The sequence below is a fragment of the Acipenser ruthenus genome, chromosome 4, assembly GCF_902713425.1.
Source record: "Acipenser ruthenus chromosome 4, fAciRut3.2 maternal haplotype, whole genome shotgun sequence".
Classification (NCBI taxonomy): domain Eukaryota; kingdom Metazoa; phylum Chordata; class Actinopteri; order Acipenseriformes; family Acipenseridae; genus Acipenser; species Acipenser ruthenus.
The window spans coordinates 11,529,793-11,601,881 of record NC_081192.1 but is presented as its reverse complement, the minus strand read 5'-3'; the positions used below and the strand labels follow the sequence as shown (position 1 = coordinate 11,601,881).

The 72,089-nt window shown below is 39.1% G+C and overlaps 3 protein-coding genes across 5 annotated transcripts; 1 reads left to right on the top strand and 2 right to left on the bottom strand.

Annotated features, from left to right (window-relative positions):
- Positions 1–4,608: 4,608 nt before the first annotated feature.
- Positions 4,609–10,318, top strand: LOC117400715 (protachykinin-like). Its single transcript, XM_034000995.3, has 5 exons — positions 4,609–5,172; positions 6,837–6,939; positions 7,388–7,411; positions 8,918–8,971; positions 9,717–10,318. Exons 1-5 carry the CDS (start codon positions 5,059–5,061, stop codon positions 9,761–9,763), a joined length of 342 nt encoding a protein of 113 aa, XP_033856886.1. The 5' UTR covers positions 4,609–5,058; the 3' UTR covers positions 9,764–10,318.
- A 7,404-nt stretch (positions 10,319–17,722) lies between these two features.
- Positions 17,723–38,732, bottom strand: LOC117399858 (asparagine synthetase [glutamine-hydrolyzing]-like). Of its 3 annotated transcripts, none has more exons than XM_059022008.1 (13): positions 38,678–38,732; positions 38,342–38,439; positions 33,807–34,094; positions 29,879–30,116; positions 27,876–28,061; positions 27,400–27,501; positions 23,825–23,952; positions 21,327–21,453; positions 21,099–21,205; positions 20,153–20,253; positions 19,837–19,918; positions 19,565–19,720; positions 17,723–18,345 (listed from the first exon to the last, which is right to left on the bottom strand). In XM_059022008.1, the coding sequence occupies exons 3-13, from the start codon at positions 34,053–34,055 to the stop codon at positions 18,085–18,087; spliced, it is 1,737 nt and encodes a 578-aa protein (XP_058877991.1). In that variant the 5' UTR covers positions 34,056–34,094; positions 38,342–38,439; positions 38,678–38,732; the 3' UTR covers positions 17,723–18,084. The 3 variants fall into 3 exon arrangements, with proteins under 3 accessions (XP_058877991.1, XP_058877992.1, XP_058877990.1); XM_059022009.1 differs by having other exon boundaries at positions 38,346–38,439; XM_059022007.1 differs by having other exon boundaries at positions 38,342–38,732.
- A 10,326-nt stretch (positions 38,733–49,058) lies between these two features.
- Positions 49,059–67,485, bottom strand: LOC117400669 (asparagine synthetase [glutamine-hydrolyzing]-like). The gene is made up of 11 exons (XM_059022006.1): positions 67,209–67,485; positions 62,494–62,731; positions 59,355–59,540; positions 58,880–58,981; positions 53,272–53,399; positions 51,293–51,419; positions 51,065–51,171; positions 50,326–50,426; positions 50,019–50,100; positions 49,791–49,946; positions 49,059–49,277 (listed from the first exon to the last, which is right to left on the bottom strand). Exons 1-11 carry the CDS (start codon positions 67,455–67,457, stop codon positions 49,074–49,076), a joined length of 1,680 nt encoding a protein of 559 aa, XP_058877989.1. The 5' UTR covers positions 67,458–67,485; the 3' UTR covers positions 49,059–49,073.
- Between the last annotated feature and the right edge of the window lie 4,604 nt (positions 67,486–72,089).

Below are 72,089 nucleotides of genomic sequence, written 5' to 3'. Positions count from 1 at the left end.
AACATTACTTCCCTTGATTTAAATTCAGCACCTCACAATATATCTGAGCATCTTGTTGGCCTTTTTTATAGCTTCCCCACATTGTCTAGATGAAGACATTTCTGAGTCAACATAAACTCCTAGGTCTTTTTCATAGATCCCTTCTTCAATTTCAGTATCTCCCCTAAGATATTTATAATGCACATTTTTATTGCCTGCATGCAATACCTTACACTTTTCTCTATTAAATGTTATTTGCCATGTGTCTGCCCAGTTCTGAATGCTGTCTAGATCATTTTGAATGACCTTTGTTGCTGCAACAGTGTTTGCCACTACTCCTATTTTTGTGTTGTCTGCAAAAAAAGTTTGCTTACTATACCAGAATCTAAATCATTAATGTAGATTAGGAATAGCAGAGGACCTAATACTGATCCCTGTGGTACACCACTGGTTACCTTGCTCCATTTTGAGGTTTCTCCTCTAATTGGTGTCACTTGCCCTGTGTCACCTCTTTTCTCAGTGTCCTCACCTGTAATCAGTGCCTACATCAGAAAAGCTTCCTTTTGCAGAGGTTTCACAAACACAGCCACTTGGCCACAAGAGTTTTCAGTAGGTTTTACAACCAAACTCCATGTTTAGGGTCCTTTAAAATCCGCGCCCTTATGCATTGATTGTGTCTGTCTGATCATTTACTCATTAGACTCATCTTACTAAGTGTTACTAGATTACTCAAGACAAATCCTTCACTACACTGGTTCTGCTGTAGTTTGGTTGGCTCAAGTAAGAAAGGATTCTACTGAAAGTATCAGAGGAAAAGTGTTGGTTTGGAGGTATTTAGTTTTAGTTTCAATTGTATTCTAATTAACCTTTTCAGTGGTGACATTTTTTTAATAATTTATATAGTCATTCAATAGATAGTTATTTTCTCTCAGTTTTGAATGATTTATGACTGATGTTTTTTTTAAGATAAGAAGATCACCAAAAACAAGAGAAACTATTTAATCTGCCTCAGCTGTTCTGTGGTCTACTACTGATACTAACACCAATAATCTTTCATCCAAAACTTTAAACTGATGACGAGCAGCGAGCCCATTGTGAGACTGCGATTAATTAATTCTGTGAAAAATGGTACATGCCCTATTAATCCCATTCCTTTCAGGCACATGCAATGAATAAATAATAACTAAGAACCTTTTCCCACCATAATTACTTTGTCATTCTATATTGTGATTCTACAGTATCCTTCATTGGAAACATCCCTGTACTTGACAGTACAGATAGATTTCAAAAGGCCTTAGATATGTATGTGCATCTAAAACATAGCATATAGCGCTGCATTTGTGTACCCTTATCAGCTTGCTCTATCAGGTTGTTTTAGCTTTGTAAATCAAGCCCATGAAGTTTCCTTCAGAGACCCATGCCACACTACCTTTAACTTCAAAGGAAAGTTTACATCCATCTGCAGCATCCTTAAGACTGTAAGAGGTCAAATTCCAGTCCTCCATATGGCAGTCATATCATCGATCCAGTCCTTCTGCACAAGAGCTTTCTCCCACCCTGCAACCAAGAATTTGAGTTAGAGTATACAGTACCTAAAAAGAGAAAATATAATAGGTCCAAATATAAAGAGGTCTTCTGTATAAAGAAGGAAAAACATTGAGTAAAATCGCTCACATCAATTGATTTTCAAGGTGTGGTATGTGAAGCATAATCAACAAGTACAGAGAAACATCATCTGTAATTGACAAACCCAGGACTGGAAGACCCAAAAAGCTGTCTAACAAGGATGAGCAATACTTGAAGATAATATCCTTAAGGAACAGAAAGGCGACAAGCGTTGAATTGACAACACAGCTGGCAGAAGGCACAGGTGTCATTGTCCATCCATCAACAGTCCAAAGCAGCTTTGACCATTGCTCCATAGTCCAATTTCTGTGTTCTTGTGCATATTTGATCCTTTTAGTCTTGTTCTCCTTTAGGTATTCTTACTGCAACACATCCTTTAATTCCCGATTTCAAGAGTGACCTTCGTACTGTTGATTTGATTTCTATTCCTTAAAGACATTATCTTCAAGTATTGCTCATCCTTTTTAGCCAGTGTTTTGGGTCTTCCAGTCCTGGGTTTATCAATCACAGATGATGCTTCTCTGTACTTGTTGATTATGCTTTGGATACCACACCTTGAAAATCGAGTGATGCGAGCTATTTCACTCAATGTTTTTCCTTCTTTATGCAAGTCAAGGTTGTTATAATAGTAGAAAACACTAGAGGAAGCTTTGAGTAAATTGTTGCTCATAATGTATCAGAGTAGAAAAATGCAACATGTCTAAGACTTTTGCACAGCAGTGTGTATGTGTGTGTATGTGTGTGTGTGTGTATATACAGTGCCTTGCAAAAGTATTCAGACCCCTGACCAATTCTCTCATATTACTGAATTACAAATGGTACATTGAAATTTCGTTCTGTTTTATATTTTATTTTAAAACACTGAAACTCAAAATCAGTTATTGTAAGGTGACATTGGTTTTATGTTGGAAAATATTTTTAAGAAAAATAAAAAACTGAAATATCTTGCTTGCATAAGTATTCAACGCCTGTGCTGTGGAAGCTCCCAGTTTACACCGATGAAAGAAATTGCCCTAACGAGGACACAATTACCTTACCATTGGCCTCCACCTGTGAACCATTAAAGTTGCTGTCACATTTTCTGGATAAAAATCCCACTGTTGAAGGATCATTGGTCAGGCTGTGAATCTGAAGGAAAATGAAGACCAAAGAGCATTCTACAGAAGTTAGAGATAAAGTAATACAATGCATAGATTAGGGAAAGGGTACAAAATAATATCCAAGTGTTTGGATATCCCAGTGAGCACAGTTGGATCAATAATCAGGAAGCGGAAGCTGCATCACACCACCCAGGCACTGCCAAAAAAAGGCCGTCCCTCAAAACTCAGCGCTCAAGCAAGAAGGAGACTTGTGAGAGAAGCCACAGACAGGCCAACAATCACTTTGAAGGAGTTACAGAGTTCAGTGGCTGGGAGTGGAGTAATGGTGCACCAGTCAACCATATCAAGAGCTCTGCATAACACTGGCTTGTATGGGAGGGTGGCAAGAAAGAAGCCGTTACTCAAAAGGTACCATCTGAAAGCACGTCTGGAGTTTGCCAGAAAGCATGAGAGTGACCCAGCTGCGATGTGGGAAAAGGTTTTGTGGTCAGATGAGACCAAGATGGAGCTTTTTGGCCAAAACTCAAAGCGCTATGTGTGGCGCAAACCTAACACTGCCCATGCCTCAAGACTCACCATCCCTACAGTGAAGTATGGTGGTGGCAGCATCATGCTGTGGGGATGCTTCTCATCAGCAGGGACTGGGCATCTTGTTAAAATTGAAGGAAGAATGGATGGAGCAAAATACAGGGAAATACTGCAAGAGAACCTGCTTCAGTCCGCTAAAAAACTGAAGCTTGGGAGGAAATTCACCTTTCAGCAGGACAATGATCCCAAGCACAAGGCCAAAGCAACATTGGAGTGGCTCAAGAACAAAAAGGTGAATGTCCTACAGTGGCCCAGTCAAAGTCCTGATCTCAATCCCATTGAGAATCTGTGGCACTATTTGAAAATTGCGGTCCACAAGCATCGTCCAACCAACCTGAACAACCTGGAGCAAATCTGCCAAGAAGAATGGGCCAAAATCACTCCGACACTGTGTGCAAAGCTGGTACATACTTACCCCAAAAGACTTAAAGCTGTTATTGCAGCAAAAGGTGGCTCTACCAAATATTAATGTGTGGGGGTTGAATACTTATGCAAGCAAGATATTTCAGTTTTTACATTTTTCTTAAAAATATTTCCCAACATAAAACCAATGTCACCTTACAATAATTGATTTTGAGTTTCAGTGTTTTAAAATAAAATATCAAACAAAACGAAATTTCAATGTACCATTTGTAATTCAGTAATATGAGAGAATTGGTCAGGGGTCTGAATACTTTTGCAAGGCACTGTATATATATATATTGTAGCGTTCCCCATCACTGAACCCCCCAGAGACACGCTGGACCACATTGCTCAGGTACAAAGAGTTTTTATTGCTGTACCGGCCCAATCTAGCCGTGTACTGGAAAGCTTGCCTGAGCACCCCTATGTAATCATTCCCTTATCCCGCCCACACATGAGTCAACCTCCTACCTTAACCCCAATTAAACCCGTGAAAAAACACCCATGGGACCCCCTGTAACATGTTATAGGCATTTTCCAACACAATCAGTACCCCAGGTGTGTCAATGTAGAACCACCACAGGAACAGGTCGGTCCCCATATCATGTTTCTCCTGTTAGCCCAATGGGGGTGATATTACATTAACTTACAATGTAATATAGGCCTATAAATAAAACATTCAAATTACAATCAATTGATAGGCTTGTGAGAAAAGTGGGACTATAAATCTCCATTCAAACCATTTACAATGTAGTCATGACCTGCACTAGTAGAGAGTATTTGTGAAAATTGAATATTCACCATTCAACCTGTGTGCGTCATTCTGCCTCCTAAATGACAGTAATTCCTTACTTTAGGAAAACGTGGTTTTACAACACGACATTTTTATCTAACATCGATCACATTTTTTAAAATACAAACGGAAATTAGTCACAAGGCGCTTTGCCATCACCTGCTAAATAAAGTAACTAATCGTTTTTAGCCAAATGAGGGTGCCGGACACCTCCCAGTCTCATCGTATAAATGGTGGTGCGTACTCAAGTGCCTTCTCCAAGACAAGCCAGCAGAGTGAACACATTGCAAGCTCGGTGTCAATGCTGCTTTAAGAACCGTTCTTTTTTTAAACATATAAAAGTATATTTATTCAAAGTATATTTTGTTTTCAGGTTTAGCATTTCTGGATTTCTTCGCGTCAGAAAAGCATATAGAACCTGAGCCTTTCTGTCACTTCAAGTTACATCAATTGGTCTGTACCACAGCATTTCAAACACACACACACACACACACACACATACCCTCTCTCATCAAGAAGCAAGAATACCAACTGGGCGAATAAAGAGTCGCATACTTCCCAGTCTGCACAATGAAACTGCTACTAGGCTTTATGGTAGTGTTTCTCGTTTTAGCAGAACTCTTCTGCGAAGAAGCGGGTACCGGCGAAGATCTAAATTATTGGACTGACAGCAACCAAATACAGGTTAGTGTCAATTTTTTACAGTACGTACAAAGATGCATCAAAATATGGTACAGTACTGGAACTCATATTCAATTAACACGCATTAGACACGTTTCTCTCTCTATATATAACTATAACCAGTAGTTAATGCTTCTTGGCGTTTGCTGCTCATTAATACACCTACAATGTTGGAGTTTTGTTTTATTTTATTTTTTTATTTTTTTATAGAAACTACTGTGAAATAGAACGATTTCTTTATAAAACACATCTTTGTGGCATGCGTATTCGCGCAATGTCCAAGAGTCAGAGACTATTTGAAACTGCAGTTGTAAAAGCTAAATACCGGTGTAGCTATATTCTTCTACCAATGGAGAAGCAATAGGAAATTTTGGATGTTATCTCATCATGTAGCAAAACAGTAAGGTACCGTAACAGCATCCGAGATATATAACAACATCGAAGCTAGAACGATGTTGTTATATAGAAGAAAAACCTGCCTGCTTTCTACTTTGCCCCCGTTGTCCATTTGTTGAATGAAGCGCGTGTTTTCCATTTGACATTGCCCGCTGGATGACAGCCAAATATTTTAACGATCTTAAAAGATGTACCAGAATTTTTAATAGTATGCCTACATGCAAATTCAAGACTAGATGTCAAGAGTTATCCCTAAGGGAATCCCAAAAGATACGACCTAACTTTATGACGTTTCTCAAGCTAAGCTGTTAGTATAGTAACATTAGATCAGAGGGTTGGATAAATAACTTCACTCGATAGGACTGTCTCCAAGGAAGCTTCAGTAAGGCATGTTGTAAATAAATTATCATGACCTGATAGGTTTTATCGATTGTTTCTTTCTTTTTTTCCTGTGGAGTGGCATTTTATATACAAAAACTCAAATAATGTCATAATTTATGTGTTCGGGTTTTAAATAAGTATGTAACACATCTTTTTATTTTAATATATACAGTATACAAAACAAATAAACTTACATGACCATGCGTATTAACTATGTTTGTGGGTAAACATCAAAAGTACAGTAATGTAACAAGTCCTTAAAGATGATGGATTTAAGTCGTCACGCCTGGACTGAATGTATTCTTTTTGAAAGTTTTTCTAGTAAGACCAGGATGTATAAAACTATAGCCTGTCTTTTTGTAAATAAATTAACAACTTACCATTAACAAAATATGTAGAAAAAAAAAATTTTTTAAATGATTTTAAACTTGTTGATAATAGTCATACCAGTTATTGTTTCAGCTGTAAAAAAAAAACGCGATAGTAACGAAGTAACGGTTTACTCCCACTACAGAGTTCAGACAGAGCCATATAGTCATGTTACAAGATTTCTATCTTAAGGAAACACTTTATAATAAAGGTCTATATGTTAAATCCAAATTAAGTAAACTATCGTTCATAGCACTGTACTAACATCACAAAGCACGTTATGTGCGCCACTATGAGAAGTGTACATTGATGTTTTTAGGCTACTATGTTTAATTAAACAGTAAATATGTCCATTGATACATAACTATTTCAAATTACTCAACAATAAATAAATATTAACATTTTAGTACAGTAGTTTATTTAGGGAAGATATGTGTAACAGCACTTTTTAGTTCGTTATGTCTATCACACATTCTCACATTACTTGTGTTAATCGCTGACCTGAAATTTTTCTTTATCAGGATGAATGGCTGGCACCGGATTCATTTAAAGAAATCTTAAAACGAATCGTAAGAAAACCCAAACCCCATCAGTTCTTCGGTTTGATGGGGAAACGATCTTCTGGTAAGATTCGCCCAGCTATTTATTCAGCATCGCTGGAGTACAGTGAAATGTGCCATGGAGAGTCTATAATTTAGCTTCAGCGAATGAAAACCAGGTCTCCCACACCACACCGCATCTTCCTCACTCCCTCTCCCGTTCTAGCTGCGATGTTGTTACAAAACACATGTTGTGTTTATTTGTAACTTGGTAACAATACAGTAGCGTCGTGTAGTTGTGAGTTATTGTTTTCTTATATAAAGTAAGCTCTGTATCTGCATGCTGAGAAATTGCTATACATTGGAACATAAAGCAACAATCATTGAAATATGTTAATGCATGTGTGATCTGAATACATGTATGTTTCATGGTTACCCTAGTTCTGCAAAATACTTCCTCTTATGTGCTACAAAGCAGTCATGTGTATCTTGATTCATTTTACTGACGTTCAGTTTTCTATCTTTTCTTTCAGCGAACCGACAGATTACCGGCAAAAGTAAGTCGAGTATCCGCCCTTCCTCTGGTCACTCTGCAGTCCAGTCCGCGGCGGACTACTGTACTATGATATGCTTTTGATTTATCCGCTATATACAGTGCAATGAAGTGACATCAAATAATAAATACGTTTTAGAAACCTGCGCGGTACAGGAATTCTAAATGTCATTAATAAAACGGCTACTATTGTTGCTCTTATTGTATTACTTGTATTATAACACTTGAAATGTATTTGCTTACGATTGTAAGTCGCCCTGGATAAGGCCGTCTGCTAAGAAATAAATAATAATAATAATAATAATAATAATAATAATAATAATAATAATAATAATAATTGTACTATATGTGTACTTTATCGAAAGTTTTAATGGGTGTTTTAGAGCAAGTCAAAATAAATAAATAAATACATTCTGGCCATTGTACTCACAGTCTATCCGTGTTATGCAACAGATCAAAAGTTCAGCCTTAGCATTGCTACAGCTACTAAGATGAAGCTACATTTAAAAAAAAAAACGCACACACACAATGAAGATATACCAAGTTAAAGCAAAAAGCTATTAGCCATTTATTTGTACCTTAATTAAAACCTAACTAGATCTGTATAAGAAGGCTTGTTTTTCAGAATTGGTTTTATTTGCATGATTTGCCATTGGAGTTGGCTTTGATATGCATAGCTTTCGGCACTGACAGCACATTATTAATGGTGCTGTCCTATCTAGAGGACCCTTCAGTTCCAGGTTAGAGTGTAACAGAACATGTCTGCCTTGGAATAATAGAACATTCTTGATGCATGACGCTGGCCTAGACTAGAGCATGTCATATTTCTAAGGGATGCTCTTGTATGCTTATGGGGGTCCCTCAAAGAGGGTTACTGTTGTATTGTAAAAAACAAACGACTCTAACAACGTGTTACAATAAACTAACAGGACGCTTTATTGTGTGTTTTCTAACTCCAGCATCGTATCTCACTGCCATAAACCAGCACGCCCACTCACCTACGGCAACACCAACAATCCACACCGCATGACACCCACACACACACACACACACACACACACACACACACACACACACACACACACACACACACACACACACACACACACACACACACATCATGAACAGTAACAAACACAGCAAAAATGCAGAGCTGTTTTGTTAAGAGTTTCACATTTTTCTTTAACCTGATTCCAAGTGTGTCTTTTAAACAGTGACTGTACTTAATATATCATATATATATATATATATATATATATATATATATATATATATATATATATATATATATATATATATATATAATATTGGCCAAATAAATCACTCCATTATTATTATTATTATTATTATTATTATTATTATTATTATTATTATTATTATTATTATTATTATTATTATTATTTATTTATTTCTTAGCAGACGCCCTTATCCAGGGCGACTTACCATTGTTGCAGTTATGAACTGATATTGATACAGTATTTTGATAATAATATATATCATTTCTTTGTAGGGCAAAAATTGAACTCCTTCGTTGGACTGATGGGCAAAAGATCTGAAGATCCTGGTGAGCTGCACATTGGAACCAAGTCATCAAGACATCATTAGAAAGAGTCGTTTTTCAAAAGGCATAGCGCTACTGTATAGGGCTAACATATAAATGTACCATTATTAATGAAACCCAGAATTAACACGTGTGTTTCTCACAAACAGCTTAATACATACCCACAAAGATAGAGCAGGCAAACAGCTTAATACATACCCACAAAGATAGAGCAGGCAAACAGCTTAATACATACCCATAAAGATAGAGCAGGTAGCAGGGTGGAGTAGTGGTTAGGGCTCTGGACTCTTGACCGGAGGGTCGTGGGTTCAATCCCCGGTGGGGACACTGCTGCTGTACCCTTGAGCAAGGTACTTTACCTAGATTGCTCCAGTAAAAACCCAACTGTATAAATGGGTAATTATATGTAAAAATAATGTGTAAAGAAAATAACGTGATATCTTGTAACAATTGTAAGTCGCCCTGGATAAGGGCGTCTGTTAAGAAATAATAAATAATAATAATAAAACAGCTTAATACATCCCCACAAAGACAGAGCAGGCAAACAGCTTAATACATACCCACAAAGAAAGAGCATACAGTATGGATGCTTATGAAGAAGATCATTATATCAGTATTGTAAGATGTGTTTTAAGTATTCAAATTTGAGATTAGTAACTTTTAAAGTCAGTCTCTCTGAGGTGAGTCAGATTGTTTCCACTAATTTATTTTTAAAAAATAAATAAATAAATACTTTTGTGTTTTGCAGATTATTTTGAATGGAGCTCAATACAAAAGTATGAAGAAAGACGTTAGTGGAGCCCTAAAAAAAAAAAGGCATTTTTACTGATGTCATTCCTTGAAATTGCCAGAGGAGGGCGATATATTCGTTCATTTTATCAAATGTTTTTTTTTTTTTTTTTTAATTATTGTTCATTACAGTTGAACCTCTAATAAAGCTATTATTTTCACATTGTGTCAGTGCTACACATTGAATACCGGTTTTACAGTTCAGCTGAAAGAATGGGAGGAAGATTTCAACAACAGTATATGTCATTTAATTGTGTGTATTCAAGTGATCCAGTATTTGCTGACTGAAACTGAAACTGAAACTAAAGCTTTTTGGTTATTAATTATCAGTCATGCCTGTTATTAATTATCAGTCATGTAAAATTGTAGAGCATAGTGCCTCACTCTATTTCCATAACTTGTAATGCGGTTTGTGTATTCAAATGTATTTCTACTATTACAGCATGGCTTACACTTTGTGATTGTATATTGTTTTTATTTCTAAACCAAGGTGTTTGTATTATAGAAATCTAAGTTATAATATACTGTGTTGTGATAGTGGCAGAATAAATAAAAAAAATATTTTTAAAATAATGACAGTACTTTTCATTTTTTAATATCTAAATGTTTACAGAATTATTTACATCCATAAATCATTTTTCTTTATTTAATGTTAATTTATCACTGTTTTTTTGATAGTTTCTTTGTAGATTTTTTTTCAAAAAAAATACTGAAACACAAGAACTTAGGTAGTCAAATATTACATTCTGTTAGCTTCAATGCAAAATATTTAAACAATTCTTCTGAATTATTAATGATACGAAAATATTGATATTAATGATAAATATTCAGTAATAAACATTCTTAAAAAAATAAACTGATTGTTAGATGATGTATTACAGCATTATATTAATATATACTGTAGGCCACGGTATTTGATGAATTTACATACTATTCATTTGGTACTTAAAATAAAACTACTTTTTTTTTGTTTTGTAGCACAATAGACAAAAGAACCCGTGATCTGTACTCATGAGGATATCTAACAAGCTCCTGGTTAATTATCATTACCTGCACTGAGACCAAAGCTTTCTGTAGTCTTCTGTGTTTGTGCATTAAACACCTCTTGGGAACAAGTCCCCTTTTCTGCAGTCCCAGGTATATTTTTTATTATTATTATTATTATTATTATTATTATTATTATTATTATTATTATACCAATATTCACACCCATACACTGATTATAGCAATATGATACTATTGTTTCATATTCACAATATTACGAATACATTACAATAACCTACAGCCACATTATAATAAAAAGAAAAAGCTAACTATATAACATTTCAATTGGTTACTGTGGCAGCGAAAGCCCTAAATGTAAAGATTGTGTGGGTGTTGGGAATACAGAGTTGCCATAAAACATGTGAGAATGTGGCTGGAGCCTTAATTGAATAAGTAATGGTTCATTAGGCTCCAGTCACATGGTATTTAAGGAGAAAATCCTTTTTTGGGGGGTTGGCGTTTAGGTGAGTAGCACTTGCGTTAAAATGTGCTGTGCTGTGCTGTGCTGTGCTGTGCTGTGCTGGGATACTCTATCGGTTAGTGAAAGCGACTGATCAGCCTGACGGGTGTATTTAGTATTCTTGTGTTTAAACCTTTTATTTTGGCCACCGTGTCTCTGTTTGTTTGTTCCGATGTTTTTGTTTGTTTTGTGTATTAAAAGTGCGCAACAGTGCTTACATTGCAGCTATTCCTGATTCCTGATGCTATCCTGTTACATGTGGTGTTAAAAGTGGGATAGGCGCCCTCTAAAGACTCAGAGCAGGACTACAGTTATATATATTGTAACAGAGCAAGGGCTCTCACTATGTAACACAATTTTTGTTCCTGGGTAGTAAGTGTTATTTCCTAATTGCTTATGCCTCAAAAGTATAGAAAATGGCTATTATTCCCCACAAACTTTGCTTTTGTGACCAGGACAGTGATATTTTGACATTTACCTATTTCCAATGAGAAAACGGGCGAATTTGTGTCTTTTCGTTCACATAAAGTCAGAAAAAAACAACATGAATCCAAATTAACATGTATTTATACTAAAGTAATACAAAAATAACTACAAAAGATTTAGAAGTGAGTAGTTTTTCGAGATTTACGATTATACTGTAAATCACTTTCACGAATCAGCCCCCAAATGTAGTCTCCCATCATGTTCTCGTTATACTGTCCTTGGTAGCGGCGTTCAAAGTCCAGTATATCCTGGTGGAAGCGCTCGCCTTGCTCCTCCGAGTATGCTCCCATGTTCTCCTTGAATTTATCAAGATGAGCATCAAGGATATGGACTTTGAGGGACATCCTACAGCCCATTGTGCCGTAGTTCTTCACCAGAGTCTCAACCAGCTCCACATAGTTTTCGGCCTTGTGATTGCCCAGGAAGCCCCGAACCACTGCGACAAAGCTGTTCCAAGCCGCTTTCTCCTTACTAGTGAGCTTCTTGGGGAATTCATTGCACTCCAGGATCTTCTTTATCTGTGGTCCGACGAAGACACCGGCTTTGACCTTTGCCTCAGACAGCTTAAGGAAGAAGTCTTGAAGGTACTTGATGGCTGCCGACTCCTTATCTAGAGCTCTGACAAATTGTTTCATAAGGCCCAATTTGATGTGCAGTGGTGGCATCAGCACCTTCCGGGGGTCCACCAGTGGCTCCCACTTGACGTTGTTCCTCCCCACAGAGAACTCGGTCCGCTGTGGCACAGTCCCGCCTGTGGTAGTGCGCCTTGGTGTCCCTGCTGTCCCAAAGGCAAAGATAGCAGGGAAACTTAGTAAAACCGCCTTGGAGACCCATCAGGAATGCCACCATTTTGAAGTCTCCTATGACCTTGATGCCATCTCAGAAAAATGCAGATATGTATCCACTTAGGCAGCTGGAACTAAACTGAACTGGTGGGCTTAAGGCCCCTGTATTTATACTACTATTTATATTACTGGAAAGTTCTAGAAAGTTCTAGAAGTTACTCCACGTTTACTCAGCACTGAATCTATCTGGAATGTTCTGGAAAATAGGTAAATTTCAAAATATCACTGTCCTGGTCACAAAAGCAAAGTTTGTGGGGAATAATAGCCATGTTCTATACTTTTGAGGCATAAGCAATTAGGAAATAACACTTACTACCCAGGAACCAAAAAAAATAAAAAATTGTTACACGGTGTAATCAAGTAACCCAGCAAGATCTATTTATGTGGCGTTCGTGAATCAGTGAATCAAACGAACAAATCTGTTGAATTAATTCACTAACCTGAACTAATCAAGTCAGTAAAAAAAATCAAACTGCACATCTCAAGTTTTCAGGCCAGAAAATGAGGCTTAAACAGCGCGGCTTCAGTGGTTAAAGCCTGGCCTCCATACGCACTAACAAATTATCACTTTAATGCGCACACTAAAATTGTCGCCCTTTTATAAATACGGTGTGAATGAAGCTCATCTCATTATTCAGAGCGGTTGCATGATTTAAATACATTATCATGCGTTACAATACAAATCACATATTCATTCTGATTACATAATATGGCACAATAATATACCCACTATTTCGCGCAATAATTAATAAAGTTGCAATAGTAAATACTGTAATGTATGTACCCTGTGCCATTAGTTCTAGGCACTACTTTCAGGTGTAATGCTCCCAAGTTCACGTGTGTAGTTGGTGGCGCATTGATACTACAGTATGCCTTGTTTAACACAAGTTAAATACACAACAATACAGAAATCATTAACATGCACAGTAATTGCAAGTATCATGCACCATAAAGTTTATCGCCCTTTTGTAAATGAGGCCCATGGTGTCAGAATGTGGCACAACAGTGCCTCCATAGACTCAGGCCAGGAGAAGTACTGCAGGTGATTTTTTGTTGTGTGATTTTAATTTTTTTTAATGGAGAAAATGAAGGTGGGGGAGTACATGAAGCGGTGGCATGACCACCAGTGGCAGCTGAAAGCCGAAGGGGCTCTATGGTGCCTTGCTTGTTTGTAGTATGGGTACCTCTTGGACATGTGCTCCTATGAAGACCCCCTTTTTGTAAAGGCCTTCGATCAGGGTAAGGTGGAGACCACGGAGGAGTGGATCCACCTGACGGCCGTACCATCGCCGCAGGCAGACTAGGACACCTGCCTCACCTGCCAAAGAGGAGAAGTGTTGCTTCGCCTGTGCTGAGCCCAGGCACTCCACCGTGTGCGGCATTGTGCACGGGTTTGTTTTGCCACTGGTGGCGAGGCAGGGGAGGATGGAATGAATGCCCTCCTCAGGTACCTCGATGGCCACTACCAGAGTGTCCCGCGTTGAGGGCAGCATTACCGCTGCCAGTGCCTCCATCACTTCTGGAGTGCAGCGTACCACTGCCAGAACTGCCTTTGCTTCGCTGTTAGTATTGCTGCTGTCAGCATTGCAGCGGCCAGCGTTGCAACTGGCATTCTCACTGCCACAACCGCCTATGCTGGAGGAGCCAGCCTGTGCACTGTCAGCATTTCCGCTGTCAGCATTGCCACTGTCAGCTTTGCTGCTGTTGCCGTTGCCAGTAGCAGCATTTCCGCTGCCTGAGTGTGCCACCCCGCTGTCAGCCTTTCCACTGCCGGCAGTGTGACTGGAGGAGGATCTCGCCTTGCTGTCAGCCTTTCCACTGCCGGCAGTGTGACTGGAGGAGGATCTCGCCTCGCTGTCAGCCTTTCCACTGCCGGTAGTGTGACTGGAGGAGGATCTCGCCTCGCTGTCAGCCTTTCCACTGCCGGCAGTGTGACTGGAGGAGGATCTCGCCTCGCTGTCAGCCTTTCCACTGCCGGCAGTGTGACTGGAGGAGGATCTCGCCTCGCTGTCAGCCTTTCCACTGCCGGCAGTGTGACTGGAGGAGGATCTCGCCTCGCTGTCAGCCTTTCCACTGCCGGCAGTGTGACTGGAGGAGGATCTCGCCTCGCTGTCAGCATTTCCACTGCCAGCGGTGTCACTGACAGCAGTTCCGTTGCTAGAATTGCGCCGACGGGAGAAGCTATCACCCAGGCCAGCGTTGCCGCTGACAACATGGCTGCCTGTGGGCCCCTTAATACCTCAGTTCCAGGCCCAGGAATATGCCTGAGACTTTTGGGACTTGGGAGGTGGCCTTTGAGGCCATGTATGCTGCACACAAGGAGGGAGATGTGTGACGGGGTACCCCCCACTCCTGGGTGTATTTTGTTTATTTTGTATGGTTTGGGTTATGTAGCACAGGTGATTTAAAATGTGTATTTGTATTTGGGCACCGATGTGTCACACAGTAGTTCACGTGCAGACTGTGCCTGGACTCAGTTGAGTGATTGATTAGCAATCGAGTCCTGGCACAGCTGCATAAAAAACAGAAACACAGATCAGTCACTCGCGGCTGGGTGTAGAGAGGAGGTACATGAAAGAGGAGAGGATATTTAAAATATCTACTTGTGCTGGTTTTACACCAGCCCACAACACTTGTTTTGATTACTGTCTGTTTATTTTGGCCACCGTGCTGTTTTTTGTTTTGGGTTCAGTGTTTTGTTTGTTTTGTTAAAACTGTGCTGCACTCACAGTACTGTCCGGTCTCTTCCTGTGTCGCCATCTCCCCCCTCCACCGCCTCCTCAGAGAGTAGGGATGGGAATTTTAAAAGTTTGAAACGTATTAACTCTAAAGAAGTGGTTAAACGCTGAATAAGGTGCTAGACATATAACCAGTCACATGACAAATTTCACCAAAACGCACATTTTTTTAATGTATTCATTTTAGTAATTTATCATCATATACAGCAGCCTGTCGTGTTTCCAATTTGTGTGATGCCACAATAAGGGTGGATATTATAGAAAGGAAGGAGTTTGGGAATTGCCTTCAAGCAGTTTTTCTAATTGGTGCAACAGAAAGATTGACACTGGGGCGGGTTTTATTCTCGGTTGATCTGGCGCTTCATTGGTACACTGTGTGTTCATGCTGAAGTGTGGTTCAGTCCTCACGGGTTAAGAAATGCGTTTTTTTCTGATGTTTGTTATTTGTTATATATTTTTAATAAAATTGCATCTCTTAACAGAGGAACAAGGCAAAGTCACGTTTGGAATTATTTTGAGGAACCGGAGGAGAAAAACGTGGTATGTAAATAATTATGTCAAACAAAATTGCTGTACCACAAAACACAAGTTCAATGTTTCATTATTTGAAATGAAAACATTCAGAATTATGTGAATGGAGTTACTGAATGCAGTAAAAAGCAAACATCCATAATAAACAGAACGCTCTAGATGGCGACTAACATGATTTTAAAGGGTTTTTTTTTTTCAATATTAATTCAGAGAACGCATAAGTGTAAATTAATTATGTATAGGCTTTAATTTACCAGTACACTTTTACGCAAATCATTTGTTAAAAAAAATAAATAAATAAAAGTCCTTGTTATCTATGGCTGGGTTTACATGCACGTGAAAATCGACTCTACAGTCATGACTGTGTGAAACAGCAAAAGAACATCCTTTGGTCAGCGCGACTTTAAGGGCAGGTCAATCGCTTTGTCACGCTAAAAACAGCTGTAAAAACCCACGTAAACCGGAGCAGGAATCGTGCTTGTGGCCAGGGCCGCCGAGAGCCGTCATGGGCCCCAGGGAAGGATTGGCATGTCCTGCTGCCGCCCCTGCACCCCCTCCCCACAATACAATTTTTCTAACAAACTGCTGCACCATGTTGTTTTGAGCAAATTATTTATCTTAACAATAGAATAATTCATACTGTGGTATATATTGTGCAACTTTAGGGTTCTTTTAAAGTTTTTAAAAGTCTTTAAAAAAAATACACAAAATTGCTTTGCCTTTTTTTCAGCTTTTTGATGTAGTAAAATATGAAATGCGAAAGTTCAAATCATTGTGTGAAAGGAAATGTTTGACAATACACAATCATTACACAACAGAAGCACATCGGCTCGGTGTGCGGTACGGGAGTTTTTCTTTTTAATGTGGTGGTGGGAATGCAAAGGGTCTCGTGTCTTCCCCGTCCTCTCGGTGGGCCTGCTTGTGGCTAACGAGGTTTCAGCAGTCAAGATCCCGTTTAACTCGCAGAATCTCAAGTTATTCTTCAGCATAGCCGTACCAAACCACACACACAAGAAAGACCACAAAAGACCTTCCAACGCACAGAACTGGAATTAATTGTTTACATCCATTGGCATATTGTGCAATAAATAATGGATATAGTTATCAAACAACATAAATGTACCGTATCGCTTTAAATAAAGACTTTTGTTTGAATGTTTATAATATTACAAGACATCCACGTTTCATTATAATGTGTGTGTGTGTTAAGCAGATTCTGCACCTGGCACTTCTACCGCAGCTGCAGACCAGCAGTCACTGGCTTCTCGGAGCAGAGGAACCGGCAGATGTGTACAGGAACATTAGGATGCTCAGCCTGGTACTCTGCCTATAGAACTGCCAGTGCATGAAGCTGATCAGCAACCTTGTCTGTATTTTTACATATCCCACTGTTCTCAATCTTATATTCATACAGGCCTAAGGATCATACCGTTTTTTATTGTATTGTAACCCACATTTTCCACATACATTTATAGACTTCTTTAATTTATTTTAATCTTCATGGCAACACAAAGTGTCGTTCTTTTCCTAATTACTAGGCAGACACGGATATTTAAATATCCCCTCCCCTAAATGAATATGAATGTAGTAATCTGCATGGGTAAGGATGACTTTTTTTCCTAAATCAGAACAGCATAGCAACACATTTCCTGAAAAGTACAGAAAAAACATTGTGAGGAAAACTGTCATGACTTGTGCATGTAAACGCCATCTATGTAATCTGTCAACAGAAGGGGATATTAGAAAATAAATAAATCAATCAATAGATTTCCTGTTTGTGGCACAGATACCTTAACAGTAGAGTTAATAGCACTGTATTGGAATCTGTACATGTGATAGATTCTGAACATATGTAAACTGTTTTTTTTTTTTTAATGTATTTTTATTCTTTGTTTTGATTTGTTCACTGAATATTACAATGTACAGGGTCTGGTAAATCAATAGCACAGTACAAATACAAAAAGAGACATTTTACTAAGAACAGTAATAAAAGAAATGCTTTTAAATACACAATTCCCATTTGTATTTTATTTATTTATTTGGATTTTATTGATTTTGTTATAACTACATGTTTAGTTGCTATAAGATCACCATTAACTTTATTAAAAATTTACATGTTAATCTACCAAACTAAATCCCCATAAATGAACAGCTCAAAAATATCAACATATACTTTGTGTATCTGCTGAAAACCCATTTGCGCAATAGTAACACAAGATTACTTTATGTTGTAAAATGATTTAAATGAATACCACCAGCCTCCACCCCATCATTAGGTGTTCCATTTTCCTGTTTGTAAATTGGCAGTGTGCGTGCAGAAGGATCAGTGGCATTGACCCATTTGGGCATCCAATAATGAGTCAGCCACTCCGCCCTGCCAGGGTAAAACTTTTCAAACACCTGCCGGTAGAAATATCCCTCTTTTGTTTTTGGCTCGTTGAACGGAAATCTCTCTGCTGCCTTTTCAAGCTGGTCATCCGTTACCTTTAGAAACAAAAGAAAAAAAATGATAAAAGGAGGTAAAGCTGAATCTAACTGGACACGTTTCAATATCAGTCCTTTATAGTATGCATTATACAAATCTTTAGATTTGTATTATGTATATTACCAAAACAAAACTTGCTGTATTAAAATCCACTATCAAATAGTTATATGTAGAAACTCTATATGGTGCCGCTGCCATGCATTGGAGCAGGATATATTATGCCAAAGCGGTTGTATTGCTTCAGTAAAATATGTAGTGAATACCTAGTGTACAAGACAGTGTAAGAGAAGTGCTACGGTAGTACAAGTATGAAACACTAATCATTTTAATTTTGAAAACGGCACACTAGCCCCCCTCCAGCTCGTGCTGAACTTTAATTTCTTCATTCGCCATGTCGACAGCAAAGCGTTGTATTGCATAAGCTGTATTGAAAGAAATGTCTCGAAAGCCCTCTGCTGTTTGGTCGTATGGACATTTAGCACAAAAATTCCCCCCCCCAAAAAAAAAAAAAAAAAAAGCTGAATGCAAACTGTGCAAGTGACTCTTGATGTATGACGGAGGCACAACCAATCTCCGGGGTCACTTCGCAAGCGTAAGTTCATGTTGTTGTTGTTTTTAGTAGTAGTAAAATGTGACTGACTGATAATCTGTTTGTAATGGTGACTTAATTAAAGCTTTGTTTTGCCTAAGTCAGCTGCAGTTATTTGAACTGGCCACAAAAAGGTGCTGCTGCAATGCAAGCTTACTTTATATACTGCAAATAGCATCAACTACGTGTACAAAAACATTATTAATAATTATAAAAACCATGATTACTGTTTTATATAACTTTTTTAAACTATATGTGACTTTTATTCCAATTATATGGATTGCCTATAAAATAGGATTTTCAATCAAATATAAAACTAGTAGCTATGGTGACGAACCTTCGAAGGTCAAAATGTACCCTTCGTTACAGCCCTAGTCCTTTAGTGTTTGAATTTCTTGATTTATTTGTAACCCTTTGTTGTTTTAAAGCTAAAAGCGGGAAACCAACATATTTACAGTATAACAGATGCAAGAGATTTGTAATATGGCCCTAGGTGTGTTTACTCCTTATAGTTATTCACTGGACATATGTGAGAGACCTCAGTGTTCATATTTTTATACTCCAACTCAAACTTATGTTTGCAAGATTTTAGCTTCCTAATTTCATTCAGGGGCATGTAATTTACATACCTGAGATTCAATGTGCTCCTGTAACATAGAATACCAAGACTTCTTATCTGAACAGACACCGTCACTGAACGCCTCCTTTCTTCTCCACAGAATCTCTTGAGGAAGGAGTGCAGTGTCATTAAAAGCTTCCCTCAGAAGATGCTTTTCAATCCCATTCTGTTAAAAATAAAAGCATCAATGAAATAATGAATGGAAAATACTTATGTTTAAAAAATAAAGAAAGAAAGAAAGAAAGAAAGAAAGAAAGAAAGAAAGGAGTAAAAAAGTAATACCTTTGGGACCCTCAGCTCTTCAGGCAATGACAGGTAATATGCAGTAAATCGATGATCCAAGAATGGCGCCCTCAGTTCAAGGCTGCCATGAGAAACAAGCATTAAAAATAAATAAATAAATAAAATAAATAAAAAGTAGAAATAATCTGTAAATGACTCATTTTAAAACCTGCAGACAAAAGGGAGTTCAAATCGTGCAACATATAATATATAATCCTAAAATAAATTCTGAATCTGAAGCCATTCTGGTTCCATGATTGAGACAGCATGTTTGTAAACAATGGATCCTGTTCAGTTAATATGGCAAACATCATACCCATGAGCAGCTGTGGTTCTGTCTGCACGGAGGACATCAAACATGTAGAGCTCGTTAAGAAGGCGCACGCTGTCCTCTGCAGCTTCTTTGGGAGATGGTGCCTGCGAAAAGAGCAATGAAATCAAAATGGCTTCTCTGGAGACCAAGGATACAAGACAGTGGGCTAGATTCTCAAAGCTCTTTACTCCAAATCAGCATTTGGTATTTTTTCTTTTTTAATAATGAAAATCACCCCCAGTTACCAAGCAAGAAATAAACCACTGAAACATTTACTTTGGAAGCTTTTAAACAGCCTGTGGCAGGGCAGAGGAAAAGCCCTACACATATGAGAGTGTTACAGTTACTGTATTATGATTTAAAAATGTATTGTTTATTTATTTTACAACGGGGTACTCCCTGTCCCTGTGCATATTTTGTATTTGCTTTGTATTGTTGTTACGAGTTATTTATGTATAAATATGATGGCAAAAAGCCGTATTTGTTATTGTTCGGCAGCGTGGATGGGGAAGCCCCATCCTAACAAAACCCCATCCAGAAGGTGACCAATATAAAAGCCTGCAGCGCTCCCTGTTCGGTGTGGGTTTTTAAGAGGAGGAATGAGAGTAAGACGGGAGAGAAGCTAAGTGAAAGGAAACAAAAAAATAATTGCTAAGAGTGCTGGAAGCCCCAGCACTGTATTTGTTTAGGTTGGGTTATTTTGTGGATTTGTTTTTGGTTTAAGCTTTTACTTTGCTCTGTGCTGCATTCACTTCCTGGTCTGACATCACCGCCCCGGCAACCCTGTCACACAGCCCTAGGTAGTTTATCTACATTTTAGAATTGTAATTTATGAGTTTCAGAAAAATAGTGCCCTAATGCCAATTAGGAATAACTAGCTTTGAGAATCTAGCACACGTCAATGTATGCTGAAGGTATTTGGGGGTAATAAAAATGTCACATGACTTACTTTGTGGAAATAAATATAACCCTGTGTGAGCTCGTCTGAGCCTTCCCCAGAGAAAATAACCACGGAATCCGTTTTCTCTTTAATGTACTTGGACACCAGATACATGGCTGCAGAGAAAACACAGTTGTAGAAGAAGTGGTGTTTAGAAATAGTATTTCAGCAAAGCAACTTCTTCCACAAAAAAGCTAAATGTATTGTCACACAGCCTAATTTAAATAAACAACTTACCAATAGATGCTCTCACAGTTGTGATGTCGTAAGTCTCTAAAGAAAAAATGACCTCTTCTATGGCCTTAATGCCATCTTCAGGTGTAAAAAGCACTTCATGATGCTCGCTGCCAATGTGAGCTGCAACCTGTAATAGACAATAATAAATATAGCTACTGCACAGCTATCTGCAAAAGGTGATGACTGTGGACTGTGTAAGTACTAGTTTAACTGTACTGTAGTTGCTATTTACTGATATGTAATACAAAATGCATAACATACAAAATACAGAAAACACCTGTGGTTGGGCCTACATGGCAAGTTTTTTGAATACAGTACAATTTACTATAAAACGCATAACCCTGTTTTTTGTGGTTGCCATATTTGTGTGAATAGTGCACAGCCTCTTTAAGATATGTTTAGTTTTGTCTTCTGCTTAAAGTGTCCTTCCAGCAATTTGTACATCTAATAAAAAATAACTTTACATAACCCAAAACAAACTCCAATGTTCCGTTTTACTCAAACGTTGCTGGAAAGCGGTACAATTAAGTTTTAAAATCGGCGTTTTGGTAAACAGGAAGCCTTCTTCAGTGGTTGCAATGGAACTCCTCCCATTCCTATGTGATGTGCACAGGGGAAGGGAAGTGGAACAGAAGCTGCATAGCTACGAAGGGAGCTAGCAAGTGTTTGCAAAAAAAAAAAAAAAAAAAATGATGTTGAAACAAGGGAGAGTGACAGCTCAAGATCGCAAAACACTGACTGGTGAGTGTGTTTCACAGTATTTTTATAAACATTCTTATTATCCAAAGGTGACTTACTGGATTATTCAATCATTAACATATAAATTATTGATCTAGTAATTCAACCTATATATGTCAGTCAACGTAAGTTCGGCAGCCATTTTTAAATGACCAATTCTAGTTCCTAATGTTATCAATCTGATTATTTGAAATAGCTATGGCGTTATTAATTCATTATAAATTCAGACAATCACTGCTTGTGGCATACTTTGAGTTAGTGCACGTTTTAAGTTCTAGTTTATTGCTGTGTTTAATTTTAATTTTAATCTTTTCATTCAAACAAATTATTATATATTTTGTCTTTTCTATTTAAAAAGGTGTATATGTGGAACTGATTCAGTAGTGTCCTCTATGCTATCCTCTACGGTATACGTTGCTGCACTGTCATACTTTCGTGATCTTTGAGACTCTTGCAAGATCTGTTAAATAAAATAATTTATAATAGGACTAACAATTAAAATTGCAGACATTTGTTTGTAAAACTTGGCATTTTCCAAATCTGCCTGCCTGCGTTCCCCTTCGCGCCTCGCTGGCATCTCCCAAGAGGAGTTTTCTAAATCAGGAAGTGGCTGAAGGTACAGAAATCAGCTGAACGGAGCTCAATAAAAAAAATAACCAACTACTAAAAAACTACCAATGGTTTTATCATACTCTGGGACCCGCGGGGAACATATGGTGAAAGTAAAAAAATACATACATATATATATATATATATATATATATATATATTAATTTCGCTGGATAGACACTTAAAAAGGTAATTTGTCTTCTGTAAACATTGCCTGACTAATGCATGATGTAATTATTCTCTAAAAGTGTGGTAAAGAACAGATCTCTAAAATAAAGTCAGAGACATCTGACATCTGGAACCTAAACTGTAAAAACAGAACACAAATGTTGAATTTTAGGTGAGACTCCTAATGTTTATTACTGTAACAGGGGAGATCTGGACTGACTGTCTGGCACATTCGTATTACTGCAGGTAGAGGGCAGCAGTCTCGTGGGATCCGCCTGTCGGTCATGGCGATGACACGGAGAGGGGGGGGGGGGAAGAGGGTGTGTGTGCTTTCCCTCTCTCTGAGTGGCTGGGGGGCGGGTCTTGGGAGACTGCTCGGCCAATAAGATCTGGCTTGGTTGTGCGCTCGGGTGGCCGTGTTGGGGGAAATACAGGGTCGCTGGCAGAGGAGTCCAGCGTGAAACAAGGAGCAGGCGAGCCCGACTGAGGGGACAGCCTTCTGTAAAAATAATTTACAAAGTAAAATAAATAATTACCTACCCAAGGGGACGTGTGTAGATATACGGGGAACCCTGGCCAACCCCAATGTATAAGCACAGCTGAGTGTAGGACGGAGACCCGTGCTGACCGGCTTAGCGGCAGTGGGGGCACTGCATAAGCAGCACTTTTGTTTGTAGTTTTATTACTGTGTTTTATTTTCCCTTTTTCTTTCGCCTTCTGTTTTCATTATTACTTTTGAGCACTTGAAGGTGCACGGAGTTGGACACCTGTGTTGGTAACCCCGTGGTCCTGGTTTACTGTCGGCAGTATCCAGACCACGGACAACAGCGCCCTCTGCGGGCTAAACTAAATAAAACAATTAATAAGAAAAATAAATAAATCTGGGCACTTGTGCGGTGTTTCCAAATAAAATCCTCTGTCTCCTGTGTCAGTGAATACCCCCACCCTTCCACAATTACTTATCCACTTGAAATCCAACTGACCTTGCGAGCTGCACACGCATCAGGACTGTCTTCTGTTCCTATTGCAAAAGTCTGGACCGGATATTGGAAGTTATCTTCATGAGAAAGTTTCAGCAGAAGTGCAGCAACAAGGCTAGAGTCTAAGCCCCCTATCATGAAAAAAAACAAAAAACAAGTGTTCTTTACTTCTATCGTTCGTATTTGATTATCGTACTTATCAATGATAATCGATGCATTGACATTTTATTTTTTAAAATAAAGAACATTAGTTTTTAACAGAAGATCCAATAACTAAAAACACTGTTGTGCAGTTAAACAAAAAGGCACAACTTACATTCAACACTTCTGATTCTAGAAAAGAAATACAAAGGACTTGAGTTAAACTGAAAAGAATATGCTTGTGTTGCCATCAGATGTCTCTAATATTGTAATAATAAAAAATACTATATTTTAACACAAGTAATTTCTGTCTGAACTATGGCTGTTCATTACTATTAACATTTTATGTCCAAAAGCAAAGAATTTGAATTAATCTCACAAATCCTGACTAATTTAACTGTCATACTAAATTCAGCTTCTTTTTATATGATATTGCCATATAATCCAAACACAACACGCTTTGAAACAAAATAAGGTGATTGGTAGATCTAACAGATTTAAAACCCAACATTTTTAATTTAAGAAAACATGAATACAATAGGCCTAACCCAACATTTTTAATTTAAGAAAACATGAATACAATAGGCCTACTTCTGACTTCTGTCCAACTCGAATGTAGAGGCCTAAAGTGTGTGTCCTAGCAACGCGCTAATCTATCGTACTAGAACTAAAAGAAGCGCACTCTCTCACACTCAGTTTTAATGCAAACCGGTAACAGGAGACTTCAAACTGGGTTCTAATTTGATGCATCGATTAACCACTATGTAATTGAAGCTCGGGAAATTTACCCCTAATTTATTATCATCACAATAACTGTAGACTGTGACAGTGTGTCAGCTGAGAACTGTGGGATAGATGAGTCTTCATTAGAATGCTTTTTAAGAAAGGAAGAATGCACCAGTAAAGCTACCAAACTGGAAACAACTCAGACATTTAATCCAGGTGCTGTTTAGTAGTTGTAAAATGGGTGTGAATCCGCTGCGTGAGACAGAGGGATTGTAAATGTTGCACCGGCGCTCAGATTTTATTTACAATGAGATTGCAACTTGAAGCAGTGGTACAGGCCCACCACTAGGGCAGCAATGGTAGCGGGGATTGTTCTGGTAACACACGTGGGGGCAAAAAAACAATGGTAAGATACATGTGGGGCAACATACACCAAATACAGCGTAAGACAATGAACACAAAAATTCCATTGGTCCCCCATTGGCTCACCTGGTAACAACACAGCCACGTGGTGTGCAGGGTGAGTAACAGTCAGGGGAGGAGCGCAGGTTCACATCCTGGCTTTGTGGTGTAGAGGGTGAGTAACACAGTCAGGGGAGGAGCGCAGGTTCACGTCCTGGCTGTGTGGTGTGCAGGGTGAGCAACACAGTCAGGGGAGGAGCGCAGGTTCACGTCCTGGCTGTGTGGTGTACAGGGTGAGTAACACAGTCAGGGGAGGAGCGCAGGTTCACATCCTGGCTGTGTGGTGTGCAGGGTGAGTAACACAGTAAGGGGAGGAGCGCAGGTTCACATCCTGGCTGTGTAGTGTGCAGGGTGAGCAACACAGTCAGGGGAGGAGCGCAGGTTCACATCCTGGCTGTGTGGTGTGCAGGGTGAGCAACACAGTCAGGGGAGGAGCGCAGGTTCACGTCCTGGCTGTGTAGTGTGCAGGGTGAGTAACACAGTCAGGGGAGGAGCGCAGGTTCACATCCTGGCTGTGTGGTGTGCAGGGTGAGTAACACAGTCAGGGGAGGAGCGCAGGTTCACGTCCTGGCTGTGTGGTGTGCAGGGGGAGTAACACAGTCAGGGGAGGAGCGCAGGTTCACATCCTGGCTGTGTAGTGTGCAGGGTGAGCAACACAGTCAGGGGAGGAGCGCAGGTTCACATCCTGGCTGTGTGGTGTGCAGGGTGAGCAACACAGTCAGGGGAGGAGCGCAGGTTCACGTCCTGGCTGTGTGGTGTGCAGGGTGAGTAACACAGTCAGGGGAGGAGCGCAGGTTCACGTCCTGGCTGTGTGGTGTGCAGGGTGAGCAACACAGTCAGGGGAGGAGCGCAGGTTCACGTCCTGGCTGTGTGGTGTGCAGGGTGAGCAACACAGTCAGTGGAGCGCAGGCTCGCATCCTGGCTGTGTGGTGTGCAGGGTGAGTAACACAGTCAGGGGAGGAGCGCAGGTGCACGTCCTGGCTGTGTGGTGTGCAGGGTGAGTAACACAGTCAGGGGAGGAGCGCAGGTGCACGTCCTGGCTGTGCGAAGTTAGCGAGCTCAGGCACCTGCAGGGTTGGCCTTTGTCCTAAACTAAATCTATTATTAAAGATTTAATTATCCCTGTCTACATGTGGTGATACGTTTTTTTCCATCCTGGTTAATTCCCTGAAGAATTCATAGCCGATCTGTCTTACACTTACCTAAAGCTTGTATAAAAAAGGAGCTGGCTTTCCAATTCATAATCAATAAATCAAATAGGAGCACAGAGTGTCCATCTATTTTAAATGTTATATGTTGCAAATGGACACTTACAAATTGAAGTTGTAAGTTCAAGGCAGCGGTCCAGATAAGCTGTGTACCTCACGCAGTGCAATTGTGCTGCAGTGCTTGTTTGCCCCCTCCTAAAACTTCCACTAACAACTACATCTCCCAGAATGCAATGTCTTCAGTTACTAGGAAACTGTACACACAAACAAAAAAAAACATTATCCAGTCTCTGGCTAGCCTTGTTGTCTTTGCAACCAATCACAGTAAGAACAGCTACAATAGTAAACACCCCTGTCCTGCTAAATCGAACTGGAACACCGTCAGAGGCAACCGTTAAAAAAAAAAAAAAAGGGTTCCTATAATATTAAACAAACTGTTTTATAACTTATTAATGCATTTCCTTAGTTTGTTTATTTATCTGTGTGGCTTTATACTGAAGTTAACATGTTCACCGAGTTTAAGTTTAATTTAATGTTAAAATATAAGTAACAATTAATTTGCAGTCAGTGTGATACCTCGAAAAAAATGCGCTGCACATATAAAGAACCTTGTAGAACACAGGCATGGTTGTACAGTAGCTCAAAGTAACATTGCAGTTAAAATGGAAGGCTCTTTTTTAATGCCTACCCCATTACCATTAAATATTGTACAGTATTTATCAAGTTATGACTAAGGTAATGTTGCATTTTCCCCCTGAAAAATACATTTGACTCTTTCAGTGTTCAATTTTGAGGTTAAGCTATTCCCAGACCCACAACCTTGTCTGGAGTGCTGGTTAGAGGATGGAGAAGGTGTAATCTGATCATTTAGGTTGGCAGGTTTAAACTACGGTGCAATTGTGCAGTGATCACACTGACTTAGAAAACAAGCGTGACTCACCAACACATTTCACCTTTTTGTAAAAAGGCCTACAAGACCATGAATTCCACCTGTAGAAGCATTCTGTTAAAATATTTATTACAGTTTTCAATAAGTTATACCTGACAAAAGACAGCCGATTCTCCTATGAGCCATCAAGCGCTTCCTTACTGCATTTTCGAACAGGATACGGATATTGCTTGTAACAGTCTCCAATTGAAAATCTGCATGTAAAAAAAATAAAAAATAACTTAATTTAAAACATTTGCCTTTTATTTTGGTGCAATGGAGATACTGTTTGCCAAATCATTATTTATATTAAGGAGAAAAAACAAACATATCAATACAGTTAAGTGCATTCTGCGTTACTAATATAATTTCACTCATGATGTAATGCGTCTTTATATTCATAATGGAAATTCTCTTTGTTTATAATGTTGCATATTTACAGAAAGTGTGAAATTACCATGCAGCTAAAATGACTATTCAGGGATTAGAGGAAAGATTCTGGTAAAACCCTAATTCAGGTAAGGTACTTGTAACTAATGAAGGAGATGTATTTTTATCATTACCGTATATCAACATTATAAATTAATACCTGTTGGAAGCTTGGGTAAGCCGTCATAGATGGTATGCAGTGGTTCGTCTTTACAGCTGTGAAATCTGGAGCGCTCCACAAATTTCACTTTCTGGTCCTCCTTTATATCAAACACTTCATAGTGGCCCGGGGGAAACGGGGTTATTTGAGGGGTCGTAGACATTGAATGGCCAATGTTAATGAGCCCTAGAAAAAGAGTATAATAACACATTAAAGAGCCAGTATCACATCCATATAATGTAAACCATACCTGTAAGATGTATTGGACCTTGCTGTGCTGTATCCTATCTTCACAGTTCACTTGAAATAACTCTGACATTATGAACTGGTTCAAGCAACTCTGATCTATCCCAAAGCTTGGTGGAACGACCAAAATATTACTCACGCTATTCTGGTAGTACCTTTTCAGGTAATTTGGGTTTCTATGTAGTTTTCTTTTAGGGAGAGAAATGCTCCTTCCAAATGCAAATTACCTTATTCATATTAAAATAAGGCAGGTATATTTTTAAATGTTTGTCTGTGTTCCAATTTGGCCTTACGCAACTACTGATATCATGCAGCTTTCTTAAACTGGGTTTACAAAGTTTTTTAGTTGTGTTGAAGAACCACAAATGCAGCTTGCCCCATTTGGCCACCAAATAAATATAATTAAAAAAGCAAGGGAAACAAAGCAAAAACCCAGACAGTGTTAAACAAATAAATACAACTTTTTTGGTTTAATTCCAACATTCCATAATACAGTGCTGTGTCCTATCCATGTATTATTTGCTAAACATTTGACTGCATATATATATATATATATATATATATATATATATATATATATATAATTAATTTTTTTTAATTTGGTCGTTGGGAAACGGAGGCTGAGACACGTCCTCTGAAACCTCCCATTTTTCGCACTGCTGATCCACAGCGAAGACACCAGACCTATTGTGCCGGAGGACAACACAGATCTGAATGGCTCCACTGCAGACCAGCAGACGCCCTATTAGCCACAGGGGTTGCTGGTGCGTGGTGAACCGTGGATTGCCCTCCCTACCCGGGCGGCGCTCGGCCAATTGGACATCGCAGGTTTGAATCTAGGCTATCTCCAGGCTATAGGGCACATCCTGCACTCCACACCTTTACTGGATGTGACACTTGGGAGCCTGACTATATATATATATATATATATATTTATGAATGAGTCACTGTATCCATCTCATTTAAGTTTTTTTTTTTATTATTACTGATGCTGCTATTATTATTATTATCATCATCATCCAAAAAACAATCCAGCATTGTTGTTAAATTGTCTGAACCAACTACTGACTCACAATGGATAAACTGATGTTTTTCACTGCTGTTTAAATAATAACAGTATGAATTTGACAGCATATATATTTATTATAAACTTAGTACACACATACAATACACACAAGTTTTCCGCAATACACAGCAATTCTGATCCTTATGGTAGTCTGCGAACGGCACTAAAATCCAGCACATTAAGGACATAAAAATAATCCAATCAAAATGTTTAGTACAGTACATTCAGAATACTGGTACTAAACCTGAAACAGGCTACCCTACTCACCCACATGTCCCAGTACATTTACAATAATCATAATAATAATAATATGAATTCTGCAGGGACAGTGCAAGGCTCTCGCCAGTAGAATTATCTTTTTTTGTATGTATTTATTTATTTTTGTTATTGAGGTTCCCCTATATACCAATAGTCCATACGAGTTCAACACATTTTATCAGTAGATCCAACCAGCATTTTTGTAACTTTCTGGAACATGTTAGTCTTGCAGCAAGCTGATGTTAAGCCCTGTATCTGTTATTTTGGACAAATACATGGAATTCATGTTTTTGAGCATGAACTATTAAAAAGCTTTAGAGCTTTAACCTTCATCACATCACACTGCATGCTTCACATGCATCATTTTTATTAAGATAATATTTTACCAAATTGTTTGCATTTAGAAACAAAGTAAACACACAAATAAATGTACCTTTTGCCTCAGAGCACACAGCAAGAACACCATCATCTGTGTGCAGTTTAAACATGGGACGGACCCCATAAGTATCTCTTCCCAAAAACACTTTCCGGTTGGCTGTGTCCAGGAGGATGAAGGCGAACACCCCGTCCAACATGCGAGTCATTTGCTCTATTCCACACATCTGGTAGAGGTGAATAATGATCTCTCCATCGACTTCAGTCTGAAAATCGAATTTGAAGTGCTTCTTTACCTTTAAAAAAAAAAAAAGAAATGGTGCAAAATACATTAAATTGTGCTTAATTATTTCAAATAAAACTGGTTTGGTTAGTTAAGTAAGGTTTGCTATTCTTGAAACCTTTCTGGACTGTTTCCAAAGATAAGCTATAGTAAAAAAAATTAGCTGCACAAGGATAGAACAGTAAATAATCTGTTTATTATAAAATACATAATGACCCCGATTTCAAGGTCTTTACGCCTAACTGTTACAGTTACAAAACTAGTAACAAAACACCAGGGTTTCCCCTGGGTTCTAGATTTTTGTAGTCACTAGTGACTAATACTTTCTAAAAACATTAGTCACTCCAGATATTCAGTGGACACTACTGGCGCACAGCTCAAGTCTTCAAGGGTGTTATGAATCCTGTTTTTTTTATGTTATACCTTAAATCACTGTATTGACCAAAACAATTATTTAATTAAACCATTTTAATAATGCTCTACAGTTTAAATAAATTGGTAATTTACAGCTGTAAAGTTTTAGAACATTAAAACTCAAGAACCAGATTTTTTTGTCCTGAAAAGCTACATACAGACACAGAATGCATTATGAATTACTTATACCATGTATGTCTTTTTACAATAAAAAGAAAAAAAAAAAACAGTGTTAGAATATTATATACAACCCATGGAAACAGAGTTTTGCAATAAGGCTGAAACTTTGCTGCTTGATTTCTTTTTCTTTTTCTTTTATCTGATGCTTGTGAGCGTTGTTTGTTCGTTTTTTTTCTGGTGTTCCGAATCCAAGTCTTCACCTTCTACAACTTGTTGTTCTGTTTGTTCTATTTCACTCTTGCTGAAAAAACGAGTGGATTTTCTTCTGCGACATTTTACAGTATTGGCTAACAGTTTTGTTTTTTTAATTCGCGCGCACAAGTTTACCGCAGTCATGTATTTATATTGATGATAAAGTTATAGAAAAGAAGGCAAAGAAAAGTTCACTATCCACGCATCTTGACAGCTGACCTCAATATGAAAACATATTAGTGGCATTTTTAAATTATTGGTGACTAAAACGTACAGTACTGATGCTAATTAAAAAATAATAATAAAACACTTACCTAGTATCAGTGTGATGGATGTCCCTGCTTGTTACCACACAAATCACTGATGATGGCAGGGAAATTGGAGAGAGCTTCAGTCGCAAGACATTTTTGGCGTTTTTAATCTTTGATGGTATTTCGTCTTGATCGCCCTTTGCTAGTAATGTACTGGTATTGAGCAAACATTCCACATTTTTTCACTGGATTGAAAGCTAAAAACTCTTACTACGCTCACACCAGACGTAACGGCATGTCAAACTAGACGGTTTCTGACTGGCCATACATTATGTATTTTGAAATGAACCAATAATACTTAAGTTACCATAAACTTTAATCGAGTCATTAAAACAAATAAATATCGACTTGCAGGCATGAACGCACACAGGAAATAAAATGAGTTAAAGACTATGCTTTTAGTTTTTAATCCCAGACAGACTGCAGTAACCGCCCAACTGTTTATATTACATTTAAACAATATTTAAAATGTACATATTTACTATGTAAATTAGTCGTGTGGGCACTGAACGCTCTGTCACAGCACATCAGTCTGGTGTTAGCGATTAAATGTTGATTGACATTTTTCATTCTTGGCCACCAAGTAAATATTTTGGACAGTTTTCAAAACAATTGTTGCTTTATTTTTACAACACACGTTGGTGTTGTTGATAATATGATAAACGCGTATATCTGCTTCAGGTTAAACGATAGGCGTGTTACACAGAACACTACAAATAAAATGTCAAATATACACTATGTATTTCGTCGGTTTTGTGGATTTGCTGTTTTTAAATTATTTTAATACTGCACATAATTATATAGTTTAGAAAATGCTACTTACCAAAACCATGCTGCACGTGAACTGTATAACATAATAATTTCCTTTATTCCGTTCCGATTCCAGTGGTGTTTTCTCAATGCAAGATGTATTGCAGGCATATATACAGTGCCGTTTTATCATGCTCGATAGGCCTACTGGCGAAATGGTCAAGAGACAGTTGGTGCTTAACACATACGGAATAATTTTGGCCCTGAATTTTAGCATTTTTGGTCATAGAAAAGATACATTTCACATATTTTATAACTTTACCGTCGGCTTTTTTTTTTTTTTTTTGTAGTTAATGATGCGTTTTCGGTTCACAAATCTTCTGCACACAGTATTTTTAAGCACAATTATAATAACCTATATTTCAGCAGTCACTGCCGAAGCTTATTACTTATTCTTCCAGAAGTAATGGTCGGGTGTATCAGGGATACAAGGTTATATTTGCGCCGGGCTATGTTGTCAACAAGCCTGATGTTGTCGTCCAGGCTTTACTATGAAACTGCCTGTAACCAGGGAGGGTGTGAGCGCATTCTACTGGACTGGAGAATAAAACACAGGAGTTTAATTATGAAAACGCAAGTGTAAACAAACAAGTAAAAAAGATTAGCCTGTCGTCAGACATGTCATGGTAATACAAAATGCATTCATATACTGCGTATGGGTATTGATTGCGTCTGGTCAGGGAAGGTGGACACACGGGCGTGTTAAGAGAATTTCAACGGGACATTTTTTATTTCAGCGGGGCATTGGCGCAATGGCGCGAACACTGCGGATGCAAAGGTTTGAGCAGAACTCTCTGTAATCGTGAAAGCGCAGCAGCAGAAGCTGTCAGGTTGCAAAGAATCATGTGAGGCTGAAAGTTACAGCAGCACCTAGTACAGCCTCATAAAGCGGTCTGGGTTACCATGGTAACTGACACGCATCATTAAACTGAGGCGCTGATTGGCTGACTGCATTTACGTCGTCTACCACGCGATGAGAACGTTGCAAAGTCAATGAATCGAGAGGCTGAGGCGCTGATGGTTTAGCGATCCCTTCTTCTGAAGAAAGAGACGTTGTGTGTGACTTTAACAAAAGGGATTTTTGTTATAGTACAAACAGAAACGATCGTCACGAGTGACGATTCCACAATTTTTTTTTTTTCGTCACTTTCAAAAAACATTCGCAAATTACGAGAGTGAGGAGCGACAGCGAAACCCCTGCAAAACACTTATTAACATCTTTGACCTAAAATGAGCTGTCAATGGAAATATGTTTCATTCACACAGAACTTTACTTAATTACACTCTGGAATAAATACATTGACAAATGTGCCTAGTCGACAAACCCTTTATAAAAAATAAAAATGAGAGATTTCTGTGCTCCGTATAACTATTTTGAAAAGCAGCCTTTACAGATAAATTTGGACTCCTATAAACATGTGCTCCTTAAATGTTTTTGTTTTAAATGAATTAAAATGAATGTATATAAAGTACAATACAGTGCATTCAGTTTACTGCTAACAAACATATTGTTTTACTGAAATGAGCAGTGAGGTGTAGCAGAGGCAACTTTGTAAATTCGACTCTTATTTGCTTGCTGGCTTCAGTGCAATAACATTTCGTCCCTTAATTAAACTGTCTTCAAGTTGAGATGTTTCATTTAAAGAAAGAAATTTACTTCTATTAATGCTTTTTTTACCTCAAAACAATGGTTAGTCTTTATCATAACATTAATATTACTAACAAGTGAATGTTGTAGAGTTTTTTTCTAAATTCTTACATGCTATACTTTTGAATTGACAAATCTAATTCCTTACCTGCTTATGGTTATAAATTTCTCCATTGTAACACAGCCAGAGATGAGGGAATTTCTGCAGACGCAAAGGCTGCATGCCATACAACTGGTCAACAATTGCAAGTCGATGGAATCCAAACCAGCACTTGGTAAAGCCGTCGACATTTCCAAATCGAAACGCATCAGGCCCCCTGTGTGCAACCTTCATAATGTTTGAACACTGGACATCGAAGCTCTTGTCACAGCCGAAGAGGGCCCAAATCCCACACATGGTCACACAAGATTATTCAGATCTCAGAAATCTAATTATCTGTGAAGAAAACAAAGTATAAAATTAAACTCCCCTGGATGTATTGTCAATCCCTTTCAACATGTAGAGCATTTGATAAATGTCATCTGTTATTGCTAGCTCTTTGTAGTTCATATTCTTAATTAAACAACTACCCCACAAACACAAAATAATAATAACAAAAAAAACATAATGGCATTAGAAAATCTAAGGCAATAAATTAAAATCATAAACAATTGCAATATGTGCAACAGTGGACTGTATCATGAGCCTTGAGTTAATTACAACACTAGGAATAAGGGGATTTACATTATAGGGCACCTGTCAAGGTTCTACACCACTTCACTTAAACACAATAAAGATCACAAATGAAATAACATCTAAAAATGATAGTAATTGCAGTGGAAAATCAATGTAACATTTACTGCTTCATTATTAACTCAAGTATACAGGTGAAGAAATCATATGATTCTACTTCAAAGGGTAGAAATATTTTTTAAAAGCTATAGTTTCCCTCAGTCATGTAAAAAAGGCAGTGTTGCACACAGGACTAGTCACCAGCCACCTCCAATGGCTAGGCCTCACGGTAAACCACTCGGTTAGCCGACACCCTCAAAGGACTGTATCTCGGCATAAGCCTCGATTCCGCAAGCATAATCGCCACTCTGTCGGACGACAGAATCCAGAGGCTACCTGTCTGCTTGGAGCTTTATCAGCCCAACACAGCGGTGAGGATACTGACATTCCAGAGACTTCTAGGCCTGATGCTAGCAGGATCTCAGATCCTTCTTTTAAGGCTCTTACAAATGCGCTCTCTCCAAGCTTGGCTCAACTGCAGGGTCCTTAACCCTGTCGTTGACCAGCACCGACTGCTCACAGTGTCTCATCACTATATGGAAGCTCTTTCGTAGTGGAAACAAGGAGAAAAGCAGTTCCAAACTAAGTTGGGGCACTGTCTGGAATTGCCTGGGGCACAGGGCGTGTGGGAACCCCCTAGGAGGTTCTACACATAAATGTTTTGGAGCTGCAGACAGGTCATCTGGCCTTGCAGCACTTTTCCCAGGAGATACAAGGGAGACATGTGTTGATCCACATGGACAACACCACAGTGGTGGCTTCCATCAACCACCAGGGCTATCTCCGGTCTCTTGGTCTCAATCGTGTTGCCTGGAAACTTTTACTATGAACTCATGAACACCTCCTTCCAGTAAGAGCAGTTCACCTGCCAGGGGTGAGGAACTGGGCAGCAGACCTCTAGAGAAGAGGTATATTTAAGATGGTATATTTTATGGTATGGTATGGCCTGTGAATGCCTACTTGTGCCACTCTGCAATCTACTTTATTGTGAAGATAACTGTTCAAGCTTTGAATACAACTAGAATATGTTTTGCCTTCCAAAAAGACTTTCTGGAGTTTCATCATGGCAATTATTATTACATCATTCACATCATTATTGCATCAGCACTGTCACATTTAAGTGCATAAGAGTGAAAATCCCCTTACACACTTAACACTAGAAGCTTTGGTTTTTCAGATGTTTATGTAAGGTACTCAAAAAATAAATAAACACTATTACATCCCACTGTTTCTCCGTTCGTTTTACTATTTAGTGTTTTGAATACAGCCGTCAGAAAGACTGCTGCGGGGCTTCTAGGTATGAGTATATCTCCGGCCCTTCTAGTGTTAACTAGTTATGACATCAGCACAGCCTTGTCTTATACTCAGAATGACACACCCTTTATCAGTATATATACCCCTGGATCCGCCCAATGAGACGTTGCCTTAATTTTTTGGATTTGTCCTTTTGTTAGTAATACTAATTTACAAAGCAAGTCAGCCAAAAAAATAACATCTAGTGTTTTTTGTCCTTGTGTTATTAATAGGCTACTATTTACAAACAAGTCATACAAAAATAAATGTATTCTTTTAAGACTCTCTTCGTAACACTTATAAAAGGAAAGAGAGGCAAAATAGTTTAATAATAACGTTACAATTATTTAGTAATAATCCCGACTCCCAATGGAAACTTTACTTTCCTAATAAATTAAAAAAAAAACATACAGTTAGTAACTGATTGATGAAAGAACGAGCAAGCAGAAACTAAGATTGAAATAAGCATTTTTATTCTTTACCACCCTGTGTAGTGTTTTTTTTTTTTTTGTACGTTACTCAAAGGTGAATATCGGTTGTACTGATGTAATAAGTACGAGAAAAGATAGTCAAGATAAAAATAACAATAATAACACTATGTAACACAATTTTTGTTCCTGGGTAGTAAGTGTTATTTCCTAATTGCTTATGCCTCAAAAGTATAGAAAATGGCTATTATGCCCCACAAACTTTGCTTTTGTGACCAGGACAGTGATGTTTTGAAATTTACCTATTTCAATGAGAAAACGGGCGAATTTGTGTCTTTTCGTTCACATAAAGTCAGAAAAAAACAACATATGAATCCAAATTAACATGTATTTATACTAAAGTAATACAAAAATGACTACAAAAGATTTAGAAGTGAGTAGTTTTTCGAGATTTACGATTATACTGTAAATCACTTTCACGAATCAGCCCCCAAATGTAGTCTCCCATCATGTTCTCGTTATACTGTCCTTGGTAGCGGCGTTCAAAGTCCAGTATATCCTGGTGGAAGCGCTCGCCTTGCTCCTCCGAGTACGCTCCCATGTTCTCCTTGAATTTATCAAGATGAGCATCAAGGATATGGACTTTGAGGGACATCCTACAGCCCATTGTGCCGTAGTTCTTCACCAGAGTCTCAACCAGCTCCACATAGTTTTCGGCCTTGTGATTGCCCAGGAAGTCCCAAACCTTGAAGACTGCCAACTTGAAGGCTGCCGACTCCTTATCTAGAGCTGTGACAAATTGTTTCATAAGGCCCAATTTGATGTGCAGTGGTGACATCAGCACCTTCCGGGGGTCCACCAGTGGCTCCCACTTGACATTGTTCCTCCCCACAGAGAACTCGGTCCGCTGTTGCCAGTCCCGCCTGTGATAGTGCGCCTTGGTGTCCCTGCTGTCCCAAAGGCAAAGATATCAGGGAAACTTGGTAAATCCGCCTTGGAGACCCATCAGGAATGCCACCATTTTGAAGTCCCCTATGACCTTGATGCCATCTCAGAAAAATGCAGATATGTATCCACTTAGGCAGCTGGAACTAAACTGAACTGGTGGGCTTAAGGCCCCTGTATTTATACTACTATTTATATTACTGGAAAGTTCTAGAAAGTTCTAGAAGTTACTCCAAGTTTACTCAGTACTGAATCTATCTGGAATGTTCTGGAAAATAGGTAAATTTCAAAATATCACTGTCCTGGTCACAAAAGCAAAGTTTGTGGGGAATAATATCCATTTTCTATACTTTTGAGGCATAAGCAATTAGGAAATAACACTTACTACCCAGGAACCAAAAAAAAATAAAAAAATTGTTACACTGTGTTGGTGTATTTCAACCCTGACAGAGAAACGACATCCCCCCCCCCCCCGCGCAGTGCGTACCTGGGAAATGCAGTTTCCTTCTGACTCAGCTCACCACACTCGATATAGTATTGCATCAGTTCTTTAATCCACATGTTTTAGTTAACACGATAAACTGATGCAATAATGCTGAGAAGGTTGTAATAATAATCGCCGCGATAAAAGTCTAAAACGCATATTTAGAAGGCAAATCGTATTACAGTTCACATTTAAAGGATGTCACAATGATAAATGTCATAAGTATGTATTTATTTAAGATTTTGAGCAATTTGGATGGTATGTCATTATTCACAAACCACCATTTGAAACATCCTAAGAACGTTAAATGTACAGTATTTGGAGGTAGAGCTACAACTACGGTATTAACATTTTTCCATAATTTTTTTTAAAAAAATATCTAAACAAAATCGCCAACCCTGGTTATATTATAGCCCTTCCCAATCGTCAGTACCTGTAACATAAACCATTCAAATGGCCTCAGCCAGCTTCGCGTATTACTCCCTATCTCCTATATAGAAAATATAAAGTAATTAATATACTACTAGCCAGGCAATTTTCATTTAAATCCATCCCAGCGAAACACATTGTAACCACGTGTCGAGATCCAAATAATAAACACAGGAAAATATATACATTTAATACTGGGTTCACTCACCTGGAAGTAACATATTAAGGTAAATAGTTATCATAAAGCCATATTTTAAGTTTCAATAATGATTTAGGACTTTAGCGTTAATAAAATAAAAGCATATCGAGATACTTAATACATTAATGCTTACCTACTCAGTGATGTGCTGCAGCAGACTCTTGATCAACACACTGCTTGTCTATAGTTCCATTCAACCCTGTGACGTTCTCGAGCCCTGCCTCTTCATACCTTCATAGTCGCCCAAAGAAGGATAAGAAAATGATGTCACAACAAGTGGGCGGGGTTAGTAGACAGTTGAGCGTGTCTGGAGCCCGTAGAGCACTTTAACAGCGCACTCGCAATGCTTTTAACGTATTCACGCTTGCCCTGGCAAAATGTTTCTTGGCATAATCAAGCATTAATTCGCATACATAACAACCAGTCACTTTATATTAACGATATTTTGTATTCTTATTAAAACAAATACCGGTATATCCTGGCGCTGCAACACAGCATCGCCGCAATCTATTCAGTGCTGAGTGGGCTCCACAAATGGCGCCTGTAATTGTGTACCGAACTGCATCACGGGATTGACTGTCCTATCCTTTATATAGTCCTACTCCGATCCTAGGAAGTAGCGCTGTTTGTAATAATTAAGAAATGAACTGTAAACTTTAAAGTTTAATAACTTTGGATGTACACATGATAGAAACAAAACGTCATATGGAACCATAATTCATAAGGTTCAAACACAATACAGTTTTGGTGATACATCGATCAATTCGATACAATGCTCGCTGAAATTAAATGAGTATTAGCACAGCATTAACAGAACTTTGAATCATGAGTTCATACGACGTTTACAGTTTGCTTCTAGTGTGTGTTCATCTACGGGAGGTAATAATTAAAAAAGATAGACCATTGATTGTTCGAAATCACGCCAATGGCTAATCTTTTTTGGTTCTTGTTATGCAAATTAATGACGTGTTTTTTTTTAAAATTATTATTTGTTTATTTAGCAGGCGCCTTTATCCCAGGCGACTTACAGAGACTAGTGTGTGTGAGCAGAGACAATTACAATTACGTCTCACCCGAAAGACAGAGAACAAGGAGGTTAAGTGACTTGCTTAGGGTCACACAATGAGTCAGTGGCTGAGGTGGGATTTAAACCAGGGACCTTCTGGTTACAAGCCCTTTTCTTTAACCACTGGACCACACAGCCTCCTAAATATAATTAAAGCGTACTTCTAAAATATTTCTCTATTGATCGTCCTCCTCTACTTTGCCATTCAATTATCTGTGTGATTCACATGACCTAGATCTGCCTAATCTTATCAAATAAAAGGAAGAATTACAGTACGTGTCCCACTTCTCATTTTATTTACATGCTGGGTTAGCATCTAGGTATACACAATAAAGATAGGAAGCTGAAGTTGGCTTCTTATTCTAGTCGATTCTCTCAGTTTTCTTATACGCATCCCAGCTTCTTGTTCAGTCTTTGAAGTTAATATACCAATTGATTTATCAAAGTTGAATAATTAGCCTTGTGTTTAATCATGCTCTGCCATTTTATTTTCTGTATCAGATGAGGGGCACCCCCTCAACAAGTGTCATGTTTATTTTAACTTTATGAAATAAATATTTACAATTATTATTTACATACTGTAGATTTACAAGTACACTGTGAATACAGATCCAGGGTGGCAGTGCAGGTGTAATACCAGGATCTGTTTCACAGATTTATGTGCTGCATTCCACAGTCCTGTGAGCAGTATCTGGGAAAGGATAAATATCCTTGGGCCACTTATTTCTCAGTACAAATCCTAAATGAATGGAAGGGCATAGGATAAAACATGAGTATTGATATGAGGGTTTATGAATTATTTTAATGTGTATATATGTAATTCTAACAAAATGAGATCACACTGAGCTTCACTGTACCTTTTCTAAGCACAACAAGAAGATTGTTGAAGGAGGAACTGACTAAGAATGCTTGACCGCTCCAAAAAAGGAACCATTAACAGTTTCTGTCATGAGGTGACAGTCCTAGAAAGTTCTGGACACATCTGAAGTAGGGAAATAACTTCGTCTCTGAGGATTGTCCTCCTAATAATAATAGGCAGAATAGGGCAATAGGGCATTGTTGACCCAGTTCAGGAGAGCGGGCTGTGTTGCAACACAGGCATTCCGCTTTATATCTCCATTGTGTAGCATTGAGAAAGCTCAGTTCTATGTGGGTTGGGTTCTCTTCAATTCAACTGTAGCTGTAGGCAATAACTTCCACTGTAGTGCAACCAGTGCTTTTCATTTTGTTATAAAAATAATAATAATGTGTACGTATTTTCCCTTCAGAATATATAAACTGAAAGTACAGTTGCAATGTAGTTGTGTTCTTACCTGCTAAGCCATTGCATATAGATAAGGTGTATTCCCCCCTGCACATGTCGTCCCCCCCCGTCCCCCCCCCCCCCCCCGTCCCCCCCTCCATTTGCTTAATATGTGTGTAAATAATGTTAATTATGAAGGAAAAAAATGTATTTAATAAATTGAATTTACTGTTAAAAATGTTCTATATCAATTAAAGCCCACATGTGAAAACTCACAATAAGAGTTTAAAATGTCTTTATTAGGTTTGGACAGGTTTTGACAGTAGATCAACCACTATATTTTATTCCAGTCACCACACGTGGTCTTCTGATTTTGTCTAAGTGGGTTGGTTCACGGCGATTCAGCAGCTACTGGGTAACGCGCAGCGGCAATCAGCTACTAAGATAAACACGCAGCAAACTACGTATATTTTTACTAATGCACCAAAAACACACAACGTAAAATTGAAAGTGTAAGTTGAAAAGCACGGAAGTTGAAAAAATGATCGCATTAAATCGACAAGGCAGCGATACAAATTATTATTATTATTTAATTGTAATATGTGCGCTTTCTAAATAAACGCCCGAGCAGGCAATCGTAAACATATTCTGAGATAAATACACGCTCTTTCATTGAATACACATAGCTTTGTAAATTTGCGAACTCGAAGTAGCAACGTTTGTGAACACGAGCTGTTCATGGTACTGAATGAGAGGTAGATGAACCAATTTATATGTTTACGTAATAATTAATCTGTCTCTTGTTATTTAATATTCATATATATATATATATATATATATATATATATATATATATATATATATATATATATATAACACTATTTTCAGTAGGCTACAATATATAACATTTGCACAATTTTATCAAAAATAATCTATGTAACAGGGTTGCTTACGTCAATTTAATTAGGCACGTTTTATAGTTGATTCACTGTTTGATTTGTCACTTTTGATTTAATATTGTCTTTTTGATTTTACACTATGTATAAATCACGTTTATTTTTGCACATTACTTTTGTTTGTGTTATTGGATTAGCTACTACACTTCATGTTAGCTGCTCATGTATTTACTTTGAGTTGCTGTGATAACAAGTTTTTGAAGATTCTGATCAATGTGAATTAAAGATTGCTAAATGACAAGCTTGGTTTCTTCTCATCCAAACGAAGCTGTATTAATAGCAGTCAAAGTTGTTATAATAGTGGAAAACACTAGTGGAGGCTTTGATTAAATTGTTGATGCTCATAACATCCATATATTGTAACTCCTGAATGTGTCTAAGACTTTTGCACAGCAGTGTATATAAGAATGAATAACAATAAATATGAATAATAAATAACAGAGATGTAGGCCTTTGTTTACAGATTAATTAATTAATTAATTAATTAATTAATTAATTAATTAGAAGCAGGGGTTTCACATCACTGGTACGGCGGTATGCATGCGCACCAATTAAAAAAAAAAAAATGAGGACTTCAATATTATTTTTAAGACGCAAAGGCATACCCGTCAGGACATTTTTAACAGGAAAGACTTTTTCATAAAGGCAGCGACGGTGCTTCCGCGTGCAAGTTCAAGCATGTATCTGACTGAGGCCTAGGCTAAAACCTAATAGCATTCAGTCAGTAGTCTCTCGCTACAGACACAGTTATGTCAGTGTCACAATGTCTGTCCCCCAATAACTTCCAAATAAGACACAAATGCTGATATGCAGTGCCTATAGAAAGTCTACACCCCCTTGAACTTTTTTTCACGTTTTGTTGTGTCAGTGCCTCAGTTTCATGCATTTTAAATGAGGATTTTTTTTTTATTTATCTACACACCATACTCCACACTGTTAAGGGGAAAAAAGTTTTTATTGAGAAAAAAATTATATATTAAAAATACAAAACTGAAAGATCATAATTGGATAAGTCTCCACCCCCCTGAGTTAATACTTGGTGGAAGCACCTTTGGCAGCAATTACAGCTGTGAGTCTGTTGGGATAGGTCTCTACCAACTTTGCACACCTAGATTTGGCAATATTTGACCATTCTTCTTTACAAAACTGCTCAAGCTCTGTCAAGTTCCTTTGAGAGCGTTGATGGACAGCAATCTTCAAGTCATGCCACAAATTTTCGATTGGATTTAGGTCGGGGCTCTGACTGGGCCACTCAAGGACATCAAACAGGATTCAAGGTGGGCTTTCTTGAGTAATGGCTTCCTTCTTGCCACCCTACCATACAGGCCAGATTTGTGGAGTGCTTGGGATATTGTTGTCACATGCACACTTTGACCAGTCTTGGCCATAAAAGCCTGCAGCTCTTGCAAAGTTGCCATTGGCCTCTTGGTAGCCACTCTGATCAGTCTCCTTCTTGCTCGGTCATCCAGTTTGGAGGGACGGCCTGATCTAGACAGAGTCTTGGTGGTGCCATACACCTTCCACTTTTTAATAATCGTCTTGACAATGCTCCAAGGGATATTCAAGGCCTTTGATATTTTTTCATACCTATCCCCTGATCTGTGCCTTTCAACAACTTTGTCCCGGAGTTCTTTTGAAAGCGCCTTGGTGCTCATGGTTGAGTGTTTGCTTTGAAATGCACTACCCAGCAGAGGGAACCTACAGGAACTGCTGAATTTATCCTGAAATCATGTGAATCACTACAATTTAACACAAGTGGAGGCCACTTAACTTGGTGTGTGATTTTGAAGACGATTGGTTACACCTGGCTAATTTAGGATTGCTATTACAAGGGGGGTGGACACTTATCCAACTAAGCTATTTCAGTTTTTATTTTTAATTAATTTTCTACACATTTCTAGAATTTTTTTTTCACTTGGAAGTTGTGGGGTAGGATGTGTAGATAAATGAAAAAAAAAATATTTTAATTCATTTTAATTCCAGGCTATAAGGCAACAAAAGGTGAAAATTTTGAAATGGGGTGTAGACTTTCTATAGGCACTGTACTGACAGCAAAGACAGGAATAGAATAAACGGAAGAACAGATAAGTTGCCTACTAAATCGCAAAAATGAAATACGTGAGTAAAAGAGGGCATATAAACTTATACTCTAGTCTCTACAGAGTTTAAACTAGATCGATCAGTTGGAAAGGGATGAGAAGCTTTCAGAAATATTGGACTCCAGTGGGTTGAAACGCAAGATGTGGATTTACAATTCTGAAGTCTTTAATTGCATTTGCAAAGAAAGTCTTACTCATACCTCTTACTCAATACCAACATAAAATAAAAATAGCAGTAGGTTATGAACACAGTGCGTTTACATGACCATAAGAATTCCGATATTTTTCGGAAAACTAAGTTTTCCGAAAACTAATTCCGATATCAAAAGTCATGTAAACACAGTTTTCGGAAAATGTATCGGAATATTCCTTAGGTCAGTTTTCGGAAAACAGCACCTCGAAATTTCCGATTCAATTCCAAAAACGAAATGTAATATCATGTAAACGCACTTTTCGGAAAACTTATTATGTACTGCACATGTGTAAACTCTGACCTTCATTCCTGCACGTGGTTTTAGAAAACAGAGAACATAATAATAATATATAGTCAGTCTGCATGGATCCATTTTCTCCGTTTAGTCATATTTTGTCATATACTTGAACTTGCTAGAACCGAAGTCATTGTATTTTATCTTGCTGTTAATTGTATTCTTACTGTGATTCTTGAAATTTTTGTTTACGACTGTAAGTCGCCCTGGATAAGGGCGTCTGCAAATAAATAAATAAATAAATAAATAAATAAATAAATAAATAATAATAATAATAATAATAATAATAAGTTAGGGATAAAGTAATATTTGTCTGTGTATTTTTTAATAGCCCATACTGAAGCAGCACATGTTTTCCTGCTTTACAATTACGTGATAATTAAAAATAATGTCTGCAAAAGAAACTGGTAATATAGAACAGGATGAACTGTTGGAAAGGCTGACTGCACATTGTGGGAAATCTGAAAAGAGGTATAGGATAGTAATCTTTTGAATTTAAGACCTGACACTTCGATAAAGCACTTGTCATTGGATTGGTCTCCGTTCTATCGCAGAAAAAATGTCCGGTTTGTTCAAATCGTACCTAGGGGTACTACAGTACTTTGCAGGCGAAAATATCCTGCGTTTTCCGAAAACTTCAATCCATGTAAACAGTTGAATTCTAATTAGACGTTCTATCGTTAATCATGTAAACACAGAAAAGTGACGTTTTAAGAAAATCAGTTTTCTGATTCAGTTTTCCGAAAACAATAGTTTTCGGAAAACACTTTGTCATGTAAACGTACTGAGTACTGTCAGATTTATCGGACGCGACTTGAGGTGTACGGTACCGGGCAGGACTAGTAAGGGACTAAAGTATATTGGACGGTACTGGACGGGTTTAGTCACACCGATCGTGACGTTGTGCTTTTCTTCTGTTTTATATGTATTTACAGCAGGCATTTATAATCACACTATTATTATTATTATTATTATTATTATTATTATTATTATTATTATTATTATTATTATTATTATTATTATTATTATTATTATTATCATTATTATTATTATTATTATTATTATTATTATTATTAATTGTAATAGCTATGCTTTACAAAGAAACGTAAATTTGCCATCACACTGCTTACAGTGGTTGGAATCAATAATACTTGTGTGTCATGACAAAACCCATTTTTCATGGCTGTCTATTGCAGCCGTGAACAATGGTTCTCCCTAGCAAGTGCACCTTCTAGGACACTTGGAAATGTAAAATGCACACTGTCCACTTCTGACATTCCAGAAGACATCATAAAGATTATTACTTTTTTGTTTTTTAAAGAAAAATAACAGGTTAGATGAACCATAAACAATTAATTTGAAAAACAAACAAAACACAATTAAGGATGCTTAACAATATCCTTAACACTAATGAATTGTGAATATACAGTGCCTTGCATAAGTATTCACCCCCCTTGGACTTTTCCACATTTTGTAGTGTTACAACCTGGAATTAAAATGGATTTAATTGGGATTTTTACCATTTGATTTACACAACATACTTAACACTTTGAAGGTGCAAAATATTTTTTATTGTGACACAAAAGTTAATTAAACAAAAAAAAAAAGACATTTGTTGGTTGCATAAGTATTCACCCCCCTGAGTCAATACTTGATAAAAGCACCTTTGGCAGCAATTACAGCTGTGAGTCTTTTTGGGTAAGTCTCTACCAGCTTTGCACATCTGGATCCTGCAATTTTTTCCCATTCTTCTTGGCAAAATTGCACAAGCTCTGTCAAGTTGGATGTGGACCGTTGGTGAACATCAATTTTCAAGTCTTGCCACAGATTCTCAATCGGATTGAGGTCTGGGCTTTGACTGGGCCATTCTAAGACATTCAGGTTTTAAACCACTCCAGTGTAGCTTTGGCTGTGTGTTTAGGGTCATTGTCCTGCTGGAAGGTGAACCTCCGCCCCAGTCCCAGGTCTCTGCAGACTGAAACAGGTTTTCCTCTAGAATTTCCCTGTATTTGGCTCCATCCATCTTGCCCTCAATCCTGACCAGTTTCCCAGTCCCTGCCGATGAAAAGCATTCCCATAACATGATGCTGCCACCACCATGCTTCACCGTGGGGATGGTGTTCTCAGGGTGATGAGCAGTGTTGGCTTTGCGCCACACATAGCATTTTGCGCTAAGGCCAAAAAGTTCAATTTTGGTCTCATCAGACCAGAGAACCTTTTTCCACATGTTTGCTGTGTCTCCCACATGCCTTTTGGCAAAATCCAAACGGGATTTGATATGGGTTTTTTTCAGCAATGGCTTTCTTCTCAACACTCTTCCATAAAGCCCAGCTTTGTGGAGCGTCCGGGTTATAGTTGTCCCATGGACGGTTTCTCCCATCTCAGCTGTGGATCTTTCCAGCTCCTTCAGAGTTACCATTGGAGAGCTTCTCTGACTAATGCCCTCCTTACCTGGTCACTGAGTTTTGGTGGAAGGCCTTCTCTAGGCAGAGTCGCGGTTGTGCCATATTCTTTCCATTTTTTAATAATGGATTTAACGGTGCTCCAGGGGATGTTCAAAGTTTGGGATATTTTTTTATAACCCAACCCTGATTGGTGCTTCTCCAGAACTTTATCCCAGACTTGTTTTGATAGCTCCTTGGTCTTCATGATGCTGTTTATTTAGATATGCTCGCTAACAAACTCTGGGGCCTTCCAGAAACAGGTGTATTTAATCTGAGATCATGTGACACTTTAATTGCACACAGGTGGACTCCATTCAACAAATTATGTGACTTCTGATGGCAATTGGTTGCACCAGAGCTTATTTAAGGGTGTCACATCAAAGGGGGTGAATACTTATGCATTCAAGACTTTTCAGTTTTTTATTTGTAAATAATTTTGAAAAATATGTAGATTTTCTTCCCCACTTCGACATTATGGACTATTTTGTGTAGATCAAAAATTCCTAATTAAATCCATTTTAATTCCAGGTTGTAACACTAGAAAATGTGGAAAAGTCCAAGGGGGGTGAATACTTATGCAAGGCACTGTATCACAAAGCATTTTGGGATATTGGAGGATACACAAAAAAATGTAGTTCGGTTTTACAGCGTCCACACTTCTGATAAACTGCACTACTTGATGTGATCTAATTTAGAACCAGACTCGAGACTACCTTCTGAGGTGGTCTCAAGTCCAGTTCTCATGTATGGTATTAAGCGCTGTGTAGTGTGGATGCTAACCGTATTTTGCACTTTTAAGCCGGTTTAAAGGCAACCAATACAGTTTAAAAGCATAGTGCGGTCAGGACCGTTATCACATACTGTGCCCATACTGTAAGCTCTTGCTCTTAGTAAATCCACATGCTCCCTGTATGTATTGTGACAACACCCCTGTACAGGTCAGGAAATCTCTTGCAGTCTTGAAGTATAATTTCTTGATAGGGCTGTATATGTCATTGTTATTTTATATAGGGCTGTAAAATAACAATATTCGTATAAAGTGTTAAAGGTTTAAACGCTTAGGTTTAATACTGAGTGGTTATTATTTAAATTACTCAACCGTACTGTTTGCCTTTAAACTGGCTTAAAAGTGCTAAATACGGTTAGCGTGTGTAGCAGGGCGGTAGTAAGCCCTGCTGATTAAATGTATTTGTTTATTTTAAGAACAGGGTTCCCCCTCCGCCCCTGTGTAGTGTGTTATTTTGTATTTGTTTTGTATTATGATTTTGTTATTTTATTTAAACGACCGCGAAAGCCGTGTCTTTTTGGTGTATGATTTTTGCATATTATCGTTGTGTAAATGACAGCGAGCGCCGTGTGTTTGTTAATTGTTTTTATTTTTTAAAACATGTTCTGAAATAAATTAAAAACCTCGTGCAGAAGGCCTGATCTGTGTTGTATTATTTTGTGTTCGAGATTTTGGATTTGTTTGAACTTTTATTTTGCTCTGTGAGCACAGTGTGTTTCTGTTTTAACTTTTTATTTATTTTTGTATTATTTTTGTTTGGAAACTGCAGTGTCTGGTGTCAGTGTTTACGTTCCTGCTTCTGTCCTGACGTCACCGCCCAGTCACCCTGTCACCGCGTGTTATTGATGTTATTGATGTTATCATTAAACAAGTGCCAGTTTGACTGGTGTAGTTCAGGCTGTATTGTGTCACCATGAACATAACTACTGTATTAAAGAAAAAAAGTAGCTTGTTTTGCCATTTCCTACCTTTTTATGGTATTTGCAATCATACTGAGTGGTTCTTATTTAAATTACTCAAATACTGTCTCTAGTTGCCATAGACAAAGACTAGTTGCCAAGTAACAACCACCAGATCAGATCTTTATAGTGCTTAGGGCCAAAAGGATGCTAAATCCACAGCAGGTGCTTGTTAGATAGTGATTGCCGTTACAAACATAAAGGCATGATCTAGCCTGTCTTACATATTTCTATGGCTGACAGCTAGAACTCTAGAGCTGCTTATGAATTCGGGCCAAATCACTAAAAAACACCTACATATTTTAATAATTGCCATAAGAATGACTCAGAATAACTGCAAACATCCTAACAAGGTGTGACAGGGTAGACCCCACCCCTGTGTGTATTTTGATTTGTTTTGTGTTTGTGTGGTGTTATTATTATTTAAATGTATGTATTTGGGCACGGGTGTTTAAAGTCAGCAGGGAGGGAAGGGTTAATTATTTTCCCTGTCAAATCACTTCACGTGCTGACTGTGCCTGAGCTGACTGAATAATTAACAAGCAATTGAGCTCAGGCACAGATGTATAAAAGGAGCAGATTAGCTGCTCTTGGAGGTTGGGTTTTATTCAGAGGAGAAGCGTAAGTGTATATAATAGTGTATATAATAAGTGCACGAATAATAATCGCGCTTGCTTTAAACAAGCTCATTAAAAGCTATCCTTGCCACATAATGTAAGAAAAAAAAACTATGAAAACATCATTTAAAGCTAATCAGCTAACTTTTGCCTTTTTAGAAAGATAAATGATCATATAAAGCAACTCCCAGCCCATCATCAGCTGTTTATTTTTCCTGTTTGTAAACTGGCAGTGTGCGTGCAGAAGGATCAGTGGCATTGACCCATTTGGGCATCCAATAATGAGTCAGCCACTCCGCCCTGCCAGGGTAAAACTTTTCAAACACCTGCCGGTAGAAATATCCCTCTTTTGTTTTTGGCTCGTTGAACGGAAATCTCTCTGCTGCCTTTTCAAGCTGGTCATCCGTTACCTTTAGAAACAAAAGAAAAGTGATAAAGCTGAATCTAATTGTTTCAAGATCAGTCCTTTAGCATTTTAATTGTTTGGGATTTATTTGTAAACTTGTTGTTTTAAAGCTGTGAATTTGTGAAAAATAACATATTTACTGGCTTCCTGTACAGCATGCCTTTTTAACATGTTATTGATAGATAATAAAAGCTGGAAACCAACATATTTACAGTATAAAAATAATGTTTCAGTGGGCAAGATACAGAAATATAAATATGGAAATAATATAATTGTTATAATTGTGTTAGAAGTGTATTGAGTATTCTGACAACATACATTAGGTATATTAAGGTAATTATAAACAGGTGTGTTTACTCCTTGTAGTTATTCACTGGACATACATGAGGAACCTCAGTGTTAATATTTTTGTACAAGATTGTTAGCTTCCTAATTTCATTAAGGGGTATATAATTTACAAAAGTTGCAAAACATTGAATCAGCCTCATGATGTAGAGACTGTTGGCTTGGGTCATACCTGAGATTCAATGTGCTCCTGTAACATAGAATACCAAGACCTCTTATCTGAGCAGACACCGTCACTGAACGCCTCCTTCCTTCTCCACAGAATCTCTTGAGGAAGGAGTGCAGTGCCATTAAAAGCTTCCCTCAGAAGATGCTTTTCAATCCCATTCTGTTAAAAATAAAAGCATCAATGAAATAATGAATAGAAAATTCTTAAAAAAAAAAAAAGTAAAAGTAATACCTTTGGGACCCTCAGCTCTTCAGGCAATGACAGGTAATATGCAGTAAATCGATGATCCAAGAATGGCGCCCTCAGTTCAAGGCTGCCATGAGAAACAAGCATTAAAAATAAATAAATAAATAAAAAGTAGAAATAATCTGTAAATAACTCATTTTAAAACCTGCAGACAAAAGGGTGTTCAAATCGTGCAACATATAATATATAATCCTAAAATAAATTCTGAATTTGAAGCCATTCTGGTTCCATGATTGAGACAGCATGTTTGTAAACAATGGATCCGGTTCAGTTACTATGGCAAACATCATACCCATGAGCAGCTGTGGTTCTGTCTGCACGGAGGACATCAAACATGTAGAGCTCGTTAAGAAGGCGCTCGCTGTCCTCTGCAGCTTCTTTGGGAGATGGTGCCTGCGAAAACAGCAATCAAATCAAAATGGCTTCTCTGGAGACCAAGGATACAAGACAGTGGGCTAGATTCTCAAAGCTCTTTACTCCAAATCACCCCCAGTTACCAAGCAAGAAATAAACCACTGAAACATTTACTTTGGAAGCTTTTAAACAGCCTGTGGCAGGGCAGAGGAAAAGCCCTACACATATGAGAGTGTTACAGTTACTGTATTATGATTAAAAAATGTATTGTTTATTTATTTTACAACGGGGTACTCCCTGTCCCTGTGCATATTTTGTATTTGCTTTGTATTGTTGTTATGAGTTATTTATGTATAAATATGATGGCAAAAACCCGTACTTGTTATTGTTCGGCAGTGTGGATGGGGAAGCCCCATCCTAACAAAACCCCATCCATCTCCCGAGTTAATGCACTGATTAATTTGTTGCTAATCGGGAGATGGTCACCAATATAAAAGCCTGCAGCGCAACCCTGTCACACAGCCCTAGGTAGTTTATCTACATTTTAGAATTGTAATTTATGCGTTTCAGAAAAATAGTGCCCTAATGCCAATTAGGAATAACTAGCTTTGAGAATCTAGCACACGTCAATGTATGCTGAAGGTATTTGGGGGTAATAAAAATGTCACATGACTTACTTTGTGGAAATAAATATAACCCTGTGTGAGCTCGTCTGAGCCTTCCCCAGAGAAAATAACCACGGAATCTGTTTTCTCTTTAATGTACTTGGACACCAGATACATGGCTGCAGAGAAAACACAGTTGTAGAAGAAGTGGTGTTAAGAAATAGTATTTCAGCAAAGCAACTTCTTCCACAAAAAAGCTAAATGTATTGTCACATAGCCTAATTTAAATAAACAACTTACCAATAGATGCTCTCACAGTTGTGATGTCATAAGTCTCTAAAGAAAAAATGACCTCTTCTATGGCCTTAATGCCATCTTCAGGTGTAAAAAGCACTTCATGATGCTCGCTGCCAATGTGAGCTGCAACCTGTAATAGACAATAATAAATATAAAGCTACTGCACAGCTATCTGCAAAAGGTGATGACTGTGGACTGTGCAGTGGCGTGCCGTGACAAAATGGACTGGGGTAGCAGAGTCGTCGCAAACCCCCCCCCCCCCGCCGCCCGCTGGCAGCTACCTGTAAGACACAGATACCTTTCATAATTTGAATTCTGAAAATGCCGAATATATCCTTTCCCTTCCCATGTCAGCTCGGGGATCTGTGGTGTCCTTTTTTAACAATCTCCAATTTTTCAGAGAAAGTTCTCCTTGAAAAAGGATTCGTAACCAAATCGACTATGATGTCTCAGTTTTCTCACATTTTTTTATTTTAGTGTAAAATACAATTCGAAATAATTAGATGTTGTAAAGGTATTTGTATTTATCAATGTATATTTATAAGCAATATTGTGCAAATCCAGCTATCCTCCTAACTGCAGTGCTAACCAAGGAATATTCATCTTTTGGGGTTGCTCACTAATGATTGGTCAGCTGTCAGAGCTTTGACTTTCCCATTAGTTGCTAAAGCAGAGTCTTCAAGTGAGGCAGAGAATACCCTGGGAGATTTATGGCCAGCCTCTGCTCACTCCTGATTGGTTGCCTGTCTAAAAAAAAGGACATTCTTTGACTCGCCTATTGGTTAAACTCACTCAAGACCTTCAACTGAAATGGAGAATACCCTCAACTGTTTTTTTTCTAGCATCTGGTCGTTGTTTTAGACTTATGCGGGGGAAATGCAGATTTCTTATTGGCTGATCACATCCCCTTCAAGAAACCCCTAGACTCTTAAAAAACCTCTAGTAAACCCTGTAAGTCATCTTGGATAAAGGCGTCAGACAAATGAACAAATAATAATTAGAGTAGTATGTTTCATAGTATAAGCAAGCACACTGTACGCAAGTACACTGTACATAATGTCATTTGACTGACGGCTGACTTGGCACTGTCTGGTCAGCAGAGAATACCTTGAAGGTCATGATGGCACACCACTGGGACTGTGTAAGTACTAGCTTAGCTGGCGTAAATGACAAAACCAACAAAAGGTGCACTTTTCCAAAACTTTTCCGTTTTGCAACCTGCAATTTTTACAAAATGTGCCTGTGGTTGGGCCTACATGGCAAGCTTTTTGAATACAGTACAATTTATTATAAAACGCATAACCCTGTTTTTGTGTTTGCCATATTTCTGTGAATAGTGCAAAGCCTCTTTAATCTATTGTTGTTTTAGTTTTCTGCTTAAAACATCATTTGTCTTCTGAAAAACTGGGAGTGCCCTCATTAAAGTACATCTTCCAATCCTATTGCAAGCCTGCAACAAGGTCATACAAGCATTAAAGACACAATGGAATTCATCTCCACATCATCCACATTTAAAACATCTCTCAAAGCTCCTCCTGTTTAGTTTGGAAAGGATCTGGTGGATGTTATTGTCTAGAGATCCACAAATGTTTAAAATGCAATGCTCAACATAAACTGCTGCATTCTAGAACATTTGCTTTAGGTTGCGTGGCCAAATGAAGTAGTTTGCACCAATAGCACCAAAAAAAGCATTCCCATTAAAACTTTGTGTAAGATAATGAATTGTTTTCTACCACATAATGTCTTATGATTAGTATCACACTGAGTTTAGTCATGCCTGGAGTTGGTAAACCAACTAGTTGCCCGAGTAAACATTGCCTGATGTATTATTCTCTAGAAGTGTGGTAAAGAACAGATAAAGAACATATCTCTAAAATAAGTCAGAGACATCTGGAACCTAAACTGTAAAAATAGAACACAAATGTTGAATTTTAGGTGAGACTCCTAATGTTTATTACTTATCCATTTGAAATCCAACTGACCTTGCGAGCTGCACACACATCAGGACTGTCTGCTGTTCCTATTGCAAAAGTTTGGACCGGATATTGGAAGTTATCTTCATGAGAAAGTTTCAGCAGAAGTGCAGCAACAAGGCTAGAGTCTAAGCCCCCTATCATCAAAGGGAGACAAAACCGAACCAGGTAACTACAGACCAATAAGCCTGACTTGTATTATATGTAAACTTATGGAAACTATAATAAGATCCAAAATGGAAAATTACCTTTATGGTAACAGTATCCTGGGAGACAGTCAGCATGGTTTTAGGAAAGGGAGATCGTGTCTAACTAATGTAATTGAATGTGAAAAATAATGTGATATCTTGTAACAATTGTAAGTCGCCCTGGATAAGGGTGTCTGCTAAGAAATAAATAATAATAAAAAATAAATAATAACTAACCTGTTTGATTTTTTTGAGGATGCAACATCGACAATGGATAATTGCAAAGCATATTGCACGGTTTATTTAGATTTACATAAAACTTTTGACAAAGTCCCACGTAAAAGATTAATCCTCAAACTGAACGCAGCAGGGATTCAAGGAAATGCATGCACATGGATTAGGGAGTGGTTAACATGTAGAAAACAGAAAGAACTGATTAGAGGAGAAGCCTCAAAATAGAGCGAGGTAACCAGTGGTGTGCCACAGAGATCAGTATTATGTCCTCTGCTATTCCTAATCTACATTAGTGATTTAGATTCTGGTATAGTAAGCAAACTTGTTAAATTTGCAGATGACACAAAAATAGGAGGAGTGGCAAACACTGTTGCAGCAGAAAAGGTCATTCAAAATGATCTAGACAACATTCAGGACTGGGCAGACACATGGCAAATGACATTTAATAGAGAAAAGTGTAAGGTACTGCACACAGGCAATAAAAATGTGCATTATAAATATCATATGGGAGATACTGAAATTGATGAAGGAATCTATGAAAAAGACCTAGGAGTTTATGTTGACTCAGAAATGTCTTCATCTAGACAATGTGGGGAAGCTATAAAAAAGGCCAACAAGATGCTCGGATATATTGTGAAAAGTGTTGAATTTAAATCAAGGGAAGTAATGTTAAAACTTTACAATGCATTAGTAAGACCTCATCTAGAATATTGTCTTCAGTTCTGGTCACCTCGTTACAAAAAGGATATTGCTGCTAAGGATAGTGCAAAGAAGAGCGACCAGAATTATCCCGGGTTTAAAAAGCATGTCGTAAAATAATTGAATCTATTCAGTCTTGAACAAAGAAGACTACGCTATGATCTGATTCAAGCATTCAAAATTCTAGAAGGTATTGAAAATGTCGACCCAGGGGATTTTTTCGACCTGAAAAAAGAAACAAGGACCAGGGGTCACAAATGGAGATTAGATAAAGGGGCATTCAGAACAGAAAATAGGAGGCACTTTTTTACACAGAGAATTGTGAGGGTCTGGAACCAACTCCCCAGTAATGTTGTTGAAGCTGACACCCTGGGATCCTTCAAGAAGCTGCTTGATGAGATTCTGGGATCAATAAGCTACTAACAACCAAACAAGCAAGATGGGCTGAATGGCCTCCTCTCGTTTGTAAACTTTCTTATGTTCTTATGTTCTTATGAAGGAGAAATCCTTTGTCTGGTGGAGGGAGTTAGCCGAGTGTTTTGGAGCTGTGTGTTTTTACTGTTTGTAGTGAAGGCGACTGCCTAGCCTATGTAGTATTGTTTTTGTGTAAACCTTTTATTTTGGCCCTTGTGCCAGTTTGTTTCTTTCTGTGTTTAATAAACGTGCGCACCAGTGCTGAAACTGCAGCTTTCTGTCTCTCGGTCTAATTCCTGCCAGCAGCCAGCCTGGGCCTTGATGCTAGACTGTGACAGTGTGTCAGCTGAGAACTGTGGAATAGATGAGTCTTCATTAGAATGCTTTTTAAGAAAGGAAGAATGCACCAGTAAAGCTACCAAACTGGAAACAACTCAGACATTTAATCCAGGTGCTGTTTAGTAGTTGTAAAATGGGTGGGAATCCGCTGCGTGAGACAGAGGGATTGTAAATGTTGCACCGGCGCTCAGATTTTATTTACAATGAGATTGCAACTTGTAGCAGTGGTAGAGGCCCACCACTAGGGCAGCAATGGTAGCGGGGATTGTTCTGTTTACACACACGTGGTGTATATAAACAATGGTAAAATACATGTGGGGCAACATACACCAAATACAGCGTAAGACAATGAACCCAAAAATGCCCAAACGGGGTCCCCCATTGGCTCACCTGGTAACAGCACAGACACATGGTGTGCAGGGTGAGTAACACAGTCAGGGAAGCGCAGGTTCACGTCCTGGCTGTGTGGTGTGTAGGGTGAGTAACACAGTCAGGGGAGCGCAGGTTCGTGTCCTGACTGTGTGGTGTGCAGGGTGAGTAACACAGTCAGGGAAGCGCAGGCTCGCGTCCTGGCTGTGTGGTGTGCAGGGTGAGTAACACAGTCAGGGGAGGAGCGCAGGTTCACGTCCTGGCTGTGTGGTGTGCAGGGTGAGTAACACAGTCAGAGGAGTGCAGGTTCACATCCTGGCTGTGTGGTGTGCAGAGTGAGTAACACAGTCAGGGTGAGCACAGGTTCACGTCCTGGCTGTGTGGTGTGCAGGGTGAGTAACACAGTCAGGGAAGCGCAGGTTCACGTCCTGGCTGTGTGGTGTGCAGGGTGAGTAACACAGTTAGGAGCGCAGGTTCGCGTCCTGGCTGTGTGGTGTGCAGGGTGAGTAACACAGTAAGGGGACCACAGGTTCACATCCTGGCTGTGTGGTGTGCAGGGTGAGTAACACAGTCAGGGGAGGAGCGCAGGTTCGCGTCCTGGCTGTGTGGTGTGCAGGGTGAGTAACACAGTAAGGGGAGCGCAGGTGCGCATCCTCACTGTGTGGTGTGCAGGGTGAGTAACAGTCAGGGGAGCGCAGGTCCACGTCCTGGCTGTGTGGTGTGCAGGGGGAGTAACACAGTCAGGGGAGCGCAGCTTCACATCCTGGCTGTGTGGTGTGCAGGGTGAGTAACACAGTCAGGGGAGTGCAGCTTCACATCCTGGCTGTGTGGTGTGCAGGGTGAGTAACACAGTCAGGGGAGCGCAGGTTCACATCCTGGCTGTGTGGTGTGCAGGGTGAGTAACACAGTTAGGAGCGCAGGTTCGCGTCCTGGCTGTGTGGTGTGCAGGGTGAGTAACACAGTAAGGGGACCGCAGGTTCACATCCTGGCTGTGTGGTGTGCAGGGTGAGTAACAGTCAGGGGAGCACAGGTTCACGTCCTGGCTGTGTGGTGTGCAGGGTGAGTAACACAGTCAGGGGAGGAGCGCAGTTTCACGTTCTGGCTGTGTGGTGTGCAGGGTGAGTAACACAGTCAGGGGAGGAGCGCAGTTTCACGTTCTGGCTGTGTGGTGTGCAGGGTGAGTAACACAGTCAGGGGAGCGCAGGTTCACGTCCTGTCTGTGTGGTGTGCAGGGTGAGTAACACAGTCGGGGGGAGCGCAGGTTCACGTCCTGGCTGTGTGGTGTGCAGGGGGAGTAACACAGTCAGGGGAGTGCAGCTTCACATCCTGGCTGTGTGGTGTGCAGGGTGAGTAACACAGTCAGGGGAGGAGCGCAGTTTCATGTCCTGGCTGTGTGGTGTGCAGGGTGAGTAACACAGTCAGGGGAGCGCAGGTTCACGTCCTGGCTGTGTGGTGTGCAGGGTGAGTAACACAGTCAGAGGAGTGCAGGTTCACATTCTGGCTGTGTGGTGTGCAGGGTGAGTAACACAGTTAGGAGTGCAGGTTCGCGTCCTGGCTGTGTGGTGTGCAGGGTGAGTAACACAGTAAGGGGACTGCAGGTTCACATCCTGGCTGTGTGGTGTGCAGGGTGAGTAACACAGTCAGGGTGAGCGCAGGTTCACGTCCTGGCTGTGTGGTGTGCAGGGTGAGTAACACAGTCAGGGGAGCGCAGGTTCACATCCTGGCTGTGTGGTGTGCAGGGTGAGTAACACAGTTAGGAGTGCAGGTTCGCGTCCTGGCTGTGTGGTGTGCAGGGTGAGTAACACAGTAAGGGGACCGCAGGTTCACATCCTGGCTGTGTGGTGTGCAGGGTGAGTAACAGTCAGGGGAGCGCAGGTTCACGTCCTGGCTGTGTGGTGTGGAGGGTGAGTAACACAGTCGGGGGGGAGCGCAGGTTCACGTCCTGGCTGTGTGGTGTGCAGGGTGAGTAACACAGTCGGGGGGGAGCGCAGGTTCACGTCCTGGCTGTGTGGTGTGCAGGGTGAGTAACACAGTCGGGGGAGCGCAGGTTCACGTCCTGGCTGTGTGGTGTGCAGGGTGAGTAACACAGTCGGGGGGGAGCGCAGGTTCACGTCCTGGCTGTGTGGTGTGCAGGGTGAGTAACACAGTCGGGGGGGAGCGCAGGTTCACGTCCTGGCTGTGTGGTGTGCAGGGTGAGTAACACAGTCAGGGGAGCGCAGGTTCACGTCCTGGCTGTGTGGTGTGCAGGGTGAGTAACACAGTCAGGGGAGCGCAGGTTCACATCCTGGCTGTGTGGTGTGCAGGGGGAGTAACACAGTCAGGGGAGCGCAGGTTCACATCCTGGCTGTGTGGTGTGCAGGGGGAGTAACACAGTCAGGGGAGCGCAGGTTCACGTCCTGGCTGTGTGGTGTGCAGGGTGAGTAACACAGTCAGGGGAGCGCAGGTTCACATCCTGGCTGTGTGGTGTGCAGGGGGAGTAACACAGTCAGGGGAGCGCAGGTTCACGTCCTGGCTGTGTGGTGTGCAGGGGGTGTAACACAGTCGGGGAGTGCTGCAGTGCTTGTTTCCCCCCTAAAACTTGCACTAACAACTACATCTCCCAGAATACAATGTCTTCAATTACTAGGAAACTGTACACCAACAAACATTATCCAATCTCTGGCTAGCCCTGTTGTCTTTGCAGCCAATCACAGTAAGAACAGCTACACAGGTTGAAGCATAAACACCCCAGTCCTGCTAAATCCAACTGGAACATCGTCAGAGGCAACCGTTAAAAAAAAGGTTTCCTATAATATTAAACAAACTGTTTTATAACTTATTAATGCATTTCCTTAGTTTGTTTATTTATCTGTGTGGCTTTATACTGAAGTTAACATGTTCACCGAGTTTAAGTTTAATTTAATGTTGAAATATAACGTAATTAATTTGCATATGAAGAACCTTGTAGAACACAGGCATGGTTGTACAGTAGCTCAAAGTAACATTGCAGTTAAAATGGAAGGCTCTTTTTTAATGCCTACCCCATTACCATTAAATATTGTACAGTATTTATCAAGTTATGACTAAGGTAATGTTGCATTTTCCCCCTGAAAAATACATTTGACTCTTTCAGTGTTCAATTTTGAGGTTAAGCTATTCCCAGACCCAAAACCTTGTCTGGAGCACTGGTTAGAGGATGGAGAAGGGTGTAATCTGATCATTTAGGTTGGCAGGTTTAAACTACGGTGCAATTGTGCAGTGATCACACTGACTTAGAAAACAAGCGTGACTCACCAACACGTTTCACCTTTTTGTAAAAAGGCCTACAAGACCATGAATTCCACCTGTAGAAGCATTCTGTTAAAATATTTATTACAGTTTTCAATAAGTTATACCTGACAAAAGACAGCCGATTCTCCTATGAGCCATCAAGCGCTTCCTTACTGCATTTTCTAACAGGATACGGATATTGCTTGTAACAGTCTCCAATTGAAAATCTGCATGTAAAAAAAAAAAAAATAACTTAATTTAAAACATTTGCCTTTTATTTTGGTGCAATGGACATACTGTTTGCCAAATCATTATTTATATTAAGGAGAAAAAACAAACATATCAATACAGTTAAGTGCATTCTGCGTTACTAATATAATTTCGCTCATGATGTAATGCGTCTTTATATTCATAACGGAAATTCACTTTGTTTATAATGTTGCATATTTACAGAAAGTGTGAAATTACCATGCAGCTAAAATGACTATTCAGGGATTAGAGGAAAGATTCTGGTAAAAGCCTAATTCAGGTAAGGTACTTGTAACTAATGAAGGAGATGTATTTTTATCATTACCGTATATCAACATTATAAATTAATACCTGTTGGAAGCTTGGGTAAGCCGTCATAGATGGTATGCAGTGGTTCGTCTTTACAGCTGTGAAATCTGAAGCGCTCCACAAATTTCACTTTCTGGTCCTCCTTTATATCAAACACTTCATAGTGGCCCGGGGGAAACTGGGTTATTCGAGGGGTCGTAGACATTGAATGGCCAATGTTAATGAGCCCTAGAAAAAGAGTATAATAACACATTAAAGAGCCAGTATCACGTCCATATAATGTAAACCATACCTGTAAGATGTATTGGACCTTGCTGTGCTGTATCCTATCTTCACAGATCACTTGAAATAACTCAGTACTTTATGAAATTATGAACTGGTTCAGGCAAGTCTGATCTATCCCGTAAACATACCCTAGCTTGGTGGCATGTTTACATTTTAGGCTGCAGTCCTGAAATTAGAGCTTTAATTTGCAGGGTTTCCATGGTCTCACCTGCTGGGTACTTTGGGTTTCTATGTAGTTTTCTTTTAGGGAGAGAAATTCTCCTTCCAAATGCAAATTACCTAATTCATATTCAAATACAGGAGGGTATATTTAAATGTTTGTCTGCGTTCCAATTTGGCCTTACGCAACTACTGATATCATGCAGCTTTCTTAAACTGGGTTTACAAAGTTTTAGGCTGCGTTGAAGAACTACAAATGCAGCCTGCCTCATGAGGCTACTCTATTCACCCACAGATGTCACTACATAATAATAATAATAATAATAATAATAATAATAATAATAATAATAATAATAATAATAATAATAATAATAATACGATAGCTTATGTCAAAATTTGACCTTTTTAGGGACATTTTGCCCTTGTTTGTGAATATATGAATACATGAATATATAACTAGATAATATCTAAGGAGTGGCCATGTTTATTTATTTTTTATTATTATTTTTATTGTATTATATATATGAATATGTATTGTATTATATGTATTGAAGATAGATTGATATTTATGTTTTTTATAAGACATACTGTATATGCTCATTGAATGTATCTATATATACCTATATATATATATATATATATATATATATATATATATATATATATATATATATATATATATATATAGTGTAAGGGATTGGTCAATAAAAACTCATACAAGACAACGTAAACAAACTGGTTGGTAAACAAAGTTAATGTAATTAAATGCATGTAAAGGGCTTGAGGGCAAAAATAAATCAGGGGTGCCCAATCCTGGTCCTGGAGGGCCGATGCCCTCCTGGTTTTTGTTCAAACTGTACACTAAATAGAGTAATTGGATCAATTAAGCTTCTAATAAGGGCTTGATTGGTCCAAGTAAGTAATTTAGGGCACAGTTGCAACAAAAGCCAGGAGGGACATCGGTCCTCCAGGACCAGGATTGGGCACTTCTGGGTTAAATAATACACTTTGTAAATAATAACTGTATGTTAAATAAGGGAAAGTTAAAAAATAAATAAATAAATAAGTTCAGTTTAAAATAAATACTTCTTATTGTGCAGAGACAATACATGAGGGGCATTAGGGCCATGTGGAAGCTACTGGAGTCAGGGTTGGCTCCAGTCCAAATTAATTAATTATTCAATTTAATGTCTTTTCAATTATCTTCAAGGATGTAATTGATTAGCATTTAAAAACTCTATGTTTGTGAGTGTTGGTTGTGGGAGAACGTGAGGAGTTTGGTTGGTGACTGGGAGAGTGAACGGAGGAAATTATTTGTTATTGATTTTCTGGTAAACGGACAGTGAAATAAGTATTTGGATTACGGCTTTGGATTGTGAATTGGTTTTGATGACGAGGGAACAGGTTTAGCCTGCCTCGTATTCAGATAGTATCAACACCTGTTTAGATAGGGCCCGAGAACGGGTTAGGCTTTTGTTTTGTTTCTATTTATTTTGTGTATTGTAAATAATAAACACACCCTACGGCGTTTCACCGCATTCTGGCTGTCAAGTCTTTGTTTAAAGAAGAAAATATCTGTGACTAGAAGGCAATCCATCACAATATATATGGATATAAACTTATTGCATATATTTATGATATGAACAAAAATCAGTGTTTAATAAGACAATTATGCAGTTATTCGAAGGCTTGAGGGGCTGGGATTTTATATTTTGTAGTGCTTAACAACCATGCTTAGTGTATACATATAGGCTAGCCCTCCAAACTAAAGAACCTAAATATTTTCAAAACAAACACCGATAATGAAAAAGGAGAGTAAACGTACAGTATATAGTTTTAAAAGGTTAATATAGAATCCTCGAAAAAAGCTAAAATGAGAACATTTTTATCCTGAAGCAAATAAAATTAAAAACCGCTAAAATGAAGGAAAGGAATTTTAAAATAGTCAGCATGCGCGTTAACAAATGAGAGCATATCTGTTATATAATATTGTAAAAGAGCCGGCTCCTTTGCAAGGAGCGTATATATATATATTATATCGGGCTTATGTCTTTGTGTGTGATTACGTCACCTACCAGCCCTATTGCTGCCTTCCCTCGTGCACGCTACATTATATTTGCTTCTGGATATCTCTCATTTTAGCTTTTTTAAAAACATGATTAAGCAGTTTTAGTTTATAGAATTGTATCCATGTTTTAATCTTAACAACAAAACTAATAAAGTCAATGGCCCACAAACAAAAGTAAACAATCTCCTTAAGGATAAAGTCTATTTCCCCAAATACCCCCCATCTATCGGGTATATGGCTTGGAGACCTATTAACGTTAACCATTTTTATTTAGTTTAGTTAACCTTGGATAAAAACGTCTGCTTAATAATAATAATAATAATAATAATAATAATAATTAAGGACCTCAACTAGAGCCTTAATCTCACAGTAAAATGTCCTATAGTCCTATGGTTGAGAGGCGGGTCTTGGGAAGACGGTCGACCCCATAAAGATTATGCTCTCCTGTGCCTTGGGTTGCCCACACACCCTCTTACATCCTGTATTTGTCATTTTGAACAAATTCATGGAACCCAGTTTTGTTTTGTTTTTCATGTTTTTGAGCACAGTTAAAGAGCTTTAATCTTCATCACATCACACTGCATGCTTCACATGCATCATTTTTATTAAGATAATATTTTACCAAATTGTTTGCATTTAGAAACAAAGTAAACACACAAATAAATGTACCTTTTGCCTCAGAGCACACAGCCAGAACACCATCATCTGTGTGCAGTTTAAACATGGGACGGACCCCATAAGTATCTCTTCCCAAAAACACTTTCCGGTTGGCTGTGTCCAGGAGGATGAAGGCGAACACCCCATCCAACATGCGAGTCATTTGCTCTATTCCACACATCTGGTAGAGGTGAATAATGATCTCTCCATCGACTTCAGTCTGAAAATCGAATTTGAAGTGCTTCTTTACCTTTAAAAAAAGGAAAATGGTGCAAAATACTTTAACTTGTGCTTAATTATTTTAAACAAAACTGGTTTGGTTAGTTAAGTAAGGTTTGCTATTCTTGAAACCTTTCTGGACTGTTTCCAGATTTCCATTACACGAGAGTAGATGTTAAAACTTCATGCTGATTTGAACTCGGCTCTCGCCAAGATAAGCACCAGCTAAGACCAACTAGCTTTACAGTAAACTAATGTGATCCATCTGTGTCTTGATCCATTTGCACTTCCTTCCATATGATGATGTAGATATCCTTCTGTCTGGTGTTGATGGCTGAAGTGTAATGCTGGTTCCAGGGATCAGCTTATTGTCTCCCTAGCGCATCAGCACACACAATGGCTGCGATGCTGGCTCCGGGGATCAACCACGCGCATCAGCATGACAACCATCTGGATTGAGCTAAGTAGGGTACATTTCTGGGGTCTTCAAGTGGGCACCTTCCATCCTTGGTGTTTCGTCAACTAGTCCACGACACCTCAAGAGGGCTCGACGGTGATTCTGGCATCCCAGCATCACGCCTCTCCGTCCCCCACTCAACTCAGCCCAGCTTACTTACCCGTACATCAGCGTTTCTTTCTTTCTATTGTGCTTGAGATCCCCAGCCAGAATCTTTCAGTCTCAACCACAGCCAGTTTGCTCCTCTCTGCTGCTTCAGATAAGTTCTTCACTGTGCGACGCAACTCTTGGCCACTAAATCCGACATCTCTGAGGAACCGGGTTGTAGAGTGTGCCACAAATCCTCGACAACCCACCTCCACTGGGTAAACCCGGACTCTCCATCCTCGCTGTTTCGCTTCAGTGGCTAGTTGAGCATACCGCAGTTTCTTCCTCTCATACGCCTCATCTACTGCATCCTCCCGTGGCACTGTTAACTCTACCAGGTGAACAAGGCGTGCTGATTCAGACCACAAAACAATATCTGGTTGAAGGTTAGTGGTGGCAATCTCAGGTGGAAAAATAAGCCGTTGACCAACATCTGCCAACATTTTCCATTCTCTAGCAGCTTCCAGTTGTCCTGGGCGAGGATTGGTTTTAACACCTTTTTTTGGTGGTTGCTCTCCTGGGTGGAGGAATGTTGTCTTTTGTGTGTAATGTTTTGATGGAACTGGTGGCAACTTATTGGTCATGTTACGCTTGTCTTCCAATGCTAAGGCCAAACATCGCAGCACCTGGTCATGGCACCAAGTAAACCGGCCTTGGCTAAGAGCCACCTATCCTGTCAAAATGTGCCTTAATGTTGTAGGTGATGAACACAAAGGACATGAGGGATCCTCTCCTAACCAGAGGTTTAGGTTCTGTGGTGATGGGAGAACATCATATGTTGACCTGATGAGGAAACTGATCCTGCTCTGTTCCATTGACCATAGGTCTTGCCAGCCAATCTTGCGTTGTTCCACACTCTCCCATCTCATCCATTCTCCCTGCTTGGCCTGGGAAATGGCCTTTATGCACCTCATCCTCTCCTCCTTCTTTTGCACCTTGTTGCCTACCAGCTTCCTCCGTTGAGCTGGGGCTGCCTTGTGCCGTGTAGGAGGACCTGAACTGATACCAAGACCCCCTCTTCCATGCTGAACTTGCCCAATTTTTAAACAAAACTGGTTTGGTTAGTTAAGTAAGGCTTGCTATTCTTGAAACCTTTCTGGACTGTTTCCAAATAGATGCTATAATTTTTAAAAAAATGGCTGCACAAGGATAGAACAGTAAATCATGTGGTTATTATAAAATTATGGGAGGGTTGTGGGTTCAATCCCAGGTGGGGGACACTGCTGCTGTACCCTTGAGCAAGGTACTTTACCTAGATTGCTCCAGTAAAAATGAAAAAAACTGTATAAATGGGTAATTGTATGTTAAAATAATGTGTAAAAAATAGTGTGATATCTTGTAACAATTGTAAGTCGCCCTGGATAAGGGCATCTGCGAAGAAATAAATAATAATAAAATACATAATGACCCCGATTTCAAGGTCTTTACGCCAAACTGTTACAGTTACAAAACTAGTAACAAAACACTTACTAACATCTTTGACCTAAAATTAGCTGTCAGTGGAAATATTTTCATTCACACAGAACTTAATTACACTCTGGAATAAATACATTGACAAATGTGCCAAGACGACAAACCCTTTTTTAAAAAATAAAAATCAGAGATTTCTGTGCTCCGTATAACTATTTTGAAAAGGAGCCTTTCCAGAAAAACTGCTCTTTAACAGTTTTGTTTTTTGAACAGTTCCTTCTGAAACCCTCATTTGCAAAGTCTGGGTTACAAAAACACCTGCACTCTATCAATACTGTATCACACAATTATAGGATGGATATTTGGAGTTAATGCAAGACCTTTGAAAGCATGGGGCACACAGTAAGGGCTCTATTTCTGTAAGCATTTTATATTTAAAGTCATCTTGGTTAAATATGCTACCTCACCTACAGTGCCTTGCATAAGTATTCACTCCCCTTGGACTTTTCCACATTTTGTAGTGTTACAACCTGGAATTAAAATGGATTTAATTGGGATTTTTACCATTTGATTTACACAACATACTTAACACTTTGAAGGTGCAAAATATTTTTTATTGTGACACAAAAGTTAATTAAACAAAAAAAAAAGACATTTGTTGGTTGCATAAGTATTCACCCCCCTGAGTCAATACTTGATAAAAGCACCTTTGGCAGCAATTACAGCTGTGAGTCTTTTTGGGTAAGTCTCTACCAGCTTTGCACATCTGGATCCTGCAATTTTTTCCCATTCTTCATGGCAAAATTGCACAAGCTCTGTCAAGTTGGATGTGGACCGTTGGTGAACATCAATTTTCAAGTCTTGCCACAGATTCTCAATCGGATTGAGGTCTGGGCTTTGACTGGGCCATTCTAAGACATTCAGGTTTTAAACCACTCCAGTGTAGCTTTGGCTGTGTGTTTAGGGTCATTGTCCTGCTGGAAGGTGAACCTCCGCCCCAGTCCCAGGTCTCTGCAGACTGAAACAGGTTTTCCTCTAGAGTTTCCCTGTATTTGGCTCCATCCATCTTGCCCTCAATCCTGACCAGTTTCCCAGTCCCTGCCGATGAAAAGCATTCCCATAACATGATGCTGCCACCACCATGCTTCACCGTGGGGATGGTGTTCTCAGGGTGATGAGCAGTGTTGGCTTTGCGCCACACATAGCATTTTGCGCTAAGGCCAAAAAGTTCAATTTTGGTCTCATTAGACCAGAGAACCTTTTTCCACATGTTTGCTGTGTCTCCCACATGCCTTTTGGCAAAATCCAAACGGGATTTGATATGGGTTTTTAACAGCAATGGCTTTCTTCTCAACACTCTTCCATAAAGCCCAGCTTTGTGGAGCGTCCGGGTTATAGTTGTCCCATGGACGGTTTCTCCCATCTCAGCTGTGGATCTTTCCAGCTCCTTCAGAGTTACCATTGGAGTGCTTCTCTGACTAATGCCCTCCTTACCTGGTCACTGAGTTTTGGTGGAAGGCCTTCTCTAGGCAGAGTCGCGGTTGTGCCATATTCTTTCCATTTTTTTAATAATGGATTTAACGGTGCTCCGGGGGATGTTCAAACTTTGGGATATTTTTTTATAACTCAACCCTGAACTTTATCCCAGACTTGTTTTGATAGCTCCTTGGTCTTCATGATGCTTGTTTGTTTGTTTAGATATGCTCTCTAACAAACTCTGGGGCCTTCCAGAAACAGGTGTATTTAATCTGAGATCATGTGACACTTTAATTGCACACAGGTGGACTCCATTCAACAAATTATGTGACTTCTGATGGCAATTGGTTGCATCAGAGCTTATTTAAGGGTGTCACAGCAAAGGGGGTGAATACTTATGCAATCAAGACTTTTCAGTTTTTTATTTGTAAATAATTTTGAAAAATATGTAGATTTTTTGCCCCACTTCGACATTATGGACTATTTTGTGTACATCAGTGACAAAAAGTCCTAATTAAATCCATTTTAATTCCAGGTTGTAACACTACAAAATGTGGAAAAATCCAAGGGGTGTGAATACTTATGCAAGGCACTGTATTTATTGGCTTTCAACAGCATGCATTTTGTACCACTGGCGTAGCTAAAATATTTCTAAATGAATTAAAATGAATGTATGTAAGGTACAATACAGTGCATTCAGTTTACTGCTAACAAACATATTGTTTTACTGCAATGAGCAGTGAGGTGTAGCAGAGGCAACTTGCAACTTTGTAAATTCGACTCTTATTTGCTTGCTGGCTTCAGTGCAATAACATTTCGTCCCTTAATTAAACTGTCTTCAAGTTGAGATGTTTCATTTAAATAAAGAAATTTACTTTTACTGATGTTTTTTTACCTCAAAACAATGGTTAGTCTTTATCATAACATTAATATTACTAACAAGTGAATGTTGTAATTAAAGAGTTTTTTCTAAATTCTTACATGCTATAATTTTGAATTGACAAATCCAATTCCTTACCTGCTGATGGTTATAAATTTCTCCATTACAACACAGCCAAAGATGAGGGAATTTCTTTAGACGCAAAGGCTGCATGCCACACAACTGGTCAACAATTTCTAGTCGATGGAATCCAAACCAGCACTTTGTAAAGCCGTCGACATTTCCAAATCGAAACGCATCAGGCCCCCTGTGTGCAACCTTCATAATGTTTGAACACTGGACATCAAAGCTCTCATCACTGCCAAAAAGGGCCCAAATCCCACACATGGTCACACAAGATTATTCAGATCTCAGAAATGTAATTATCTGTGAAGAAAACAAAGTATAAAATTAAACTCCCTTGGATGTATTGTCAATCCCTTTCAACATGTAGAGCATTTGATAAATGTCATCTGTTATTGCTAGCTCTTTGTAGTTCATATTCTTAATTAAACAACTACCCCACAAACACAAAATAATAATAACAAAAAATATATAATGGCATTAGAAAATCTAAGGCAATAAATTAAAATCATAAACAATTGTAATATGTGCAACAGTGAACTGTATCATGAGCCTTGAGTTAAAATTACAATACTAGGAATAAGGGGATTTACATTATTATAGGGCACCTGTCAAGGTTCTACACCACTTCACTTAAACACAGTAATGATCACAAATAAAATAATAATAACATATAAAAATGAAATTGCGATGGAAAATCAATGTAACAAATGTACTGCTTCATAATTATTAACACATGGGACAGTATACAGGTGAAGAAATCATATGATTGTATTTCGAAGAGTATACATATTTATTTTAAAGCTATAGTTTCCCTCAGGCGTGTAGAAAATGTATACAGAACTATAATTCTTTGGTATATGCTTATGACTTGCTTCCTTAGTTTTGCATTCTATGTGGCCAGAGAGCATACCCGTCAGTTTGTTTACTCCACATTTCCATTGCAGGGACAAAAGGTTTCCTACCCCATTTCCTACAGTCCTAAATTAACTTTTATAAAAAGAAAATAATAATAATAATAATAATAATAATAATAATAATAATAATAATAATAATAATAATAATAATAATAATAATAATAATAATAAAATAACCAATTATATTATTGGTTCTCTCAACACTCAGTGTTGATACATCAATGTAGCTGTATCTGTTTTTTATAACCAGTAGTAAATAAAGATGGAGTAAATGCTTTATACTGTATGCATGTACTATAAAGCTTAGCCTTACTTATTCAATATTATTATTATTATTTATTATTATTTATTTCTTAGCAGACGCCCTTATCCAGGGCGACTTACAATCGTAAGCAAATACATTTCAAGTGTTACAATACAAGTAATACAATAAGAGCAAGAAATACAATAACTTTTGTTCAAGCAAAGTACAAGTGTGACAAAACACAATTCAATAATACAGCAGATAATAGTGATAGTTACATCAGGATATGTACAGTATTCTGAAGTACAGAATTAAATGCAGTAAAATAGGGGGCAGATAAGAGCAAAATAAAGCACATTTAAATGAAGGGTGATAGTGTCCCAGGATACAAACAGAGGAGTTCTACAGGTGCTGTTTGAAGAGGTGAGTCTTAAGGAGGCGCCGGAATGTGGTCAGGGACTGGGCAGTCCTGACATCTGTAGGAAGGTCATTCCACCACTGCGGAGCAAGGGTGGAGACGGAGCGGGCTCTGGAGGCAGGGGAGCGTAGCGGAGGCAGAGCCAGTCTTCTAGTGCAGGCGGAGCGGAGAGGTCGAGTGGGGGTGTAGGGAGAGATGAGGGTCTGGAGGTAGCTGGGTGCAGTCTGCTCAAGGCATCTGTAGGCTAGTACAAGAGTCTTGAACTGAATGCGAGCGGTGACCAGTGGAGTGAGCGGAGTAGTGGAGTAGCGTGGGCGAAGCGAGGCAGAGAGAACACCAGGCGGGCAGCAGAGTTCTGGATGAGCTGGAGCGGACGGGTGGCAGACGCAGGGAGGCCAGCCAGGAGGGAGTTGCAGTAGTCTAGGCGGGAGAGTACCAGGGCCTGGACCAGGAGCTGGGTAGCGTAGTTGGTGAGGAAGGGTCGGATTCTTCGGATGTTGCTCAGGAAGAATCGGCAAGTGCGTGCCAGAGTGGAGATGTGCTGGGAATAAGAGAGGCAGGGGTCCAGGGTGACTCCGAGGTTCTTAGCGGAGGAAGAGGGAGAGAGTGTGGTAGATTCCAGAGGAACAGAGATAGAGAGATCAGAGGAGGGGGAGGAGGAGGGAAAGAAAAGGAGGTCAGATTTAGAGAGGTTGAGTTTGAGGTGATGCGAGTGCACCCAGGAGGAAATAGCAGACAGACAGGTAGAGATACGGGAGGAGATGGTGGAGTCAGAGGTGGGGAAGGAGAGGAAAATCTGAGCATCATCAGCATAGAAATGGTATGAGAACCATAGGATGCGATGAGGGCACCCAGGGAGCGGGTGTAGAGAGAGAACAGGAGAGGACCCAAGACTGACCCTTGGGGGACTCCAGTTAAGAGTGGGTGAGGTGTGGAGGTTGCTCCACGCCAGGTTACCTAGTAAGTGCGGTTGGAGAGGTAGGAGGAGAACCAGGCCAGAGCAGTGCCAGAGATCCCCAGGTCAGCGAGAGATGATAGTAGAATAGAGTGATCGACAGTGTCAAAGGCAGCAGAGAGGTCGAGGAGAATTAGGACAGAGGAGAGAGAGGCAGCTCGGGCACACTTAAGTGAGTTAAAATAGTTAAAAATAAGCAACGCAAAACGAAATTAATAAAAACAGAAAAACAGAAGCCCTACCTATATTTAATGAATCATTTCTGTAGTCTTCATAAACTGCCCAGCATCTTCAGCAGACCATTGCTAACGTTAGCTGCTGTAAACAGCGCAGTGCGAACGGTTTTTGTTTTGTTTTCAATTATCATTCAAACAATAACAACATCATATTGCAAGTGTTCTCTGCTTCTCTGTTTATAATTCTTCCTTTGCTTTTATGTCTGCTGTGTCTTTTCATCTGCCATTTCTCTCCGTATATTTTTAATGTATTATTTTTATAGTTGGTTTAATTTTTGTAAGTCGCTAATTAATTAAATAATAATACTAACTATGGGTCAAAACAATGTTCGTGTAGGTGTGTTTTATTGTGTGTGTGGACTTCTAGCGTCTTCTGAATGACTGTTTTTTGTATTACATATTACCGTTTAAAGGCAAAAAACATAACAATACATAGAATAGTCTGTATACATTCAACAAAAAATGTACAGGGGCAAAATACCGCATACAGTTTGCTTCAGGCCCCTGGGGAACTTTTCACATTTACAGTGCCAGTGACGTCAATTTTACACCTAAAAAGATGAAGACATTGATCTATAAATATTATTTGGGGAGCCAGGTCCATGAAAAATCATACTGTTAGTTGTATGGGATAATCTTTATTTGCATTTAAATAATGATTTTATATGGAGACGAACTAAGTTTCAGGCTACCAATAATTGGTATTAATAGTGGACCATGCTGTCACTGTTGGGTAGATTTTCTATGGAAGTTTCCCAGAATAAAGAGACTCTCACTCTCTAAACTAGGAGAGCTATCCTTGCCTGTTCTTGAGAAATATTATTTGGCTACAAGGCTATATTCGGTGCAATACTGCATTTTAAAAAATATTAATGCGGAATGTACACTGGCTTAAACTTAAAAAGCAAAATGTGTACAACGGGTAAAAACCAACGAAATCACCCGTCTCAACAGCACTCATTACAATACCTAATGCCTTTCTAAACATAATAAAAGACCAGAAATTAAATAAATCCACATCACAAATGTTGGGGTTACGTGAAGAGCAGCCAAGCTTTCTCACATCTTGCTTATCGACAGCGAGATTCAACACTGATTCAGCTCCTTAATCACCATCTGCTGCCGTTTTGACCACTTTATCAACAAGTTAGACAAATACTTAGAGCAAATGAAATCTTCCTCTACTTCTCAGCTATTCAAATATGAAACTGTAGCAGGGCGAGTGCCCTGCATGTGTGTATTTAGTGTTGGTATCATTTGTATGGGGAAATGGGTTTATTGTGTGTTGTTTTGGGGTTGATTTGTTTAATTGAATTATTGTTTTACAGTCGGGCGCTCGATTGAGACTTGCTGCCTGCTAGGCTTGGTTGAGGGGAAGGGCAGCAAGTGATTGGCTGTGCTGGACCTCAATCAGCAGGTGGGCGGGTCTTGACCGAGTGTCCGTCAGTTCAAAAGCATCCGCAGGAGGTGGTTCGAGGCGACTGCAACGCCATGCCAGAGGGGAGCGGCGTATACTCGGGAGGAGAGGGTCCGCTCTGCAGGAACGACAGCTACACAACCCTGAGACTGCAAGCGGTGCTTGTGAAGGCAATGTCCAGCCAAGGCTGTATGAAGCAGCACCAGTCGTTGTATGAATACCGGCTCATGAGTAGGTTAGTTAGGGGATTGTGATCCCATGTGATGTATAGCGAGGGTTACGTAGTGTAGCCGGTTCCTGGAGCGGGACGCCTCGTTTTAAGGCTAGCGCTCGCCCTCTATGGCACCTTTTATTTGTAGTTTTTGTACTGTGTTTTATTTTGCCTTTTGTACAGCTTGCTGTATGTGTCCTCTGTGCGTTACCATGGCTGGTAACGTCACATGACCACCTTTATTTTACTTTCATTTCTTTTTGTTTGTGAATAAAACCTGCGCGCCTGTGCCGGCGTTTTTAACACCACCACGTCTGTCTCTCTGTATGCTTGAACAGCGGCTACCCACACGCGTGACACTAGGAAGACCCTGTCACAGAAACCAAAACAGGAATGGCGTCTACCCGCATCAACCGCATCAACTTCTTTCAGTAGGCTACTTCCCACTGTTGAATTAACTGTCATAGAACTTTGAGAAATTTCAAATTATAGCACATT

Excerpts from the sequence above, each read along its gene's own strand:
- LOC117400715 (XM_034000995.3), top strand. The coding sequence starts at position 5,059 with ATGAAACTGCTACTAGGCTTTATGGTAGTGTTTCTCGTTTTAGCAGAA. Across the intron at positions 7,412-8,917 it reads CCGACAGATTACCGGCAAAA|GGCAAAAATTGAACTCCTTC; the intron begins GTAAGTCGAGTA and ends ATTTCTTTGTAG. Across the intron at positions 8,972-9,716 it reads CAAAAGATCTGAAGATCCTG|ATTATTTTGAATGGAGCTCA; the intron begins GTGAGCTGCACA and ends TGTGTTTTGCAG.
- LOC117399858 (XM_059022007.1), bottom strand. The coding sequence starts at position 34,055 with ATGTGTGGGATTTGGGCCCTCTTCGGCTGTGACAAGAGCTTCGATGTC. Across the intron at positions 28,062-29,878 it reads TGTGTGCTCTGAGGCAAAAG|GGCTCATTAACATTGGCCAT; the intron begins GTACATTTATTT and ends CTCTTTTTCTAG. Across the intron at positions 20,254-21,098 it reads GTTATATTTATTTCCACAAA|GCACCATCTCCCAAAGAAGC; the intron begins GTAAGTCATGTG and ends CTCTTTTCGCAG.
- LOC117400669 (XM_059022006.1), bottom strand. The coding sequence starts at position 67,457 with ATGTGTGGGATTTGGGCCCTTTTTGGCAGTGATGAGAGCTTTGATGTC. Across the intron at positions 51,172-51,292 it reads AACTGTGAGAGCATCTATTG|CCATGTATCTGGTGTCCAAG; the intron begins GTAAGTTGTTTA and ends TTTTCTCTGCAG. Across the intron at positions 49,947-50,018 it reads AAGAGCTGAGGGTCCCAAAG|AATGGGATTGAAAAGCATCT; the intron begins GTATTACTTTTA and ends TATTTTTAACAG.